General features: G+C 39.6%; 2 protein-coding genes across 4 annotated transcripts; one reads left to right on the top strand and one right to left on the bottom strand.

The window, feature by feature from the left end:
- The first annotated feature begins 26,352 nt into the window (after positions 1-26,352).
- On the top strand, positions 26,353-34,466 carry GNPDA2 (glucosamine-6-phosphate deaminase 2). 2 transcript variants are annotated; one of them, XM_064449370.1, is made up of 7 exons: positions 26,353-26,508; positions 27,953-28,116; positions 28,409-28,510; positions 29,038-29,220; positions 29,553-29,737; positions 29,831-30,005; positions 33,429-34,466. In XM_064449370.1, the coding sequence occupies exons 2-7, from the start codon at positions 27,993-27,995 to the stop codon at positions 33,485-33,487; spliced, it is 828 nt and encodes a 275-aa protein (XP_064305440.1). In that variant the 5' UTR covers positions 26,353-26,508; positions 27,953-27,992; the 3' UTR covers positions 33,488-34,466. The 2 variants fall into 2 exon arrangements, with proteins under 2 accessions (XP_064305440.1, XP_064305439.1); XM_064449369.1 differs by having other exon boundaries at positions 29,553-30,005.
- Positions 34,467-37,352: 2,886 nt separating this feature from the next.
- Positions 37,353-58,226, bottom strand: GUF1 (GTP binding elongation factor GUF1). Of its 2 annotated transcripts, XM_064449367.1 has the most exons (17): positions 57,792-58,226; positions 56,644-56,755; positions 54,952-55,100; positions 54,655-54,735; positions 52,628-52,705; positions 52,305-52,388; positions 51,755-51,819; positions 50,468-50,671; positions 48,748-48,887; positions 47,417-47,540; positions 46,910-47,042; positions 45,239-45,382; positions 44,123-44,256; positions 42,149-42,250; positions 40,034-40,153; positions 39,089-39,125; positions 37,353-37,881 (listed from the first exon to the last, which is right to left on the bottom strand). In XM_064449367.1, exons 1-17 carry the CDS (start codon positions 57,927-57,929, stop codon positions 37,744-37,746), a joined length of 1,983 nt encoding a protein of 660 aa, XP_064305437.1. In that variant the 5' UTR covers positions 57,930-58,226; the 3' UTR covers positions 37,353-37,743. The 2 variants fall into 2 exon arrangements, with proteins under 2 accessions (XP_064305437.1, XP_064305438.1); XM_064449368.1 differs by lacking the exons at positions 50,468-50,671; positions 51,755-51,819; positions 52,305-52,388; ... (3 more) ...; positions 56,644-56,755; positions 57,792-58,226 and adding an exon at positions 49,978-50,111.
- Between the last annotated feature and the right edge of the window lie 13,863 nt (positions 58,227-72,089).

The raw sequence follows: 72,089 nt of genomic DNA, 5'->3' as shown, positions 1-72,089 counted from the left end.
TTGTGTGGAAAGGCTAAATGATTTGTTGTAGCAAGCTTTTTTAAGTCTATAGTAATATGATAGCAAGGATAACCTGCAAGCCCTCTTGCTCTACAGAGACCAAGTCCTTACAATCCATTATCTGTCAAAAAAATTCTAAATGCTGCCAACTGACTACCGACTCCTTTTGTCTAGCCAACAGCCAGAAACAGGCACCATGTGCATTTATTCCAAGCACCGCATATAAGAACTATCAGCTTTGCTTAGTTGTCGCCATTACTAGGTGAATCATGCCATGCCACATCATTTATTCAGGCCATCAACATAAAAAAATGATATTTCATACTTCTGCCTTGATACATCACATCTGTTAAGTTGAAAATCCAGTAAGTGAATCAGTGGCATTGAAACCTAATGGCTCCCAAATGAAATGCTTAATTTTTCAAAGCCTTTAATGGTCCAAGTCATTTCTTATTTCACGGGCTTTAGCAGATTTATCAGCTAAATTAAAAGCACACATTGATGGACTTTGAATGACAATAAAAATATTGGCGCTGAAAGACTGAGGAAAGACATACTGCCGCCTTCTAGACAGAGTCTGAACTTCACCTCTAAACAAGTGAGCTGATATTCTGGATTGTTCACATGCAACTGATCTGTGCAGGGGTGTAGATCACGTATGAACTTAAGAAAAAAAGAAACCAGCTTGGCATTAAAAGCAAGAAGTCATTAGGGGGTATCCATTTGCTAAAGCATTTCTTTGTGGTGATCAATAATAAGCTGAACATTCACGTGCTTGCCCACACTAGAGAAAGCCCATGCAAATCATCAGAGCGAGCAGTTATGATGGCCAGGGCTACCTGCTACCATTAAGGACAATCTACAAATATACCCACAGATTGCTTAATCAACTACATTCCAAAGCTAATCTGAAAGACCATTATCTGATGCTCAAAATAAAGAGTATACTATGGAGCAATGCTCCACTGCCAGGGATTTTGAAAGTGACAATGCACGGTCCCACTCCCTCCTGCAGCTTTCTTGCCTTGGTGTTGCAGGTTGGATTTCTGTTTTTCAAATCGGTTCCAAGTTCTCAAAAGTGCCTGTTCATGCTCATTTGGAATGGCAGGAAGATATGCCAGGGGAGAGTTAGGTTGGATATTAGGAAAAGGTTCTTCCCCCAGAGGGTGGCGGAGCACTGGAACAGGCTCCCCAGGGAGGCAGTCATGGCACCAAGCCTGACGCTATTTAAGAAGCAGTTGGACAACACCCTCAGACACGTGGTGTGAATTTTGGGGTTATCCAGTGCAGGGACAGGAGCTGGACTTGATGATCCTTGAGGGTCCCTTCCAACTCAGGACATACTGTGATTCTATGATCTGTCAAGGTGTTAACCCATGATTTTTTTGATCTGTTAGATCCGTCTGCCTTCATAGATTTGGCATGATTTTTGTAAATTATTTGATCTCTTTCCCTGTCAGCCTATGGTGGGTCCAGACTCTCCTTAGCATGCCTGCTCAGTTTTAAATGATATAGTGTATCATTAAAAAAAGAAAGCTAAAAGCAAGATGAAAACCATCCACAGCGTCAGTAGTTTTATAAAAATAAAAAGGTTATACAATTAGAAACAAGTCATCATTTTGCATATATATCAGTATATATGAACATCCTGAAACTATTCCCTCCTAACTTTATCAACACATTGTTAAGCCTTGAAAGTTTATGTGGATAGTTTCTCAATACTAACCATGACTACATTGCTTGATAAATTAGACGTTGCACTCTCCCTTTGTACTTACATGCAGCATTTTTTCAGTCCTGAATTGCAAAGAACTAGAGGGATGTGAACTATTTCATCTTCCCAACTGGAGTTCAGATACATGTGTCTGGCTGTGTCTTGGAGGTGTCTACTTTAATGATCAGCAGAGTGCTGTTACAAGACTCGCTGAAGCCCATAATGGGTACAGCACAAATTGGAATCTCCTGCTTCAGTTGACATAAAAAGTATGTTTTCCTACTGTGCATTGGTCAGGAGTCAGCAGCTTTCTATTTTCTAAGAGTATTTAAAATGATCATAGAGTTTCGTTGCCATACCTCACATTTTTTAACATTGATGCTATCAGAAGAAATTATGGAAACAAATTTAAGCTTGCACGGGAAGAAATCAGTCCCCTCTCACTTCATCTAGTGAGGGAATTCTTAAGCTGTATCACTATTTCTACAAGTCCAGAGAGCTAAAAAAACCAAATCAAACCAAACCCAACCCAACCTTTAATACTGTGAATAAGAAAAGACTCAGGTGTCATATAATACTCATGTCAGAGAAACCAGGGCCATACATCTGTGATTGTCAAAATGCTAGTATGGGACAGTACCATTTTTAGGATTTCACACAAGTAGCATATGGGATTTTTTAACTTTCCATTTATATTTAATGTATACAGCAGCTGTAGCAGGGGAGGAATGTCCTAAGAAGTAATCCTGGGAGTGTGATTTGGTCCTCATTTATTACAGAGGTGGTGAATTGAGGTTTTCTGCTCCCAGAATAAGCAAGCAGGTACTGCAGAAGGCACATTAGCAGGCAGGAATAATGCCATCTCTACAACCACTGGCTCTGGCTGTTGTTAAAGCAGTGAGCACCAGTTTTATTAGTCATTTTCTGATCACAATCCCTAAATGAGACGTTTTTGGGCATTGGTACCCCACAGCCCTGTGTGTGAATCCCATGAGGGTTTCAGCAGAGGCTAGGAGCTTAGCAACTCAGCACAGCCACACTTTAATGCATTTTACGCCTAAAATGAAGAGGCCTAGCGAATTTAGAATTAGCCAGTTGCTGTGGATTGTTTCATTGACAGGAATTTGGAATGTTGAAAAAAAATCTCTTCTAGGTGCCAAAATGCTTTTGCAGTTCTGATTTTATAAAATAAGGTCACATTGGTGTGTAAAGTACCAGGCAATACGGACTTTGCTGGCCTTTCCTAAGGCAGTGATTTTTCTTTACACATTTATTAAACTGTGTGACATACTTGTGTGGCAGATTTATTAAACAGTGTGGCACATCTTCCTCCTTGAACAATTCTGAATTAAAAGATAAGTGCTTCAGATCTAATAGCTTTGCCTCTTTGTTTTACATAGTCATTACACCCTGATCACCTCTAATAAGACTAACACGCAGATTCTCCGAAAACAACTAAACTGATTTGCCCTGACGATGAATTTAATAAGAGCACTCTTCTACTCCGTACATTTGTTGTTTTCTCTGTTTTATCCCTCTCATTTATCTCCCTAATGCCTTCTTCACAGCCTCTTCTGGTTTTATAAGCTCTGTAATAGCAGCTTCTGTTCAGGTGACTGGGGTGTGTGTGCCTACACATTTTAAGATGATCTGAGCCTGGCAGCTGAGGAGACTGGACCTGAGCTCTGAATCACCCTTTGGGTTGTGAATCCACCCTCCGTGCAAGCAGCTGCTACCCCTCCGCTGCAACCGCTGCCAAGTCCCCTCTCCTGCTCCTGTCACAGGCAGGCAGGAGGTGGAAGGAAGATGGGCAAACAGCTGCTGCCCAAACCAAGCCCTGCCCCGAGAGACTAGGCAGGGAGGCTCCATGTCAGCCCTGCTTTTCTCTGCACTCAGCAGTAGAGAGGACAGTGTCGGGATCACCCCACTGCAACTGTTCCTAGCTCCCCATCAGGCCTGGACTCATGTCTATGTCCACATATCAGGCCCCACATCAGGATGCCGCCACACCTACTGTGCCAGCCACACACACACCAGGAGAAAAGGACCTATACACATTTCTCTGCTACTTCCCCAGCGGTGGCAGCAGCTTTTACAGAAAGCCGTTCCCTGCTCAGCAAACCACTGTGCGCTCTTCTTTGCTCAGGAGCATGTGAGAAACCTTATTCACCGTATCTGTGATTTTCTTCCAAATCCGTGGTTCTTTTCTAAGGCTTCCCCACAAAAAGTAAGAGACTGACAACATCAAATTACTTCCTAAAATTACTACTGCAAGGGCTTAGGGTGCCATACTCATGGGAGCAGTGGGAGAAGCAAGACTGAGTAACGTGTCATTCTGAAAGTGGTGAGAGAGAAACTGATCATTAGACTGAGCGAAGCAGGAGAACATGCTGCAGCTCCCACGGGAAATGGGAGACTGAAAAAGCAAAGAAAGAGAGGTATTTTTATTTTTAGGGAAGAAAGACACCTTCTTTCTTCCAGTTTGTTCTGACCAGTTTGTCTGCAAATTACGTTGCACCAAGACATGCATAGGAAGAGAAATCCATATTCAGTACATTATACAGTACATATCAGCATATAGTTCCATTAGGTTTGCACTAGTGGCAGGCATGCAGCTGCTTTTAAATCTTCCTCATGCACCAGGGTAAAAGCAGAACCTGTCTTCCCACTGTGGGAAAGCAGTCCTGTCTCCTGTGAGAGAAGGCCTGCAAGGGCGGGGGGCGGAATTAGAAAGCAAGCTGTATAACACTCTGCAGGTCAGAGTACTGCTTCTGGCTTTGGGTGTCTGTGTATCTCTCTGACACAATCTGTTGGGATACATTATTTCTCCAGACTCATTTCAAACTGTTCTAGACCCACCTGTTTTAACATAGCCTCAGCCAATGTTACTCAGAGCTCAAGTTCTAAAACAGCACAGAATATTACAAGCAAAGTCAGTTACTTCACACCTACATTTCCTTCGGGGTCCTTCCCACCAACCTAGCTAATCTGCAAAGATTTAAAACTTTCCATTAGTATTTCCTCTTCCCATCCGCAGTAGCTGTGGTGGTAGACTAACCTATTATTACAGTGCTTTTAGCCTCTTTATCTCCCTCTTCTATAGAATCAAAATACATTTTGTTTGTGTTCTGTGGTTTGTTTGTGGGTTGTTTTTTTTTTCCTAGAGTACTGAAGTCTTAGTCCCTTCCTATCAATCTGCAAACACCATTATTTGGGAGGAAAATCTGGCATACTTCTACACTGAGTCAAGAAACCCTTAAAAAGTATCTCTCCCATGACACGGTTACCTTCTGTTTAGTTACATCTTTAACTGCAGTAAGCAAAGAGTGCTTTTAAATCTCCTTTGCTGCATAAGTGAAGGGATGACTTTTTAATGGTGCAGGTTTTGATACTCTGCTTTAGTATATATTAAGCTACTGCACTTCTAAAACTGTGGTCTTGTGTCTTCAATGTTGTTAACTTTACAAATTACTTAAAAATCTAGCCTAGCCAGAAAAGTCAATATTCAATACTAAAAATTAAGACAAAATTATGACATTTATTTCAGGCAGTGCTGTCTCATACCCCTTAACTGTACTCAGAAACGAACACCCACAAGAACATTATTATTTAAAAATATACAGCTTTTTTTTCTTACTTCCAGCACATGCTGTGTATTTTCCTCCTTCAGTCTTTCTCAGTTGTCTGAAGAACTGAATGTCCACATACAAAGACTACTACCCACAACCAGCTACCACACACACAGCTGCTCCCCTGCCCACTTAGGAAATTTCAAGTGACAGGTGCTTTGAATTAATTTGGCTTGTAATGAAAGACAGCTATACTAACTCAAATCACGTGTTAAAGTGTAAGAGCAATGTCAAGTTTACCATAGATTAGTCTGCTTTTAAGTACCTGGTTAAAATACAGGATTTTCTTTAAACAATATATATTTTCTTTAAACAATAAACAGGATGACTGTTATCTTGAAAGCTGTAACTGTAGGTCAAACCGGAGCTTAGTAATTCAGGATCCTTGAAAAAGGAGGAGATAAGGCTGACCACAACCAAGTATTTCTATAGAGGGTAATGGCTACAGTAACACCTCAATGTTTTTTTCTTTTCTTTTAATAATTCAGACTCTAAGAAAGAACAGATTTCCCCTCCTTATATGCCAAAGCCCTTCTCTATTGTTTTTTAAATATACTTCTGGAAATATAATTTTCAGTTAACTTAATGACACTCAGATCTTTCTACAAACTGGTTTAAAATCAACTATCCATGCCTGTGTCTGTTTTACAGTCTTTGTGTCCCATCTTGGTGACCAAGTGATACCATGATCAACTGTCATCGGACCTTGGTTCCAGAGAGAGCTGGGATATGGATCACTGACACCTCCCTACAGCCAGTTTACAATAACAAGGGAGGGAAGAGCAATAGATGAAGGGACCCTGATACGCACCACTTTACAGACCTTCTTCCACTAGTGAGGCATCCAGGTGTACCCACAGCAGAGAAAATGCTGGGAAGTGGGGAAGGTGAGTGTAGATCTTCTCCTGAATAAACTTGGGAAGTGGGGGTGCAATTAAGCCAGGGAACATGGAGTAGAGAAGCGGTGACAGCAGGTGACAGAAAGGCAATGTGATGAAATCCTATCTGTCTTCAGAGTGTTGAGGGCTGCAACGAGCTCAGGCTCTTGCCAGTATGAAAATCCAAGGTGAATTTGCTGGATGTACAGTTTATTTAGGAAGTGGATGTTCCCACTATTTGTATGGCTGGATTAGTGTAAAAGAGCTGATAAGAAAAGGCACCTTTCTCATATCCAGAGATAATAGGAAAAGGAATAGTGTAACCCCACTGTGTTTTAGTGCAATAGTATCTACTTACTAAGTTTATTGGAATTATAAATTATGGTTTTTCTGAAAAAGATCTCCCGCTGCCTGCACACAAATCCATATTCATTTCACTTCTAAAGATTTCAAGTGTAGTGTGATCAACCTGTCTTTCCCTGACAAGAAGTTACATTTCCAGTGACCCTCTTGGGATTACCTTTTCTCAAGTATTGAAAGTCTGCTGTCTTGCTGATGTAAGACCACCCCTGCAATGCACCAGAACTGTTTTCTGAAGCAAAGGCCTAACAAATGTATGTCTGAAGTCTTGCCTTCTAAGGAGAATTTTCACCCCAAAAGTCAAGCTCAATGTTACTGTTTATTCAGCAGCAGACCCAGGGTCATCCCCATCACTCATTCCTGACTATGGCAGCAAATTTAGCATTTTTTATGAGAATGATTCTGTGGCAGTATTCTTAATGAAATCAGCTAGAAGACCCAAATAAAACAGGTTGGGGGACCTAGGAAGAAGGAGTTCTGGTTTTTTTTTTCTTTTTTTTCCTTCTTAAATTGATTACCAGTCTAACAGTTTAACAGTTGTGATCCAACACAAACTGTTGGATCAGCCCAACTGACTGGACTGATAATATTTCAGAAGTGATGATGGGGAAGGTTTTGGAACATCTTAATCTAGGTTGGTCACCAAAAGAGTCATAACATGGATCTACAGTCTCTTTCACACTTTTGTAATATAGAAAGAAACTGCCTTAAACAAAAATCATGGATAAAACTGTAATTTATATTCATAGGTTTTTATTATGTCTCTGTAGATATGTGTCAGTCATTCTACTGACCCCTGAAAATTACATTTCAATAAGCAGTTGGGCATGCAAATAGGGTCTCTAGGGGGAGCGAGTAGCAAGAAAGATATTACTAAAGAAACTATTACTTTTTAACTGTAATATTACCCACCTCTACATATGAAGATAATGTGAATGAATTGCTTTGGGATATCAGTAGATTGCTGCAGCTGAGAGCTGTATAAAATGAAAAAAAAAAAAAAAACCCACAACATTCAACAAGCAACAACTAAAACCATGAAACTAATCAAATACTGAATACTGTTTCGAGATTTAACTGTATATATTCATGTAGCAGAATGATGGGTTTTTTCCAGAAGTCTGTGAATATCTTCTATTTATTGCACTGTGTGTACCACAGGATTAACCTGAACAATCCTATAAAAAACAATAAAATGACCTTTTTTCTTGCTAAAGGTCAGTGTTGGCAATACATATTGGCGCAGAATTGCCCATCGCACATCCCAAGTGCTGATGATACAACCGTCTTAACGTAGGCAGCCAGAACTGGCTTGAAGGCTCATCCCCTCACATCACTGCTACGCTGTGAGCACGTGTACCTAGCAACATAGGCTCTTTGCAATCATAGATCACAATTCTCTCCTTCACCCAGAGAACATGCACGTTGTATCTAACAGTTGTGATTAACAGTTCCCAGCTGTCTTCATCCCTGACATTACTGTTTATGGGCCATTATTTTCAGGTGAGCCCAGATAACAATTCAGCTACAAAAAGAGCTCAGAAAGTCAAGTCCTGGATGTGGCACAGCACTGCTCACCCTGTACTGTAAAAGTACGAGCTTCACACAGCAATAACCCTAAAAGACCTCCTTACATAGCAAGCTGCTCTCAAAAGGTCTTTCATAATGCAAAATATTTGTATGCAATACATCAGAATATGATGAAACCATGTAGAAATGCCTACCTGTGAGCTGAATGTGGTATCTGGCTTAGAAATATACTTTGTACAAGTGCCAGAAAGTCCATAAAGTTTGCAGAGGAAGAACCCACTGTATGAATCATTTTGTACTCAAGCCTGAAACCAAGTAATATGCAATGGGATCAACAGTATGCTCTCTCCAGCAGGTGGGACTTAGTTATTAAGGCGTGAAGTCAAGATTTAAATTGAATGACTGTGGGGAGAGTGGCATGAGTGTGTACAGTGCTTCTCAATGCTAACTGGACTATAATTTAACCATAGGCATAGCTGAAGAGCAGGATGGGAAGGTATAACAGCAGCTATACAACAGTTTTCTTAGCATCTCACTTGTTTGCAGTCCCCATAAGTAAAAGAAAATAATCAGATTTATCTCCTGACTTGATCACTTCATTCTCTTTCTCTGAAATTTTCTGAGGTCTTATCTTGCTACCCTTTCAGTCCTCCCAAAATGCTGCTGTTATAGAGGTGCTGCACTGGGGCCAGACTTTCAAAGCTGTTTCCTACATCCCTAGTCCCACTTGCTTCTTTGTTCTCTTCCCTGCTTTTTTCAAACTACCTTCCACATTATGTATTATTCCATTCTTCAGTTTTGTTCTCTCCCTGATGGGATATCTCCATCCTGCATGTTTCTAAATAATTAATACTTTAGTACATGTAGCACTTTGTAATATATTTTTCCTTCTTGCACCATTCCAGGAACTTCATTAGCATAATGGTAGGATAGATGCATATTGAACTAGGAGCTGATTTAGTGCAGTGCTCTCAGTTCCTATTGTAAGGTCACAATTGGATTTCATTAGAGAGTAGGAGTAAAGCTGCTGGCATTCACTGTCATTGTTTGGTTCTTATTTGAGCTTTTGAAAACAAAAATTAGCATTTAAAATGTTGAGAATAGTAAATTACTAAACCCCTAGGCACCAGAGGTATTCACTGAGCAGGACTCAAGGTAGGTCAAGTCCCTCAGCTATACTGGTTTACCCTGGATTACCTTGGTACGTGCATTAGTGATACACCATGCAGTGGGATTCTTCCCACACACAACTTTGTCAGCACCAGCAGCCAACTGGTGTGTGCTTTTGTGCAGCAATGGTGCGCTCAGTGTGGACTCCCTCCAGCCAGAACCAAGGCTGGCACTGACTCACTACCACAGAGTGGCAGATCAATCCTAAAGCCCTTCCTGAAGAAATCTCTGTGCAATACCTCAGTGCAACCCCGTATCTAGAGGTGATGACACACCAGTGCTGAATCTTCCCCTGACTTCAGGAGCTTTGGATTTACTTTATATTTGTTTCTTTCAGGGCACAGGGTTCTTTTCCTGGTAGAAATGTAATAAAAATAGTGCCCAAATAAAGATCTCTGGCTGCTAATTCAGATCACAGGATTAGGCTTTGATGTTGTTCAGTTACTTATTCAGTGACTTTGACTTATGGCAAAGTGACTGATAAAATGTCTCAACAGAGTATAAGATGATGTTGATGCTCAATCATGATCAGGTGATAGCTCATTGACCTTTTAAACCAAAACAGGAGTGTGATTAATTTAAAGAAGTCCTCCAGATGTTAGTGAAACTGGTTTTAGCTTTGGAACAACCCTGTATCAGTGTAAAGGTGGGACGAGAGCGAAGTCTTTCTTTCCCCTCCTGAGAAATGTATGTGTCATGTCACATATTGCTAGACCCCAATGGGAACCATGACCAAGCTGTAGCAGTTGGCTGCGTGTACAGCACCTGCAGAAGATGGCATTGCCTCAGTCTAGTTAAAATCTTTCACTGGCTTCTTTGCATGGGACACAAGAGGCTCCAAAATGCACTTTCAGTGTCGGTATCTCAATGATCTTTAGGTAGCCTCACCTGGCTGATAGCTTGACAAGTGCATGCTCCACCTTGCAGCATCATGATGGAAAGACACTATCAAATTGTTGTCAACAGTCTGTCAATGTCCAGGTGTAGCTTCATTACCTACCATGGAAGTGGATATGCAGGTTCTGCCATGATGCAGACTGTGACATGTGACAACATGTATTGCCCTTTCATTCTGAATTCTGGAGCTGATGCTCCCCACGTCCTGCCCTAAGTACTGCACAGACTGACAGGTCTGGCCCAGATTATGCTGTTCACAGGAGATAAAGCAAGCCATATATTCAAACCATGTGGAACCCTTGCTCTGAGCCATAAGTTTGCATAAGGAATAACACCCACAACATTTGATTGAAAACTCCTGCCAGTCTTCTCAAAACAGAACACTGAGTCTCCAGGATCAGGATCAATCAGACCATTGATCTCTGTAACCACAGCACTGTCCTGAGCACATGGAAACAATTAATGGTCAACTTAGTAAGATCAAAGAGGGGAAGACAGCAAAGGTGAGTTTTCCTAATTCTCAAGTGACTGAACAGACTGCAGAACAGACCAAAAGAGAAGAAAGCCTTGGCTTCAGAGACATGAGTCAGAGGCTCCTGCCTCCGAGTGAGGCACACAGATGACTGCTTTGCATTGCCTGTTAGGTGGAAACGTATGGTGTGCACCCAGGGCCAGCTGCTGGCATGCACTTCACTGCTGGAAAATGCATAAGGAGGACTTAAAGTCCTAGGATCGAAACAGTTCTCTTGAAATTGAACATAGGTCACTCCCTTCATTGCCTAACGTATAGGCACCCTCTGATTTACTGTCAGCTGTTCAGTCAGTACACTATTCTTACTTTTAATGTTGGAATTTTTGATTAGTTTTAAAACAGAAAGGAGTCCACTAGATGTAACAGCTGAAGTACATAAAGCAGAAGGAAAACCAGTTGCATCCAATGCAGCTTGCATGCACCCATCACCTCTAGGGCACAGAAGAGTTTATCCTTCAACTTCTTTATTTAGATAGGCAAGCTGAGTGTAAAGGATTGGTAGATTTCTTGTGGGATACACTGGTATGTATTACATACTTCTGGCAATTATCAGTGGTCTACTGAGTTTGCATTCTAGAACAATTCCCTGGCCAGTTTTCTAGTACCTTTTCAGTTTTTGATGATGATTTATTTGTTTTGATATACCTGAAATAAACATAATTTGCTTATTTCTAAATAGATCTCAAACCCCTTTCAATGCAGTTCATGTTAGCAAAGGATATAACTAAATAGCAAAGGCTTCCATCAGAAACCTCAGCTGTCTCCCCTTCAGAGCAGCAGTTGATGAAAAGGCACTCTTTCATACATCCTTGTAGAAATAAAATATTCATCCCATCTTTTCAGTACTCAATCTTGATCATTTTCATCTTCACTGCTGGTGAAGTGGAAAGACGTGGAAATGGGTTCTGCTTCCTTTCTGATGGTGCAGATGAGTGATTTAATCTTATCTGAGCATCACCTATTACTTTCCTTAGCTTTGTAGCTATCCTGAATCATTTCCTTCTATCCTGTGCTTTCACCAAAATTAGAGAAATTGAAAAGCTTCGAAGGATCAAACTTAAAGACACTTGCACTAATGCTTAGAGTTACAAAGGTTAGAAAAACAAGTGTGCCATCTATTTGGCACTCATGAAAAATTCTTTCTGGCAGGAAGGGACACTAAGGTTTCTTTCCCTTCCTTCTCTCCTGCTCTGGCTTTGTTGTCTTTCTGACTTACCTTTGTTACCTCTTCAGATGTCTGAGAGGAAGAAAAACCATTGTGGTTTTTCATCACAAGGTCAAGAGCGGTATTTTAATCTTATTCTTTATAAAAAATTTGCAAGTAAGTTTTTGTGGCTGTAACTTTCTGTACTTTAACCATAACTCTCTCAAAGAAATGTTGCAAGAACCAGAATGGTTCTTAAAAAAATGCACAGAAGATAGGAGAGGCATGGGAGAGAGAACCGTTTCAGTGCTGAGGCAGAAGCTACCTCCCTCTGAGATATCCCATGCACTTCTTTTCACTTGATACACATCTCCTTCTTATTCATTAAACAAAACTCTACATTCAAAGCTTGTATGTCCTACTTTCTTTTACTATGATTTTGGAGCAGGTTCTGCTTCTCTCCTGTCGTTGTTAGATGGGTCTTAGGCCCACTCAGAAAGTTAGGCCGAATGGTTATTGAACAAAAAAGGTGAAACGTGCTTAATATTCTCAATGCGCAGCTAGCCAGAGAGTTGGGAAAAGAACGCTGTTTTTCTTCTCTTACACAGAAGCAAGGAGAAAAAAATCACCTAGACTGAAAGACTGAGGGCTGTTTTGTCTGGGGATGGGAGAACTGAGAGGAAACATCACAGTGGTCGTCAAACAGAAGAAAGGCTTCTGCAGCAACAAAAGGAATCCTTGAAGCCACAATCTTTGCATAAGGAGCAAACATAATTGCATTAAATTACTCAAAGTGGAAATTTAGGTTAGACAACAGAACAAATGTTACAATAGCAAGGATAACTGAGCACTGGAGGAGACTATGAAATATCCATCAGAGAAAGTTTTAAAAAACAGGCTAGACAAGAAACAGTCTGGGAAGATATGGCTACACCTGAAGTTGAGTAATAGATTAAATGGTCTCTTAAGGTCCCTCCCAGTCCAGTACTTTCAGTCCAGTGATTCCGCATAGACTTACGGCCTCTTCATGCCCTGGATTATTTCCTAGAAGTAAAACTACACACCCAGAATTATTTAATCTGTATTTTATTGAAAAAACAACACGTACTGCAATTTTTCCTCCTGCCTGATCAAAAACACAAGTTGGAAACCTTGACCTGTGTCTTGTACCTGGAGATACCAGCAAGTACCTTTCCTCTTGCTCGCCTGCAGCACCTGCAGTGTGCTACACTGTCCACTGCATTTTTTATGGCACAAAGACCTACTACTACATTTTCCAGAATATTTAATTTAGCCTGAAGTGGTCCAAATTTATTCCTGGTATGGAACATGAAGTAAGTGACAGAGACAACAGCAGAATGGTCAACAGCTTAGCCATTTTATTATTTATTATATGAGAATTTTATCTTCTATATTATGCAATTGTACTTACGACTGCATAGCTTTAATGGCACCAGAAGAGAAAGGACAGCATAATACAGTGGCAAAAGAAGAAAAACAAGCACTTCCTTGAAACATGATCAAAAGATCTTGATTTCATGGTTGGGTTGCTGTTGTCTGAAGGGATCCTTATCATACCGCAAGTTACGTAAGCCAGCACTGGCAGCAGGAAACAGTGGACTAAAAAAGCAATCTCAAAGAGAGGTGCATAGCTTTTGTACACTGAGTTTGCACAAAAAAATCACATACAAATTTGTGTGTAGAAAAAGCATTTAGGGAGAACACAGACACCTGCGTTCAAAAGAACAACCCAGAAATTCCCTGCCTTTCTTGCCTCGATTCCTGAGAACCATAGAGCACAGCTTTCTAATGTCTTGGTGTTTCATTTTCTGGCTGGAGCTGTTTGCAGGCCAAAAAGTCAGCCTTCAGAAGCTACATCTCCTAAGTGTCCAGTTTGCTGGGCACACATCTGTCTGTGCACTGGCACTGCTGATGGACTCTTGACTGGCATTAATGCATACAGAAAAAGCCCAACTGACCGCTTTTGAGACTCATCACAAAGAGATTACCTGTGATAAAGGTGGTATAATTTCCACCCCACTGTAGTGGGTATACCCCACTGCAGAAAGGCACCTAGGATATTAATGAGAGCTCATCCCAGAACATGTGTGTTACTGGGAGACGGAGGGATTTGAGCACAGCAGGTCAAATCTCGGTGAAAGCTCTGAGCTGCCTTACACAGGCCACTTATGTCCACATGAGTTTGAGAGCAACTGCCCAAAGCAACCTCTGTAATTTCTTTTGCAGTGATTTTGCCATTTTCCAGGGATGTTATTTTTATCAGTTAAAGGTCAGAGCTTCTCTTGGAGTTCTGCTGCATCTTCCAACACATGGCCAAGAAACACGAGTATAAACTGGCCTGTAGCTTCAAGGAGTCTGAATAAGTTCCCATAAGAAATAACCCTCCGGCAAAAGAGTATCTGGAATGCTTTTGTCCTTCTACCTGCAAAGCAGCAGGAATGGTGGTGCACAATTATGTGACTGTTTTCACTGGAGGAGTGCTTGCAAACACAGACAAAAGGCCAAAACTTGCGTCAATATGCTGATAGTCTCGGAGGACTGTCACATATCATGTGTATGACATGCAGCTGGGTTAAGAAGTGAGTTTTAGTTGCTCATTGTCCCATATGTAGTTTCCAGAGAAGTTCTCAGGTCTGGCCATTTTTCTTTCCCACAGCTGTGAACAAACAAAACAAAACAAAACAAAACAAACTTCTCTATTTTTTAAAATGCCACTTATTTTTTTTTTTTTACTTCAGAAATACCCTCCTAGGATGATGCGTGCATCCCACTTCCAGCCAACGTCTGTGCTATAATAACATCTCTGTGACACAGCATTTATTGAAAATGACAGCCTGACAGATGGCAGGGCAAACCCTTTAATCCTAGCTCTCAACAGAGTAGTACATTGCACATCTGATGCCAAAGAACATTTTCCTCATGTGCGCAAAGCCATGTGGTCTGTGAAGCCTTCAAACTCCTAAAGATATGATGGACGTGGCTCAATTGTTGTAAAAAATACCATGCACCCTCAGATGATTAATAAAACATCTTTGGTATGATATATATTGCACGATATAGCACCTTAGTAGCTGAAGAGCTAGACAGAAAGGAGGAGGGAAAGGCTCTAAGTGGAAGAGAAAGAAAATGATGGATTTTGAGGCGAAATTGTCAAAAAGTTTGTTCTACGCAACTGCCAGGAAACAGCATATGACCACTGTAAGAGGCCACAGGAGACAAAACAGCCTTCCCTGGAACATCTTTCAGGTCACTAACTGCCAGAATTAGGAAGTCAGAGAAATGAGATGCACGGGCAATTTCTATAAATTATTCACTACAAAGAAAAACACACATTTTCCTAGATAACAATAATAGGCCCATGGGGGGGGAGGGGGAGGAAACGAAGCAAAAAAAAAAATGGCAACAAAAATTTCTCAGTTTTTCTGCTTATCTCCATATGAATAACATGGAGAAATTCAAAATGTAGGCTAGGAAATGTCGACTACAATCTATTTGACAAGCCTTCCTCTGAATCAGAATTTTACTTTACAGTTACTATCCAAATTAAACTTTCAGACTTAAGAAGCATGGCATAACACTTCTTTGTGATCCTCTGCACTGGAGGATCATCAGAGGAATTTGCAAGCCAAAAGTTTGGGGTCTCCCAACTTGGGAGACATGGAGGAAAGATGCACACTTCAAGCAAGTGCTGTGCCTTTCAGAACAACTTCAGGGACTATGTGGTGAAATACATAACTGTTTAGTTGCTGCTTGCCCTAAATACACTGCTTTTACCAGGGTGTCAGCAGCTGGGACTCAAGTGGGGAGTACCAGAGTCAGAGGTAACAGGTCGGGCAAGAGTCTCAGGTTGTTGTGTACGCCCATTGCCCCACAAACCAATATGGTCACGCAGACCAGCTGCTCTATGAATCGGAGGAGACATAGAGCTAGGAGGCACTTGAACTGGGAATTAGGGAAGAAAAGGAAACCATGACATTTGGGCTTTGATGAGGAAACAGAAGGGTGAACTGGAAAAACAGGAGGTCAGGCAATCTCTCTTGGGGAAATTCACTAGATGAGGTGGCTTAGTAGAAGAAGCACAATGAGACTTGCACAGGCAAAAGGCTTTGCAAATTAAATGCATGTAAGAGGCCACCATGTAACTTAAACTCTGACACAAACTTCTTTTTGGACCACTGGGCACAGAGATGACACCCAACCCATACATGATGTGTTCTCCGTTCCGGAGGCAGTACAACCATTCTTCCTCTCTGTATCACCTCCACTCTCCAGTGGTTATCTCCTGCAAGCCCATCTTCCTTTTTCTCTTAGGGTCTCTCCTCTTTTCTTTGATTTCCAGCTTTGTGTTTGCACAGCATTGATCAACAGCATGTTCTTCTCAGCTGGCTTCTGCTGCATCAGGAATGCTCCCCATCTGTAGATAAGTATGGAAGCCAGCAAATTTTAACTTCTTTTTTATAAGAATACAAGAACAGCTGTACTGGGTCAAACCAAAGGCTCACCTAGCCCAGCAGAAGGTTTTATGATGGGAAAAGGAATTTAGCATTGTGGGTACCATTTGTTTTTTTATTGGAAGCAGCTGAAATGATGGAGGCAACTCTCCCTTATTCTTAGGCAAAGAGCATTTGACATATCCCCAGAATCAACAGAGAAGGCCTTTGTTAAGCAAGAGTGGTCATCTGTATGGAAATTAAGTCCATGTAATTTGTTCTCAGTAGAGTCTTACTATACATCAGTGCATCAGTTAAGAGCTGATTCCTTCCAACCGTTTGTGGATTCTTGTTTGTGGATACATGCCTTGCCTAAATTGAAATCAGCAGGAGCATCTACTCCTAGACATTATCTGGCTGTGTCAGTTGCCAACAGCAATTACAGAAACTCATGGGGAACATTGGCTGCAGGTTACTGAAACAGATGTCAGTTGTAGCGACACAGGCATGAGACTGAATTTCAGAGTGCGAGCAGCCCGACGTGCCACGCGTAAGTTCCAACAGCTCTGGCCACAAATCAGACCAACAGCTAAAAATCACACTTTGCAACCATCATTCACATTCAAAGCATTCCCTACTTTCATTTGCCTCGTGGAATCACATACATATCACAATATTAAAACTTTTTTTTTGTCTCCTGGTAAGCTTTTATAACCTTACCAGAGGCAAGTGAAGCAGAGAGGTGGGGATGTGACAACAAGCAGTTAGAAACATAGGCTCATTCCTATTAGAGGAGGACAGTCATTCTAGGAATAAGGCTAATAAAACTGAGAGATGAATCATCCTGGAAGGTCTTTTTTTTTTTTCATCTATTGAATATTAAAACAAATGGCAAGAAAGGTTTCTGCAAGTTTTGTGCTGTCATCACTCACAAATGTGCACCCTTTTTAATTCACATCTCTGGTTCTGCACAGATGAAAAGAGGAAAATATTTGAAAATGCTGAATATGCTAATCCAAATAATCCGTACAAGCAGGTCTACCTCATGTTAGGATCTGGCCTGAGCCTCCCTCACCTTGTTTTCTATTCACAGTCTTATTGCCACAAGCACAGTCTCCATTCCTTCCAAGGCAAAAACCCTAAAGTGAGAACAGGATCAACACAGCAGAGTGAGCTTTGCCACAGCTTTGTACACAGCACAAGCCAGGCCTGTGATCTGTGATCTACAAATTCTTCAAATACTTTACAAACCTGCAGGTCATCCCAACTCACAGAGTATGTCCTGTACTCTTTATCTTAAATTACCCCTTGTCTCTCAGAGAAAGCCACAGGAGGTAATATGCAACCTGTTTTCTGCATTATCTAAACATCCTGGGGCAGTGCTAGAGCAGCCTGAAGAAAACATCTCCCCACATACTAGCTGTTGTCCCACTAAACACTGGCAGCGGCCAACCCAAAACTTCTGAAGGGAGTTCAGCAGAAAGTACAAGATTTCTGCTAACAAGCAAAACATTCATATCACTGATAACATACAGATTAACTGAAATGGGACACTGCCATAAACATTGCCTAAGAGAATGAAAATAACCTGATGCCAACAAGCAGTGTGACAGCTCCAGAAGCCTGGGACTAGTTTTATATGGAGCTAGACAAATCACTGAAACTGTCTTTGGCAGTTGTCTACATAGTTCAAAGGAAGACTATGAGAAGCCCTATCCTTCCTGCCAGAGGAGGACATCAAGCATGGTAAAGCCCCAGCAGAGGAAGACTATGAGAGGAAGGTGGAATAAGAATGACTGTGTTCTTTAAGGATGGTACACTGATCATGGTACACTGATACATTCACATAAAGCCTTTTATGAAAACTCTCTTAACCAAAGACCAGTGACATACCGTAACTCCCTGCTTGGGTGAGTCATCTGGCCATGCCTACGCCACCCTTACGTCATTGCCCATAGAGAGAGATATTACCCTTTTTGTCAAATTGTCTGTGGGTGCGTCTCCAGGGGCCGAGAACTCAGCAAACAGAAGCCATGCTAAGCATTTGCCCATGCTTTCCTGTCTCTCCTACTTTGTGGCTATGTGATTTCCCTCTCTGTGCTCCTAGAAGATGCAGGAGATGCTGGAGTGGCAGATCCTTTCTTCTCGCTCTGCCTACCTAAGCCAGATCCTGGCATAGTTTAAAGCTTCCCTGAGTGCCTGTTAAAAACAACTTTGAAAGCCAAGGTAATGTCAACCACAAATTTATTTCCCCTCCCAAACTGCACTAACTTTGAGGTGAATTAAGACATACACATTTTTTCATATTCTGTCTTCTGTGCCAGTATTATCCCACCTGTAGAATATGAATAGATTTTACAGTCTTTGAGGTAAATGGGTTGAATTCTATATATTTTTAGATCTTAAAAAAAGAGCATGCTTTTGGAAAGCCTGAGTCTACAAGGACGTTCTTAAAGAAATAAAGGATGCAGTATTAGAGAGTCAGGGACAATTCTGGCCTCAGGTCTTCCAACTCCTCTGCCTGCTGATCACCCCTTAGTTTGAAAGGTGGCAACAGAAATCAGACAAGTCAAAAAAAAAAGGGTTATTTCTGTTTGGTACAATAAAAGATGCTTTCTAGAGGCTTTGTCATGTCTAAATATCCTCTCTCATCCCATGCTTCATCACATGATCACTCAAACCAAACAGACTAAGGTAGCTTTACGACATGTAAATAAATTTCTAAAGGGAACATTTAACTTTGTAACAATTTGTATATCTCAAAATTATACTAACAAGTTGATGAGAATAATCAGTACTTTCCAGTGCCACAGCCTGAGAGATGTTTTGACTGGTCCTAGGATGGGGGTAGGATGGGTGAGAATCACCCCAGTCACACACCCGCATTCCTGTAGGAGATCCCTGGTCCTCATATGAGAACAAAAATTCCCCCCCCCCCCCCAACTCCCCCCTAAAAAAACCAAGAGTCAGCTACGAATTAAGGGAGAAAAAGGGTTTATAATCAGGGCTCAGCTGGAGATCTGCTCTTTTGTCTCTGGAACTGCACAAAGAAGGTATGTACACAACCACAAATGGTACAGTCAGCAGAAACAGCCTATCCTCTGGGGACAGGCGGCAGCTTCTGTTTGTAAGGATTAAAAAAGAATTCTCCTGGGAGAATTTGCTTAAGCCTTCTCTCTTTTCTAAATTCATCTGTAACATCCACAGGTGGGGCAAGAACCATTATCTGCTCTTTCAGGAAATAATGACCTAGGTAGGACCTTCTGCAACTGAACTGCAGGATATCCATTTTCTAAGCTCTACTTGACAGTGTGTTGTTACAGCTAAGTGCTGCTAAGTGGATTCAGAAAGCCTCTGATTAAAATGGTAGCACAATAAATACCAAATCAATCCAGATAAACACCCATCAGTAGTGTGGTGCATCTCTGCAAACTAGGTGCAAATATACTTCTGATCTTCCTCTCAAGCCCTGCCTCCATCCAGCCTTACTGAATGGCCAAGATAGCAAAGGATACCATTACTTTCCAAAAAGAGATTCCATATATTGGAAGAAATAACCTGGAAATAAACCATATATTAACTGCATTTTGCTGGAGTCTGTATATTTTATAAATACGAATACAAGTTTTATTTTTTTTTAGGGGTACATAAAGTTGATTATTATCGTTTCATGCCAACTGTCGAAACAAAGAAACAAGGCGGTAAGCAAGGCGGAGGGCAGCGGCCCGCGGGGAGACCCACTGGTCCCCGACGGCGCCGCTTGCAGGCCCCGGCCCCGGCCCCGGCCCCGGCCCCGGCCCCGGCCCCGGCCCCGGCCCCGGCCCCGGCCCCGGCCCCGGCCCCGGCCCCGGCCCCGGCCCCGGCCCCGGCCTCTGCTGCCACCTGGCGGGCCCGGCCGCCCCCTCACACCACGTCAGGCTGCCCAAATACGTTATAAGGGGAAAAAATCCTCACATGCACACACACACACACACAAAAGGTTTAATCAATGCAGAGGGAGATAATAAGTCCAAACTGCGTTTCTTGAAGCTTTTTCACCACTCCAGTCTTTCCAAGCTTTTCTAAAAAAAAAAAAAAAAAAAGCAAAGTTGATTTAAAAATAAAAAGGAGCAATATTAAAAGGGATGCAACATTAGTCTCCTTAAAAGTACTAATAAAAACCACTGAGCATGGTTTTCCTGTTTATCTCCCATCATCTTCGAAAGCCTAGCACGAAACTTTAAATCCTGGTTTAGTTCTGCACACTGTCAAAGGAGAACATTTTCATGAGCACAGAGTTTCTCAGTACTTAGAAAATACATACACCCAGAAACATTCCCAAGCACTGAGCTGGCTCTGACGGGGTGGCCTGCGTATAAGCTAGTAAAAACTTTGCTGGCTGCAAAAACAGGGAACCTGTTTCCCTTATGCGTCACTGGAATGGGATGGTGTTAGACATATCCTGCATATTTTTACGTCCAATCTCATTAATATCTCTGCAGAAACACCTATGAGCTCTGCTGCTTTCTCACTGGCTTTGAGACGAGAGAAGCCCGTTGTTGTGCCTAGGTGTGCAGCAATACCTAAGGCACGTGTTAAGGAGTCTGCTCTATGCAGCAGTTCACCATGGAAATGTTACACACCGTCCGCCCAGGTCATCCTCTAAAAGGTTTCAGTTGCTATGCTATTTTGTATCCTTATTCTTGATTTGCACATCTGGTACGCAGCAGAGTTTAATTCAGCAGAGGGAAAAGAGTTTGGGGTTTTTTTTTTTTTGCTTTTTGGGTTTTTTTTTAAAGCCTTTTCATTGATTATCTGTTTCTTGACCTCTACATTTAATGCCTTACTTGGCAAATATCTCCATCACAACCTTTTGGTCGTCTCAGAGTCTTTCCTGCATGTCAACGTATGTCTGAGCTGCTTTCCTTCGTAGGTCCCAACTTTGAGCAGGATCCTTTTTGCTCTTCAAACTAAAAAGGAGGGAACCTGAAGGGATAACTACTTTGTTAAAAGAATGGGATTCAGCCTTCTAGGTTCAGGTGGCCCTCTTCAGATAAAACTCAATGCAACTTGGTTACTATAGAAGTACATCCAGTTTAAATTCCTAGTCACTTAAAAACAGAGATTAGATGCCAAAAGAATTGCAGGTTTAAAGAAAGCAACACAAAAATCACCTGATCATAGCAGATATATGAAAATCAGAGCGCCATGACTAGTAAATGATTTAATACTTAACAGAAGGGCCATTAAGAAAAAACTGAAAAAATGTATGACAGAAATACTGTTTCAAAAAGCAACAAAAAAACACTAGGATTTTAAATATTATGACTGAGATTTTAAGAAATCTCTAGTCATGCTAGTCAATGAAACCTAATAAGGACTACCTAATAAAGACTTTGCCTAATTGCTAGCAACAATGTTCAGTGCATATAGACTATTTTGCATCTACTACTGATTAGAAAGGAAAACTGGAGAATGAGTTGGGAAAAACCATACCCTACACATTAGCATACTAACAAGAAGAGGCAGAATTGAATATGCTCACAGAAGACAGGGAATTTGTCTGAGAGTATGTCCAACAGAAATAGTTTAGATAATGTTGCCAAGTTTGCTAAAAGGCAGCAGACACAGAAGGTTGCTCAGAATGCAGAGGCAGCAGGAAAAACTGCATGAAGTTCCACTGAGCATAGAACAGTACAGCACATATTCATAGAATCATAGAATGGTTTGGGTTGGAAGGGACCTTTAGAGGTCATCTAGTCCAACCCCCCTGCAGTAAGCAGGGACACCTTCAACTAGATCAGGTTGCTCAGAGCCCCGTCCAACCTGGCCTTGAATGTTTCTAGGGATGGGGCATCTACCACCTCTCTGGGCAACCTGTTCCAGTGTTTCACCACCCTCATTGTAAAAAATTTCTTCCTTATATCTAGTCTAAATCTACCCTCTTTTAGTTTGAAACCATTACCCCTTGTACTGTCACAACAGGCCTTGCTAAAGAGGTTGCCCCCATCTTTCCTGTACTCCCCCATTAAGTACTGGAATGCTGCAATAAGGTCTCCCCACAGCCTTCTCTTCTCCAGGCTGAACAACCCCAACTCTCTCATCCTGTCCTCACAGGAGAGGTGCTCCAGCCCTCAGATCATTTTTGTGGCACTGCTCTGGACCCATTCGAACGGTTCCATGTCCTTCTTGTGCCAAGAGCTCCAGAGCTGGATGCAGTGCTCCGGATGGGGTCTCAACAGAGCAGAGCAGAGGGGCAGAATCACCTCCCTCAACCTGCTGGCCACACTTCTTTTGATGCAGCCCAGGATATGGTTGGCTGCAAGTGCACATTGTTGGCTCATGTCCAGCTTTTCGTCCACCAGAACCCCCAAGTCCTTCTCTGCAGGGCTGCTCTCAATCTCTTCATCCCCCAGCCTGTATTGATATCTAGGGTTGCCCCAACCCAGGTGCAGGACCTTGCACTTGGCCTTCTTGAACCTCATAAAGTTCTCACAGGCCCACCTCTTCAGCTTGCCCAGGTCTCTCCGGATGACATCCCATCCTTCTGGTGTGTCAACTGCACCACTCAGCTTGGTGTCATCTGCAGACTTGCTGAAGGTGCTCTCGATCCCACTATGTCATTGATGAAGATATTAAACGGTACTGGTCCCAGTATGGATCCCTGAGGGAGACCACTTGTCACTGGTCTCCATCTGGGCATCGAGCCTTTGACCACTACCCTCTGGATGCGACCACCCAGCCAATTCCTTATTCACCGAAGAGTCCATGCGTCAAAACCATACCTCTCCAGTTTAGAGAAAAGGATGCTGTGGGGGACCATGTCAAAGGCCTTACAGAAGTCCACATAGATGACATCCATATCTCTTCCCTTGTCCACTGATGGAGTCACTCCATCATAGAAGACCACTAAGTTGGTCAGGCACGACTTGACCTTGGTGAAGCCATGCTGGCTGCCTCAGATCACCTCCCTGTCCTCCATGTGCCTTAGCATAGCTTCTAGGAAGGTCTGTTCCATGATCTTCCCAGCACAGAGTTGAGGCTGACAGGTTGTTAGTTCCCCAGGTCCTCCTTTCTAACCTTTTTAAAGATGGGCACAATGTTTGCCTTTTTCCAGTCACTAGGGACTTCACCTGACTGCCATGACTTCTCAAATATCATGGAGAGTGGCTTAGCAACTACATCAGCCAGTTCCCTCAGGACTCTGGAATGCATCTCATCAGGTCCCACAGACTTATGTATGTGCATGTTCCTCAGGCAGTCATGAACCTGATCTTCCCTTACAGCGGGAGGGGCTTCATCCCCCTGGTCTTCATCCTGTGGTCCATTGGCTTGGGAGGGGTGAGGAGAGAGGTTACCAATGAAGACCGAGGCAAAAAAGTTGTTGGGCACCTCAACCTTCTCCTCATCTGCTGATACTAGGCCACCATTCTTATTCACCATGGGGGATACGCTGTCTTTGACTTTCCTTTTCTAGTTCACGTACCTGTAGAAGTGTTTCTTGTTATTCTTTGCATCCCATGCCAAATTCAGCTCCAGCTTCACCTTGGTCCTCCTGACCCCATCCCTACACAACCAGGCAGCATCCCTATGTTCTTCCTAGGATACCTGTCCCTGCTTCCACTGCCTGTGTAGGTCCCTCTTGCTCTTTGACCAGCAGGTCTCAACTCAGCCATGCTGGTCTCTTCCCTTCCTTGCCTGAATTCTTACACCAGGGAACCGAGAGTTCTTGCGCTGTATGGAACATGTCCTCAAAGATCCACCAGCTCTCTTCTCTTCCCTTGTCCCTGAGGACCGTTTCCCAGGGGGTCCTGCTGGAATTTCGCTTCCTTAAAATTTAGGGTCCTGATTATGCTCCTCGTTTTTCCTGTACCCCTCAGGAGTGTGAACTCCACCAATGCGTGATATTCTCTGACCTCCTGGAGAATATGCAACAGGGGGGAGCCTATTACCTGAATTTTTGAGGGTTTTCATTAGTGATGAACATAGTAAATTTTCAAGTTGTGGAAACACACAGAACCTGTGTGAAAGATCTCAGTTTCCTATAACAACTTAATGTGCAGAGTGATGAACAAAGCCAATGGACTATGGTAGGATAAGGCGTATGTGGCAGGGTCATACCTACAGGGTAGAGCTAGGAATGGAATCACAGAGGTGGGAAGCCTGAGAGAGTGATGCTGTCCTGCCAAGGGAGACATGGATAATGCAAACGGCTGTTCTTGCTGTACCACCCATTCGGGCATGCTCTGCTCGTATCTTGTTAAAGCAGCAGGTAGCAAGTGTACCCTAGAGTAAAAATCCTCAGAAACCTTTTACCGTCTTGAGATTAGGCAGCTAGTAAAGGTTTTAGGGAAATAAAGAAGCCCATTGTTGCTGCCTTCAGCAGCACAAGCTGGCAACACCAAGGATGCAGAGAAAGGGATTAGAAAATCCTAGAAAGGCAGCAGAGAGCTGACAAAGAGGGAAGCACAGATGGATACTTGACCATGAGAACATAATTAATTATAATAATAATCTCGTACACTGACCTTACATTTCAGAGAACAGGGCGCACCAGGGGAAGAAAAAAACCTCCCCTACAGTTCTGGGGATGTAATTTCAGGCCTACGGGTACCTAGGTGTGTCATAATACCAAAGAAATGTGTTAACTAGTCTGCTGTATGCAGCAGTTGGCCACTGAAGTTTTACATGTGGTCCATGTAGGTAGGAAAATCCAGAAGGGAAATCTAGAGGCAAAATTTAGGTTGTTACACAGGATCTGAAAAACCACAGCCTCCACTGCCTGAAACAATGCAAACAGCAGAGGTTCAGAGCAAGACTCAAGAAATGGTGCAAGGGAAAAGAATATTCTTTAGGATGTGGTAAAATTTCCAAGACTTTATAGGAAGAACAAACATGAGCTAAATTAAGTTGCTGATACTTGAAAGTTAAATTCAAAAAAAGGCAGATTTTGAAGCAAAGGAAGTTTTTTACTGGTTGTCTGCTAAGCCCCAGAGACTCCAGTAAGATTTACTTTTCCTCAAGAGTGTGCAAACGCACCTTTCGTGCCCTGGCAAAGCATTACTCCATCTTTCTAAACTACCTTGCAGTAGTTCAAGTCAGGTTACCACAAGATGTATTGTGTTCATGTGAGTGTGACTCCTGATACTTTTTTTGTACTCCTCCTCTTCCCCCCCGCCCCTGCCTTTTATTAGCTTCTCTCCCTTTAGCCTTCAAATGTGTTTTTCCTCAGTCAGTCATACTCCTGGCCATTAAACAGATTCATCCTGGTTTTTTTAATATGGTAGGCTCTTGGTGAAGCCTACAGCATGCAGATAGGTAGATATTCAGAATTATGTAGCTTCCTCTTCCCCCACTAATTTCTGAAGCGCCCCTTAAGAGATTAACCTTTTCCAACCAGCAAGATGTATCACACCATAGCTGTTTAGATTATTACCCAACTACATCCACAAAATTACTTGACTGTTCTTAAAGGAAAAAGAGATAGTTGATACCCCACCTACAGTTTTTGCAGTAACTATTAACAGCCCTTTTTGTAGCTGCTTTAGGGGCTGCCCAGGGAGGTGGTGGAGTCACCATCCCTGGAGATATTGAAAAAAATGTGTAGACATGGCACTTCAGGACATGGTTTAGGAGACATGTTGGTGTTGGGCTGACGGTTGGGCTTGATGATCCTAGAGGTCTCTTCCAACCTTAGTGATTCTATGATTGTATGCTTCAAGTGAACACTTAAGTTACAGGGGAGCTTTTCTCAGCAAGATCTCAGTGTGCCACCTGCCCCCCCAAACCAGCAGATCTCAGAAAAGGCCTCACAAAGGCCCGACACCAGTTCAACCTTTGAGCGGGTCAGTGCTTCTGCAGCAGCCCCTCCCCACCCCGACCCGCAGGCAGCCCCCTATGCCCTCCCCTAAGGGCAGGCACCTCCCTCGCTCAGGCCCTACCCCGGCGAGGAGAGCGGGGTGAGAGAACCCCCACCGCCCCCCGACCCACAGCCCCGGTGGCTCCAAAACCCCGCCGGGACGAGGCCGCCGCCCCGGCGCACGCGCGGCTCCGCCCACCCGCTGCGCTGTTTCCGGCGCTGTCCAGGTGCTTCCGGGTGCCGCGGGAGGCGGAGGGGCCGGTGCCGGGGTGCTCCGGAGGTGGCGGTCGCCGTCCCCGTCACCCCTCCCGCTGCCGCGCCGCGCCGCCCGGGTGCTGTTCGAGACCGCTGTGGGCTCTGCGGGGGTGAGCGGGGCCGGGGAGGGCGTGCCGTGCCGTGCCGTGCGGTGCGGTGCTGGCGGGGTGGGGCCGGCCGGGCGGCGGGCAGGGGGAGGCCGCGGGGCGCTGTGCTGGGGCGAGGCGGGGGGGCGGTAGGTCTCTTCCTCAAGCAGCGCTGATTCACCAGCCTCCCCAGAAAGTGCCCCCGGCCGGAATCCCGCGGTCGCTGCGGTCGTTCTGGTGGCGCCGTCCCTTTCGGCGAGCACCACCGTGTTCTGTGGGGAGATCGGCTGCGCCGTGGTGAGGCCGCCCTGAGCCGCGGGAGCTCCTGCTAGCGGCCGTCTGTCTGTCCCCCCCCCGAACAGGCGGGAGTGTTAACCTCTTCGGCTCCTTCCCTCTGCAACGGGGAGTTCGGCTTGCCATGGTTTTACATGGTTTTACAGAGAAGGCAGCCGTGTCAGCAAAAAGTGGTGCTCGTTTCCTCCCTCGCTTAGTGCGAGTAACAGACGTTACCCTGTTGAGCGCTGCTGAGGTTTAATTCATGTTTATTTCATGTTTCAGGGCTGCTCGTAGCCCTGTTGTTTCCTGGCTAACGCTCAGGCCTGGGAAGAGAAAATACATTGCAAACTGGCTAAAGAGCTTCAGTCCTTCTGACAGATACATGATTTTGATAAGCAGAAACTCGTGGAAAAATGAGTTTTACTTAAATGCAAGAGATGCTCCTGTACTTTTAACAGCCAAGCCTGTTTTTTAGATACTTATCTTAATGACTAGTATAGCTGTACTCAAAATCAGAGCCTATAAAGAATGTCTGACTGACTTCCGTTTAAAGTTATGTTGAAAAGACAAAATGTCACCTCACAGGTATTTTTACTGTGAATTGTCAAGATTTCAGATATCTCTAACGCTATAACATATCTTTGCAGAATAATAAGATTACTGAAGCGTTGTAATGGAGATGGAATGAGAGCGAAAGGAGTTTTAATAGTTTATGTCCAATTATATGTTTTGAAGATAGAAGCATGGGGCTATTCTGGGCCTTGTTTTTGAAGTTTCAGACATTCTGCTGGTCATAAGAGACAGGAATTAATGTTTGTTTACTTATTTGTTTGTTTTTATTTCAAGCAGAGTATTTCCTCGTTTCTAACAGTAACGACTAAAAGACTGAAGTTTAAATGGCTTGTTCTTATTTTGTTTTAGCTTTTTCCTACAAGTTACTTTAAATTAGTCTGTGTATTTTAATAAATATTGTTTGTAATCTATCATGTGAATTCTATAGCTTTTCTTTTGATTGTCCAACAATCCAGCTTGAACTAGGACTGCAAGAGTGCAGTCTGCTTATGCAAGTAAAATGTACTTTATTTAGCGCTATACATCAGTATAAAGGGTCATTTTTTCCTCTCTTCTTTAATCTAAGGTTTTACAACTATTCATATGGTGCTTATTTTTAAAACTTTGACATTTTCTCCAGGTTTAAGTTTATCTTACCACAGAAGTTCCTCACGGCCATAATGAGGCTAGTAATTCTTGAAGATTATGATCAGGCTAGTGAATGGGCAGCAAAATACATCTGTAATCGTATTATCCAATTCAAGCCAAGTCAAGGAAGATATTTCACGCTTGGTCTACCAACAGGCAAGTTTTATTCAAAGCCTATGTAAGTGACTAAATCTAGAGCTATGTTTGTATCATTGCTAACAATTACAGTATTTAAAAGAATGCAAATACCTTTTTGGTAATACTCCAACATATTTCTATTTAAATATGGATTTGATTTGTCAAAAAAGTTGTGATAAAGTTTGAGAAACTGAGAAATAACAGATTTCTTTTATGTTGAAAAGCATTGTAGCAAAATCTGACTATGTAGAGATTTAAATTGAAAATGTTGTGCAGATAGCTACGACAGTAGAAACACTTTATTTAACAGGGAGTACACCTTTGGGATGCTACAAAAAGCTGATAGAATATCACAGGAATGGAGATCTCTCTTTCAAATATGTAAAGACTTTCAACATGGATGAATACGTAGGTAAGAGTGTTAATTGTTTGAGAACACGCTATACTGGTAATTTTTTTCCTTTACCAAAGCTGTTAAATACTTGACAAAGCACAAGATGAGTCTGGTATGTTTGTACTTCTAAATTAGACTTCGGGGGGGGGTGGTGTGGTGTGTGTGTGTCATCTTAAACATTCTTCTCTATTCCTTTATCTGCAAAAGTGCAAATAATAAGCTAGTCCACATGGATCCTGGGCTAAAGTCTGTGCCTGTAAAATACTTTACAATGCTTCTGCAGAAAGTATGTTGTCACGTACTATTGTGATTCCATTTCTTTTAAAGACTTTACACTTGAGTAGGATGTATGCGAACGAAATGTAAACCATTTACCTTGTGCATGCCAACAGGAAATCTTTTTCTCAGTGTAATTCCAAATATTGCTTTATCTGACTTCTTACTTAGGTTTGTGTTGCATGCCCTACATTGGTTACACATAGACTGGAATTAAGGCTATTTGGTTAAATCTTGTGATATGTTACTTTCACTCTAAATGATTTCAGGGCTTCCCAGAAATCATCCAGAGAGCTACCATTCCTATATGTGGAATAACTTCTTTAAGCATATTGACATAGATCCAAATAATGCTCATATCCTTGATGGGAATGCTCCAGACTTACAGGCGGAATGTGATGCATTTGAAAAGAAAATTGAAGAAGCAGGGGGGATTGACCTGTTTGTTGGAGGTAGGAGGAAATGCTCTATGGATAGCTATGTTTCTAAAAACTGCACTGACCCTTTAATCACAATTTTCATAACTTAGTTAAACACACTTTTTCAATTATGGTGTAAGAAAGTTGTGCGACTAACAAAGAACCGGTATGTATACAAAAACAGAGCGTTTGGTGTCCAAGTTTCTGATAACTTTATTTCAAGTACATCTTGGATGCTTTTTATTGGAAACAGGGAACTAAAAGGAAAGAATGAGTCCTAAAACTTTTTTTGTTTGTTTAGAATGTTTGAGGGTATTTGTTGACTCACAGGTCTGGAATGATTTACTTTTTTTAACTTTGAAAAGGCATTGGTCCAGATGGCCACATTGCATTCAATGAACCCGGATCAAGTTTGTCTTCAAGAACAAGATTAAAGACTTTAGCAATGGATACCATTTTGGCAAATGCTAAATACTTTGATGGAGACTTATCTAAAGTACCAACTATGGCCCTAACAGTTGGTGTGGGTACGGTGATGGATGCTAGAGAAGTAAGAACTCATTTAGTTCTAGTTGCATGTGTCTATTTTTCAAGTCTAGTTATTGATACTGGTATTAAAGGTAAAGAGACCTTTGTTTTGCAGGTGATGATTCTTATAACAGGTGCACATAAGGCTTTTGCACTGTACAAAGCAATTGAAGAAGGAGTCAATCATATGTGGACAGTTTCTGCTTTCCAGCAACACCCTCGTACTATCTTCGTGTGTGATGAAGATGCTACTTTAGAACTAAGAGTTAAAACTGTGAAGTACTTTAAAGGTGAGCACTGAATCAAAGGTTACATGTGTTTAAAAAACCCACATTTTAAATTATATTGACTTAGGTCTGAGCCTTCCAACACTTTACAGTAGCTAATGTATAATGTTATATATTAAAAATACTAAATGTGAACTTATTTCTTGTGAATGGAAAAGTGCTAGGAGGCATAGCTTGTGTTCCTTCCATTCCTCACAAATATACTTTGGGAAAAATATTTCCTTTGCTTCCAATTTGAAATGATAGTTTAGTAATCTTCAACTGTATGTAAAACAGCAGCAGTCTGGTGTTCCAAAATACTAGTCTTAAAATATACTGGAAAGTTTTACTTAAAGAAAACTTGATACATTTATTAATACTGATATATTTTCTTGCTGCTTTTGCTGTGTGCTGTAATGTGCTGTCTAGTAAACTTGAGATGTGTGATACAGACTTTGAAATTACCCGAGGGCATTTTTCATACAGTGCAATCCGCTTAACAATCTGTACTGACTTTTAAGTCATTGCAGCCTTTTACTGTGCTTTTCATATTTGTAGTAGGTATATCGAGGCAAGCTTAAAGCTGGGATTTTTGATAGTTATTGAAAGTTCTTAGATGTGAGTTCTGTTTAGGTGAGACTGTAGAAGCTGAGAAAAATAGTTTTCTCCTAACTATATTAGCACACAAATGCAATCCTGTAAATCGCCCATCGTTCTCACTAGCATGGGTACTTGTAGTAGTTCAGGCATCTGAGAGCAAGATTGTAGTTTATGAAATTTTTTTTAGAGCATTATATCACCAGTGTCCTTGTATGTATTAGATTGCAATTCTGGCATTAATGTGATTTTTATCCCGATATCATTTGTGGCAAACTTATTAATTTTGGATTTTTTCCCAGTATGCTGTTCTCTGCTGTGTTTATTGTGTGTGTTAGTCTCTACCTGTATCACACTGCTAGATAGTACTTAGTGTTATTTTCAAAGACAAACTTCTTTAACTGCTTGAATAAATTTTAAACATTATCCTGTATTTCATATAAACAAAAGCTTTGCTTGGGAAAGATATAAACCTAATGTGGAATTACTAGGTATGAATGACACTGAACGCTGCTTTAAAAAAAAATCAAGGGCTACAGTGTATGAATGTGCGCTGTTATGTCACACTGTATTTAATTATCCCGTAATACAGAGCAATAGAATTCTTAAAGATTGTTTACTTTAAACTAATTTTACCTATTCTCAAATAAGTGAGTTTTTCCCCTTTTAAGATGGAAAAGAAATCAGTGTGGGTCAAATCTGGAATTATTTCTAAATCTTGATATTCAAGTTAGGCTTCTTAGGAAGCTAGGTAGTTCTTAATGACTGCTAATTATAGCAGCTATTTACTATGATTTTTCACCATTTTAAAAAAAACTCAAGGTACTACAGGAAACTTCAGATCTTTTTGATAATCAAGTACCACACTGGCTGGTAACTTCGAAAACAGTGGAGTAAGAGTTATTCTACTTTCTGAAAACCTATTAGAGGCTAAAATTATCAAGTGTACTTAAATGTTCTCATTGGAAAAGGGAAAGCTAACTTGCAAAATGAAGCAGAAAATGAATTTTGAATTTACTGATTAGTCCACAGATAAGTTAATTCAGGATAGTTTCTCCTTACTTGTGCATGCTCTTCTTAAAACTGTGTGCAGAAATCTGTTTATTCAAAGCATACTTGAATATACAGTGAGACTTTCCTTCAAAATAATTGTTTTGGCATCTATCAAGTAAGGACTCTGCATGTCTTTTAAACCAGAAACAACAGCTTTTTTTTTTTTGTGAAACAATTTCACAGGATTTAAATACCCTTCATGAAATATGGCAGAGAGGTAATACTTTGTAAGCATTTTTCATGCCTCTAGGAAGCGGGTAATTATCTCCTTTTCATTTCCCTTTTTTTAGAAGAGAAAAACACTGGCAGGAAGTGGAATACTTTAAAGTTCAAAACATGGTTCTAGTTTGAGTGGTGTGTGCAGCTGTTACTCTTCAGTACAAATGGCTTTTGTATCAAATATACTTAATACTCTCTCACTTACTGTTAAACTCCTGAAAAAATTACTGACTTGATCTTTCCCATTAAATCAACCCAATAGTTATTCTTCATGAAATTCTTCAGTTATGTTGCCTTCTAAGGCGGTTTAGGGTTTTTTCCGCAAATATCTGAAGCTAAGTTGTTACCTCTAGAGACAAAATAAGCTGGATTCTTGTGTCAGTTATAGGTGTGTTGGCCGTTTAGTATGGCTGAATGTGTTACTAGTTGGAGAAGGAAATAGTAACACCTGCATTTTATATTAAATAATCACACACTGGTTAGAAATAGATGCTGTATAAAATGCCTTTTGTTGTGGTCACCTCCAGTAATGACCTCAGATTGTATAGTTACTCAAATTTCATGTTGCTGCAGTGACACTGAGTTTGCCACCAGATGCATCATGTAGCAAAGGTATTTGAATATTCTTTGCCATAGATGATCACTAAAATGTGCACTGCTGTGAGATGACTAATGTTTTTTAAGATAAAGGCTCTAGTTTTAATGTTGCATATTACTTAAATCAGTAATTTTAGAAGTTAATCTTTAGTTTGGTGCTAAAATGGACTTGACTTTGCAGATTGTAACCACTGATCCGTTACTTTAATTAGTCCCTATGGTGAGATGAGGCTAAAGGCATACCATAACTGAATGTCATACCTACCTAGATGTAGGTAATGTTTTTACTAAGTTGTAACAAAATAAAATAAGCAGCATCTTTTTTTTTATTGCTTTTTTCAATATTAAAGTATCTTCACTGGGGGGGGAGCCCTTCCCTAATCACAGCTATGGATGACTTGTGTATGACCAAAAAAAGCTCAGCTGGAAACCAGTTAAACTACCGAGGTTCTGAATCTGCATTAACAGTCTGGATACTTCTAGTGTGGTTTTGCCTGTCTAGGACCACAAGTATACACTACTAGTTATAAAGACAGTAATACCACAATGCCAGAACAACTGCAGTTCAAGCTGTAAGTAAAAGTAGCAGTATGTGGACATCTGATGTTTATGACAAACTGTGGTATGAAATAATTCTATTGCTGTTATGCAGTTTTTAATACAAAGGAAAGATTGGTGGATCTTGTGTATTCAATTCATTTGGAAGTGTTCCAGATCTACTTCTTGACTTGTCTATTGTCAGAGAGGTCTTGTCCATGCTCACTTTATACTGAAGATGTCAATAGAATTCAAGTGATACAGGAATATATATGCTGTCTTTAACTTCTGATTTTAAGCTACTTTAAAAACCCACTGTTACTCTTTTCAGTGAACTGTTTAAAATGTATACTTTGAAGCAAACTCCAAATAAAAATGTGGAGAGAAAGAGGTGTTGAAAAAGTATAACTAATGTAAAGCTGGCATTGTTGCTTTCCCCCCAAGGTTTAATGCATGTGCACAATAAGCTTGTGGACCCACTGTACAGTATGAAAGAAAACTGAAAGAAGAATTGAAGAGGAACTCCATGTGGGTCAACAGCAACAGTTTTAGGTAGCAGATGAGTTCACTGCTATGCAATATGCTGAAAACTGTTTCAAATGGGGAATCCTAGGTACTGTATTTTTTAAAAGGTCCAATATCTGTACATTCACATTCCATCTGTTTGCTGTGTTGTGCATTTTGCTTTAATGTTTGGAGCTCTGTTGTTGGCTGGTATGTAACTAAATGGAACAGAACAAACCTATGCGAGACTGCATGTTTTGTAGGGGGGGAAAGCAGAGCACTTAATTCTAGCGCAGCAATGTAATGCATCTGCCTTGTGTTAGAGAAAATGATATTTTATTTCTAGGAATTTGTAACTTTTGGCTTGATTAGTATAGCTACATTTTGCATTTGTGTCTCTAAGCAGAACGGTTTTGGCCTTTGTCAACACTATGGACTTGTAATAGTTGTACAATTTCTACTATGAAATGTTCTGTTTACATATATCTAATGTACACTGAGCTTTTGCACTTGGTTGCCTTAAATTTATCTTAAACAGTTTTGGGGCATCTCAAGTCCTGTTGTACAATTCAGGCAAATAAAAATACAGAAACAGTGCCTAAAACTGCACCCAATTCTTGAAAGTTGGACCTTACTCCAGAGATAAAAAATGTTAAACTTCTGCCATAGTGCTTTTTTTTCTCATGCATTTCAAATTACTTTAGGATTTTTATATTTTTGGGAATTGAGCTTTATACATAAGGAAAAATCTAAATGTTCGTTTCTACAGGTACCTGTTTAATTGTACCATTAATGCTACTACTAAATGCCTGAAAAGAGGTTAATTTACAGGAATATGTCTGCAAGTTTAATACATGATCATTTAAGTCAACTGTTAATTACTTTGCAATAGTTACCTCTCATTGTATCATTATAAACAGCAAGCTGTTACAAGGAATGTTATTTCCTATTTTCAATATAAGTAAAACTTATAAATCTCTAATTTCAGAATTGTTTTGTTTCTATATAAATTCTGACAATAAGTACTCAGGGTTTCATGGATAGGTTAGGAATTTTGTACCTTCTTCCACCTAAGGAGGATGGTAAGAGTTTATTGGTTCAGACTTTGGGGGTGGGGGTGTGTGTGTGTGGAGAGGAAGTGTTCCCTTGTGTAAAGTTCTCACTGGGGAAAAGTGCAACAAAGTATAACTTCAACAATTTAACTTCAGTCCTTAACAGTAGATTGAACAAGCACAGATTTAAAACAGGCTTTCACCTTTAAGACTCAACTTCTATACTTGCATTTTTGAAGTGTAATGCAACACTGGGGGCAGGGGAGGGGAGTTTAAAAGACTGTGCTTCAGGAGAATGCAGATATATGTAGTGTGACCCACAAAGTGCAGTGTTAGGCTTGCCCTTCCTAACCCTCACAGCTAAGGAGACTTCACTTTATAAAATAAACACTTGTCTTTCAAAAAGTGTCAGATTAAAAATAATCTGGAATTTAGGTCACTATTAGGAATTCAAGCATGTTTTTATCTTAACAATCATGATCCATCTTGAGACAAAATCGGGAATTCTGTTGAGCAACAACAGAATTTAGGTTCAAGCATGAGTAGAAAGCCATAGTTTTTGTATCACTCTACTTCCTTGCAACTCTGAATTTTTGTTCTTTATTCCAGAACATGTTTCAGTCTTCTGCCTCTCTTGCCAACCTCATCAACTGAAGCCCTTCCTGTTGTTCTCTCAGGACACATGAGACCATTTGTAACCATTGGAACTTCTGTGAAACAGGCCAGTTTAAATACTGGTACAGTACTACATGTACTTGTCTGAGTGGGGTTGAGACTGTTTCTGCCTCTTTACATGAATAGTCTTCAGTAGTTCTCTAATTCGCTTCTGTTGTTAAACTTTTCTATAAGTTATGACTTCTACTGGGTGTAGAATTCTACTCTAGGCCCTGTAAATTCTCGGCTTCATTTTTTGTTAGAAACAGTGTAGTAGTATATAATTTTAATCCTTCAGATAGCTCCAGTTACTCTGATGAAATACCAATTCTCCAATGACAGTACCTTCCAAACTTGTCAACTACCAAAAATAAGTCAACCCTGTAAGTTACTTTAAGCTTTACCTGTTAGCCTGCAGCCCATTGTTAAAATCAAAATGGCAAAGCAAGCTTTTTCAAGTCCAGCAAGTCTTAAGTTATGGGTTCTCTGGTAAACGAATACATTCTAACTTAGCCTGGCACATCAACTTTAGCATTTTATTCTCCTTTTTCTCAGTAGGATTTTAAAATGGGGTAAAGGGGGTGGGGAAGTATATGACTAGATAGAATTAGGTAATTTTGTGTCAAAAACTAACACTTCATGTACTGTTCTAACAGTGACAGTACTAAGAGTTCATTTAAAGTCCTTGCTGTCAAAACTGGTATCATGTATTAGTCCTCTCAGAATTGGACTATAAATTTATATTTTTATTACTTCAGATTACTGTAATAAGACTAAAAGTCTGAGTTCTTCTAGTCTCATTCCCAAGGCAGCTTTATTTATGCATGTAACTTTCATTTAATTAGGTAACATATTTAATAGGTCACACTCAACGACTTTATGAAAGATTTACTACTTGGATAATCCCAAGCTTACCTTTAGCTTCTGCCTTATTCCTCAGTGCAGAGCCAGTACTTTCTTTTACGTCTATTTAAAGGAATAAAAATATAACAGTTTTGCTTTAGTTCCTTTGCTCTTAGCACATACTACTATAAGAAAGTACAGATAAAGTTACCTCTATACTTTCTTAAATGCTGTCTTTTAAGATAGCATTCCTGTTAGCTTTTTTAGGAGAGGAATAATAATGATGTTAATGATAGAGACACTTTGTCCACAGCATACTTCCCAGCTTCAGTAGCTTATGTATCTATTAGAGATATGGGATATCTTGTTCATATCCAGATCTTTGGTTTTTTGATTTTAGAGCTGGAACAGCTCTAAAAAAAGAAAACAAATCACCAAACCCGAACAGAAACACAAACAAAACACAACTAAACAACAAAGCACTAAAGTATCAAAATTCTCTGTCCTTTTTCTGTAGACTCTGGGAGTAAAATAGGTTGAAAGGGACATTTGCAGGTGTCCAGTTCAATTCCACCCCTCCAAGGATTCTCCCAATTTATCCTTGTACTCGGGTTGAAATAAAAGAACTAGCTTATGATGAATCAATCTCAAGTTGTAGTTACAAGCCTAAATTTAAGAGCAACCTGTCCTGGTGATTGAGTACTTTGGTAGGTATTACTATAAATTTGTTCTCTAAAATACATTTAGTAACAAGAAGCGATGGTCTGTGAAGATGCAAATTAGTCCCTAAAGATCTAAAAAAATGAAAGCTGCTTAAAAGCTTTTGGAGGTGGCCATGGAGGTGTGAACACAGCATGGTCATTACCCCGTGTTAATGATTGCTTTGTTTACGATTCCAAAAGCAACAACTTGCATTAAGCACACTTAACTGCAAGTTTTCAAGTGAGAACTGACAACCTATAGTATGAGAACGATATATGTAAAACATCACACGTGCCCTAAGACATGTTCTAGCAAAGGAATTCTTTAGGGCCTGAATTGGTCTTATTGGTGGAGTAGTTACATACCTTGTGTTTTAATATACTAAGATTTACAATTTCTTTGGAGATTAGCATAGGTAGGCTGGATTCATGGTAAACTGACACTCTTTTAACAAGCTTAAAATAAATAGTGTGGTACATTAAAAAAAGTCACCATTAGGTTTTCCTGATGTGATTTCCCAACATCATCGTGATTTCCTGACAACAGCAACTTCAGAAAGTAAAACAGGAAGTAGATTGGCATTTTTGTGTCAACAGTTCAAACTTTTTAAAAAAAAACAAAACAAACTCCAGCAGTTTGTCTGTACGTACCTTTCAATTATTTTAATAAACTTTTTGCCACATTGTTCCTGTTCTCTCATAGATTTGCGATGCAAAAAAGTTGTTAAATTTTAAGTGTTAGAAGTATGAAAAAAATGAAATGCAATGAAAAACAATACAATTAAAACTTCTAGTTTCAGTTAAGTCAACTTTAATTTTTTAATAATCTACAAGTATCTGTACATTTTAAGTACACAGTCCTTTCAATTTCTGTTCCCACATATATTTAATTTACACCATTTAAAGTCAAGTATGTTCCCTCTCGCAGTGATAAATTATACATTAGCTCATCATGCCACTGTCTACAAAAAGTTGAGAGAATAATCAGTTGCATGTCACTGATCTCTATTTGTCAGTTTGTCTCTTTAAAACATGTATAAAGGCATCTCTTGGTACTTCCACGTTGCCAATTTTTCTCATCAACTTCTTCCCTTCTGCCTGCCTCTTTAGAAGCTTCATTCTTCTTGTAATGTCTCCACCATACTATAAAAAGGAAAGGTGTTTTAGTAGGTTTAAATGCAACTACAGTATATTCCAGCAACACTAAACTCACAGAATCACAGAATGGTAGGGGTTGGAAGGGACCTCTGGAGATCATCTTGTCCAACCCCCCCTGCTTGAGCAGGCACACCTAGAGCAGGGGGCACAGGAACGCGTCCAGGTGGGTTTTGAATGTCTCCAGGGAAGGAGACTCTGCAACCTCCCTGGGCAGCCTGTGCCACTGCTCTGGCACCCTCACAGGAAAGAAGTTTTGGGTTTTTTCCTCATCAAGGGCTTAAAAATAGAAAGGCTAGTTATATTATGACAAAAGATTATTTTATACTCCAAAAAGTTATCCCAAAAGGCCACTAGTTAAAGAAGAACAAGGGAGCACCTATGCATTTTCATTGAGGGTTGAATTCAGTTACCTAAACATACACATTCACATAAATATGGCTGACATTAGACACAACCTATGAAACATCTGCACCCCCTTGGAACAGCAGCAGGATGCCAGCTCAGATACACTGGGCAGCCTGACTAGCACTAGGTGCTTATGTCTAGATAAGTTAACTGAACCCTTATATACAATGTGGAACAAACACTATCCCATGAATGTACCTAGCTGGTAAGGGACACCTGTTGAATTTTTCCCCAACATGTTCGCTTCAGAGAGCTAAAGACAAGTAAGAGGCATCATGTTTTTCCTATAGCTTTGTCCAGTCTTGTTGATGGTCAACTACTGGATATTTAAGGACTTGTCATGATGTATTACTGAAAACCCAAATAAATCAGTCTCTAAAGAAGCACTTTTATAGTTTCTTAAATCACCTGGAAAAAACAATTTAAGAAATATGTGAAGTCACACGTATGTGTGTTTACACACACGTATATTTACTGAATATCTACAAGTTAGAAAACCGTGAGGAGACAGGAGTGAACAGACACACTCGAGTTCACTCTGAGCATGTGATTTTGAAAAAGCCATTACTCCTTCTGATCCACTCCTACTGCAAGCAGCGAACTAGAGGTTACATGAGTTGAATTTTAAAGTAAAAGCTCAGAGGTATCTGTTAATATTCCATTGACACTTAAGAGCACAAGCAGAACGTGTCTTTGCTGGGTTTCTAGGAAAAGATAGGCCTATCACATTAGCAAGACTCTTAAGTTTACACACATCAGAAACATCAAAAAATGGAAAAATACCTACACATTTTGCCACAACATTTTTTCTGTATGCTTTCAGCCTGTAAAATAAAATAACATATGTACTTTGACACATTAGAACATTTCCTATATGTGAAGCTAAATTCTGAGTTGTCAAAATGCTAAGCATTTTTCTACTGGTTTTATATGATACATTGGCATCATGACATTTCCATGGTTTGTATACAGAAGACAAAGTTCTACACAGAAAACTTAATTCACATTTCTCAATTCTAAAGCTATCCCTTAGGGTATATAATATGTACATAAAAATTACAATTTTGCCTTTTCATCTAGGATTCCTGTGATTCACAGTAAATATTACATATGTGTGTATATAGATACGTACACACAAATTCTTAGAGCACCTCTGCTTCGACCCCTACCTTTAATTCTTTTACCACAATTAAAGTCTTATTTAAATGGCAACAGCAAAAACACAACAAGAAACACAACATCAAGGAAACAGTTTGCTCTGAAAGAAGTTAGTGCTCCTAAGAAATAGTTGTGTGTTCAGCTTACAACGTATTTCCTTTGAATAGCACAGTTCAGGGTTTTTTTTTGCTGATTCCACCAGAGGTTAAACTATTCCACAACTAGCTAATTTTTTTCAGTAGTAAGAAACTTTCCACTGCCAAAGAGGAAGTGGGTACACAGGGGTTGCAAATTACACTCTACCCACTAAGTGCAATGCTGACCACAAGTAATTAAAAATAAAAAATACATTTTTTCAATTAAATTTATACGAAGTCCTTAGTCAGAGTCACAGCTCAAATGTTTTGGACCCCAAGAGGTCCAGTAGCATATACAAGAAAAATATGACTTTACAGTAAAATCCAAGTACCGTAACGTATAAAATTATTTCGGTAGGACATTAAAAGCCCATATTTTAAGTAGCTTAAAATACAGCGGGGGGAAGCAGGGAAGGAAACAGAAGGGCATCACTTACGTTTCTCTTGCAATTATTTTCTTGCCAATAGCAGCCTGGATGGCTATTTCAAACAACTGTCTAGGTATAACATCTTTTAAACGTTCACACAGGAATTTACCAGTAGCATATGCCTTATCACTGAAAAAGAAAGTCACCAGTGTTTTCAGAAAGAGTTCAGAAGAGTAACACAAATCCAAAAATATATCCGTAGACTGAACTGTTTGATTAAAGGATTTTAGTAAAGGCTTTCCTCTTTTTAACTCAAAAGATAAGCTGATCAGATCATAATTTTACATCTAATCAGTGGTCTGCATGTCACCTGTTACATACAGATAAGATTCTATTAACAGAAGTTATTCAAATAAATTCAAAATATTTATTATAAACACCCTGATTATCTATCACACTGAAGCCATTTTGAATACTGTCACAGCTTCAAAAAGAATTTTAAACTAAAAGGTCGACTATTTTCCTTGATTGTAGGCCCAAAAGATCAAAAGATCTACAGATCACATAAATATTACTAAAACATCAGGTTTTACCTAATAAGAAAAAAACAAAAAAACCCACATTTTAACGTACTTCTGTCATCTGCTAATAAAAATTACCCAACTATACTCAGCATCTGCATATGCTTCTTATTTTGGAAAGAGAAAATGACAAAAGGTCTAAAGAAGCTATTAAACGGACGCTTTCATAAGCCATTGAAAAGAAATGGATCTCTTCCTTCGAAAACATCCATATATAGTTAACATTTTTTAGCAGCGTACAGCTGAAAATGTTTTAAGTTTTCATGTAGCAATAAGTGACTCCCTGGTACCTGTATAAAGCAAAGAGTTTAAGCATGAAGTACTTAAGGAATGTTCATTAAGCAGTAACAGTTTTAGAACATACAGATATTTATTTGTAAAATTAGGACAAATAATAATGGCTAGCTTAATACTGAGCTTACAGTAAGCTCAGTAATTCTCTGTAAATGTAATTCAGCATAATTCTTTTTATATAGACAGATAGAGTCTAGTTACAGTGAGAGGACTCTGAGGATAACTGAAGCAGGAGCACAATGAATGCTGTCTACAAGTGAAAAAAATTATTTGTAATCCAAAGCTAAAAGAAAGGCTATCATTAGTTTTAGTTAGTGAAACAGTTCAGGGGTGCAAGCTAAAACTGATCAAGAAACACATGTTAAAGGAATAACTAACTTTTTACTTTGAAAAGGTGCAAAATGGAGTGGCCAACCTTGCAAGAGGTGCAGGTAGATCGCTAAACACTGCTTATTTGTGAAAAACACATTAAGTAGCAAGCGTATACGAGGGAGTTATTCTACTCCAGCCCTATAATCTTTCTGAATAAAGTAAGGGTTTCATTTTCCTACGTTGACCTTCTGAATTTAAGAAATTCCAAGGATTTCAGGATTGCCGTTATGTAAAATATGAAAATGTACAAGTTTTGAGCAACTACAAGTTAGCATTTTAAGAAGAAAGCAAACAAACAAAAAACCCAAAACCCTCACCCAATCAAAAAAAAAAACCCAACCCAAAATTTGATCTCAGAATTACTGGAAACAGATGCTGGTGTTAGAGCAGGGAGCCTTATAAAGACTTTTTGAGAAGAAAGCAAGGGGTGCGGCTGGAAACAGGAAGGCATTATTCTAATCAGCAAACCAGTAATTCCTGAGAAACTTACAGAAACTGAATCATTTCAGGAAAAAATTCTGAGGTAATTATACAGAGTAAACATTTGCATTCTCCTGGTACTCTGGCTGGAGACAAGATAACAACAAACTTCTATAGCACAGGAATTTCTGTGAGCATAACATCTTTTTTTTTTTCAGTAGTAAATAATAAGCGCCATAAACAAATCATCTGGCATCTCAGACTCATCTGTAGTTAATTTTTCCAGCCCCTTCAAAGATCAGCATTTTGTATTTCCTTCTCTTCCCTGCCCTACATTACCACAAAAATATCATATCTAGCACTTAAATGCCTCTTTGTCGGATCATCTCCAAAAGTCGTGATGTGGTGAAATCCTCAACGCTGTTTTCATACATATATATGTATTACTAATATATGACAACTATGTTTTCATTGTACATTAACAGGAAGTCATATTTCTTTGGAATAGAGAACCTACTTGTGTATGATCGTTGCCAGTTCTTCAACTGGATTTCCATTTAGAAGAATATCCATTTTGATAAGGTCTGCTGTCTGGTATCCTGCATCTTCATAATCAAAACTAAACGAAAGCCATTTAAAAGTTAGTGATGATTTTGTAAAAATTATATTCTGCACTCTTTGTTCCATAAATTTTAAGTTTTAGACACATTTCTCAATAAAACACTCAAACTTTCTATTAAAGTAGGAGCACAGTTTTAAGTATTTCTCCCTTATGCAAGGGTGGACTAGAAATTTACTGCAGATAAATCTCTATCTCCAAGGCAACAGAAGATATCATCCTGTCTTCCAGCTACTGAGCAAGGTAAATCAACCAAAAATCTACATTCTTACTGCACTCCCTGCAAGAGTTCATTCAAACACTTCTTTTCTATCAGCTATTAGTTCCTTAAAGCTCCAGGCAACAGAACCCTTCAACACACCTTCTGAACAGTAAATATCCTTGATGTCACACAAATCAAACAGTAACGCTGGATTGTTTTCTTTTCATCCTCTCATTTGACAGTTTTTACATGACCCCTATTATCATTCTCACTGACAACAGAGTTTTCCTCTTCATTTCCAACCATATTTCTCCTTTGGTAGGTATGGGCCTTTGCTGTCTTGTGTGCCAGTTTGCAAAAATTCTTAAAATGGAGGATATGCAGAGATATAGGTATGTTGTAACTGTATCTATATAGTGTGTGTGTATATATACCTGTCTTGTATGTAAATATAAATGTGGAGAATGCCAGTACCACTAATCTGGTCAGATCTGAAATATCAGAGCAGAGGGGAAAAAAAATCCTTAGAGAGTATTTGAAAGTACTTCTACCTTAATTGGCTTAGATAAACCATAGTTGTGTGAAGATTCATATAACAGAAGTATGATTACCGAGGGCATGAAATACACTAGCAACATTAGGTAGTCAATTAGGAAATAAAAATCACACCTGTATCAAAGGAAACCCAGCATAATTCTGCTAATGAGGTAGCTTCTTGATAAACCGATTGGTTTTTATCTAGTTGGACAGCTAGATCCTGAGAAAATTCAAAATCTCCATCCCCTTGTTTCTTCTACCTGTCCTTCTTGCCCCACCACTTTTGCTTATGCTTCAAATATATACAAACCAAGGCAAAACACACCTTACCTTTATAAGGCATATTTAAGAAAACACAAACTCAAACGGAATTCAGTCCTTCATTAAGTCATTTTTATGCTTATAAAATGAATAATGTAATTAGGTATACCAATTCCTGTCAAAATGTAATATATCTTACTGACAACATGTCTACATACCAAGTTTGTTAAGAACTGTTGAGTCTCCTGTGGCATAAGCCCATCTGCCATGAAACACTTTCCATTAAACTCACAGAGGCTCTTCACAAACAACCGAGGATTGTTCTAGCCTTTGAATTTATAGAATCTACCCACACCAGACATTTTGTTTCAAAATACAGACGACTGACTCTATTCGCATAATAAAGCATGTAAGTAAAGTAAGTGTTGTTTGTTTTAAATATGGTTTGTGGAGTGCTTTTACTAGCTTTAAAGAATCAATATTTGGTTATTGTCCCTTTTCCACCAATAGACAATACAGTAGGAAGTACATTTTCAGTGATTTTTTGGTAGAAAATGCCCACTGTCATGTCAGACAAGTAAGAACCATCTAGATCTTACTCATCTAGATGAGCGAGTGCCACTCTAAGTCACACTTGAAAAATACATGCATCACCAAAGGAAATGATTAGTAGGTACTGATGCACTTTTAGTGTTTTTCAGACGTATTTCCATCTGCTTTCACATTGAATCTAATTAATTAAAGGTCAAGTAAGACTCAGTTTGCAGCACCATCATAAAAGAATATTCTTCACTTGTGCCCTTCCATGTCATCTCGGATCTTTTGTCATTCAAGGTCAAGGGTGGGGAAGGGGGAACAGAGGAGGTAGTTACCTTGCATAACCAGAAGACAGAGACTTAAGAGCATCATAAAAATCCACCACAATTTCATTCAGTGGAAAGAGGTATTTTAGTATAACCCTGTGTTCATCAATGTACAACATATCCTTCTGGACTGCCCTATGATCCTAGACAAATAAAAATTGTTTCAGTTCCCCTTGACAAAAGTTTTCTACAAATAAATACAAAGCAAATTAAAATAAGCAGCTATCCAGTCTTCCACACTTCAAGCCCCAAAGCAGCTTTTTTATTGGTAGTCTGCTGAAGTCCCAGAACAAACTGCAGCACCATAATAAATGAAGTGGCTGTAACTTAACTGGTTGAATGATTCAAGTCTATCCTCTCTAAAAGCTGAATTTCCAAAATCCTTAATAGCTTCTGCTTACTGCTGCCTTTTAAATGTAGAATTATTTGGCCATAAAATCCCACGGAAATTAGCTTTTCACATACATTGGAGTATTACACAGTAGGACTCACAGGCTCATTGTCTTTTCTGCCAGAAGGGCGTTCTTAAAGTTATTTTAGGAATTCTTTTTAATAGATCTTACACTTCACTGTACTGACTTACAAGTACTGTACTCTTTTGTATTATGTATTTTGAAATGTTAAAAGCTGAAAAAATATTGTGAAGAAAAAAGACAATATACAAGGCAGTTAAAACATTTTTCGTTAAAAATATTTCAGATACACTTGGGGAAATGTGTTTGGCCATCACTATCATATATGTACTCCAGTGAAGTACTGAAAACACATGAAGCCTCATTACGGGTTAACAGAAGTTGTATTTCCATGAATATAAGTGTAAAAAACAACAGATCTTATTTTCCTGCTGCAGATTCCATCCTTTCAGGAAAACCAAGTAGCTACAAATTTGTCTAGTACAGGATGCTTGACCAGGTACTTACTGCCACTGAGCTTCTTTACTAACTTTCAGTATAAGGATTTTGTGGTTCAGAAGTAAATTTTACACGTAAAAAGTTCAAAATATTTTATTTGAAAAATATGTAATAATTACTGTCAAAGATACTCTTCAATAGTATCTAGTATCTTCACTTTAAGTATATGAAGGGTTTAAAAATGCAAATGGCAAAACTAAAACTATATACCAACCTGACACAAAGCAATTATTTTCCCAATATATTCCTGAGGTGTTACAATAGTACCAAGAACAGTTGGCTCCAAATATTCAGATACTGAAAGTTTATCAGGAAACTGAGCAGGGTTGATAATAGTGACCTCTGCTTTACCATACTCCTGAAAACAAACAAACAAACAAAACAGATACTGCAATTTTACGAATAATTAAGACCGAATAGAAAAGGAAACAAATATAGCATTGAAAAAATATGCTAAAAAATGTTTCAATTGCTTGGAAATGCTTGTGAATTACGCAACCCGAATTCATACCAAGTACAATTTTTGGAAGAGGTTTCTACATCACATATAGAAGTCCCTGATCAGCACACCTTTAAACATTATTATATAGAAAGCTAATAGGAATTACTTTTCACTAGGAAAATATTTTTTAAAAGAATTTTATCTAGTGAATTTTAAAGGGAATAAATGCTTAGAACTAGGACTACAACCCAGAGTTATCCATAGAAATCCAAAAGCCTTTCTGTCCATCTTTTCATTTCTCTCTCTTGCCTGTAGAGCATGGATATTCCTTCTTCCACCACCTTCCTCCACCCTGATCTTGTAAGGTATAAGGTGCATCTTCAACAAAAGACCTGCTGCAAGTATTCTGGAGTTTGGTGATGGGGCCATTCTTCTCTAAGTAGAATTTTGGGTTCTGGCTCCCTTACAGGCTGAAGTGGCCTTAGAAATTACATCCTTTATTCCTGTACAAATACTTTCATGACCTTTTTTTTTTTTAATCCAACATCCTGATAGGCGCTGGAGTTATCCTTCTGAAGTAAGAATAAAAGGAAGGTCATGTCTCTCATCGTGTACGTACAACCCCCCCCGCCCCCATGCACCAAAGCAAGCAATTATATCGCTTTCCACTGACGAGGCAGTGTTCCTGAACAATGACGCTGCTTCCAGCCCTGTTTGAAAAAATTTTCCCACATCAGCAATCCAGAATCACTTACGCACTAAAGGTGTCAACTATTTCATTCACAGCTGCTACACTGCCTAAGCAAGAAACCAAAATAACTGGAGGGAAAAAAGGGTCTATGCCTTATACTTTGCCAGTACAGCTGTTTGGAATTTTCTGCATCTTTAGAGGAACAGGTTGGATAACAAGGAGCCAAACTATTTAAAGCCTCCTCTGTCAGCAGGTGCTCTTAACTCCAACTCTCTCCCTAAACTCACAGTAATTTCCTTTGCACCCAGTTCAAAGAAGTTTGCACATGCCTGTTTTGCTGTGATCAAAAACTCACTTGCCTTCACTAGCCCCTGCCCATCTACAGTAGCGTTACAAGCTATTCCTAAAAATGTTAATGTTTTCTGAATGATAAAGCCCAGGAGACTATTTCACCTGCTTTAAACTCAGTCCAGTCAGTATGCACTGAAAAGAATATGAATGTGTCCCTTTATTCCCATTTTCATTTTCAAGGACAGGTGTAAGACATAAAAAGAGAGTGCTTCAAGTGGAAGGGGAAAGGAAAGCTAACATTCTTTAAAAAAATTCCATTAAAAAAAGTTTTACATGAAATATTGGTGTTTCTAAGGTTTACCATAAAATAAAGTACTAGTCTACGTTAAAAAAACAAGTGCAGATGTTTTATTATAGGAAGCTTTTAAGCTACTTACATAAAGCTGTAATAAATAACATACCTTTATCAACTTTGCTGAGGAAAGAATAGCTTTGTAAGGAACTGTAGGTGCAGTTAAAATAACAGACATGTTATACTCTTGCTCCAAACGTTGATTAAAAACTTCCATATGTAAAAGACCAAGGAAACCCAACCTGGAAAAAAAATACCCTGTTGCTAAAAGTATTTGTATATCCCCTGGAATTTCACAGTGGGCTTTTTTCCCCTCCAGCTTGTTCACACTCCTAGTCCGGCAATATCAGGCACAGCAAACAATCTCCAAAAGACCAAATGATCCTACAGTTGAATAGTGTGAGTCTTTGAGAACAAAAACTATCAATCATAACAAATTGCATACTCTGCACAAATATGGAATGTCAGAAAATCAAATGCTTTTGGTCTTTACCTACCATTAATTTGAATTAAACTGCCTAATCTTGAATTCATTTTCTTTCAACCTGCAGTTGACTTAAGCCTGCATTCTCAATTTACAAACAGTTCCAAAATGAAAGCAGTATAAAAGCCTCACCTCCATCCAGCTCCTAAGGCAAGGCTACTGTCACGATGAACAGTTACACTGGAGTCGTTCAATGTTAGCCTTTCCAAAGCACTTTTGAGATTATTATATTCTGTTTGATCTACAGGATACATTCCTGTCAAAACATATTAGATAGAAGTGACGTGATAGAGAGATTTATCTAGCTTAGCTTTCAAATATGCCTTTTACAGTGAACACAGTAATGAAATCAGAAATAGCTTACTTTCTGTTCCAACTTTTTTAAAATGTGAAAAACAATACAAGGAAGTTTTTTCCCCCCAAAATTAATTAAAATGTAATGGAGTTTTAGACTACCTCATAAAAACAGTACTTAACATTTAAACCATAATGGTAAGGATACTGTACTCATCCTTCAGAGTTGTGGAAGGTGCACAACCTAGTACAAGCATTGTTTTGCAGGACTGCAGCGTAAACATATAGCTTAAGCATAAATGAATAAGCAGACAAACTTCACTGAGGTGTTCCTTCAAAGGTAAGAGCAAACGGCAAAAAGAAAATTTGCCATGTCAAAGTTGTGAATGTTTCTATAATTTTTTGAAACTAATAAAAAGCAGCTGTCTGTGTAATTACTGCCTGAAATAGGTTCTACTGTACCACTTTTCACATCACAATGTGTTCAGAAAATGTAGATTGCTATACACCAAGAAGCAACACAAATGCACACAAAAAAATTTTACAGGATTACACTTTTCTACATTCATTGACAGACAGCATAATCTCCATGAGACAGTTCAAGTGACTTTCCAACACAAGTCTAGAAAGTGATCTATAGAATGTACTACTTCCTAAAGCCATCTTCCACAGCATTTGCGGTAGTTACTGAAGCTGGTGGCAACAGCTCAACAGAACTATTCAAGCTTAAAAAGTCAAATATTTTGCAGAATCATTCTGAATATTAGCTTTGGTTAATATCACCATATTTAACAAAAATTAAACAGCTGCTAAGCTTTAAAAGAAAAAAAGATTTCACAATAATTATGGAAACCTGGTTATCAAGATGAAGAATTCCAATAAATGGTCTTCATTTTTTGAAGTCTCAACCCTTCTTAGAAGCAGTAATTGTGGCTAAAAATATGTTAGTCTTATATTAATCTAAAACCAGTCTGTAACTATTATGAATCTTGCCTGTTGAAAATTACACAAAGGTGTAAAAATGATGTGCCCCTCTAGCTTAATTTTGTTAAAATTCTAATCCTCACAACTCTTAATATACACATGTTATTTTAGAAGCTCTAACAGCTCTCTTAATCCTGTTACTGGGGAAAAAAGTAATTCCACTTTATTATCAGTTTACCCCTCACCTGCAAAAACCATTGGCTTCACTGACTTAAAGCCAGGCAAAGGCTCCACTGGCTGCTTATACCAAAACAGCGTGTCTCCTATTTGGGCTTCTGTTACTTCTTTCATTCCAGCAATCAGGTAGCCCACCTGTCCAGCATATCTAAATAAAATTGGCATTATATGGACGTGCTTCTTGGCATTATGAGTATTTCTGCTATTTTCCCCACTTGCCTTAGCCCAGACAGAAATTCAAATAAATCACCCCTCTAAAAGTCCATACACAGTCCAAAAGGCAAATTTAAGTTGTTTCTCCTCTGAGCTGTAAACTTTATCTCATGGGACAAACTGTCTGTTGACTCAATTAGCTCTATTTCTGTTACAGTTAAACAGTACATTTATAGTTCTGGATTTTGAATTCTGTGCTACTCCCAGTTTGAAAGCTGGAGCTAGAAGGAAATTCTCAAGGATCTATGAAACAGAACCCAGCTGCCACCACAGCAGGTTTCACATGCTAAGTGGCACAAACAACAAAAGGCAAATGTCTTCATCAGCACTTAATGCTGTTCAAGAGAAGAACCCATAGTGATAAAAAGTATCAATGTACTAGTTTTGGCTGGGACAGTTAACTTTCTTCGTAACAGCCCCATATGGTGGTGTGATTTGGATTTGTGAATAAAATGGTGTTGACGACACACCAGTGTTTTAGCTATTGCTGGATAGTGCTTGCACAGTAGGAAGGCTTCCTCTGTTTTTCACTTTGTCACCCAGACAAACAGGCTAGGGCAAGAGGTTGGGAGGCGACACAGCCAGGGCAGCAGACCGGAAATGACCAAAGGGATATTCCAGGCCATAGAACATCATGCTCAGCAATAAAAAACAAGGAGCATAGTCTTTCCAAGGTGGCCGTTGCTTGTACGCTAGCTTGTCTGGTAGTGGTCGGTCTGCTAGCAGGAGGTGGTGAGTAACCGATTGTCTTTGCATCACTTGCCCCTGCCCCGCCACTTTTCTTCTTCACTTATTTAACTGTCTTTATGCCGACCCATGAGTCTCTTCTCACTTTTGCTCTTCTAATTCTCTCCCCCACCCCACTAGGGCTGCGGTAGCGAGCAAGTGGCTGGCTGGGTGCTTACTTGCTAGCTGGGTTCGACCCTCCACACACAGTAACATAGTCTCACTGAGAATCTCCCAAGAAAGTAATTAACACACACTTGGATGCAAGCTGATAAAGCTTCTCCACTAATTCTAAGTACCTGATTTTCTTCCCACTGCTGCCATGAGGAGCCAGTTTCTGGAAGCTGTTGCATTCATGGATTTTAAGTTTTCCACCCTCAAAATATGCTGCAGCAATAACTAAGATGAAGCCCCATTCCCTTCCACTCTCAAACAAGGTAGCTCCTAGAAATAAATTGGACAGCTGAATAAGAATATCAAATGCTAGTCTTAAAAAAAGCTAGCTGTCCGGATGTTCCATGTACTACAGATGACAGAATGGCTTCCTCCCCCTAGCAGTGCCCAAAAAGCAGTCACCAAAAGCTTCTGCCTTAGCATGCCCAAAATGAAATACCACCAACACTGAGCATTAAATTAATAATCATAAAAAAACCCACCACCAAAGACAAAAACAAACACCCCAGACATCTCTTGGCCTTTAACACTCAAAGCAAAAATGAAACAGAAATGCAGGATTTTGTATCTTATACCAATTTGTGATTTGTTCCATTGAAAGAAATTTTTACTTACAGTTTATGCGTTGGCTGCTCATTTGGAGTCAGGATTCCAACCTCATTCACTTCATATCTTTTCTTTGTGTGTGCAGACACAATTTTATGCCCTTTCTGAACCTCCCCACCAAAAAGTGCAATGTTAGCTATGACGCCTCGGTAGTGGTCAAAGGTGGAGTCAAATACTAAGGCTTTCAATGGATCAGAAGTGTTACAGTGGGGTCTGTCACACAAAATTTAGAAAAATGTATTAAGCAGTGTGTTTTTCATTCCATATCAAATCAGCAAGCACCCCCATACCAAAAACTTCCAGATTAAAATAGATAAAACTACTGAGTAATTTTCAATAAACACGCACCAGACACCATTTCAGTGTTTTACTATTATGCAGCAAATCTTTACATTTTCTTCCACCCATGTGCAATCGCAGTATAAATAGAACAAAACCAAATGTGTATTCATCGTACCCATTTCACAACAGGTGAAACTGAAGCTTAAAATATGATATTACAGGGAAACAAAAATTCAACAGCTGAATTCCAACAGCTAAGTCGTTGGTTTTCTTTAAAAAAAAAGTCCACTGATATTTTGGTTTTGCCATCTTTCAAAGAAACTTAATCTTGGATTTTCATTGTGGTTTCTTTTACCTGTAGTTATTAACTAATATGAGGGCTACAACATTAACTAATATGAGAAGTACAACGTTAACTAATATGAGAACTACCATTATTAGCTAACAGTAGGAAAAAACGACCGAAAAGCAATATGCTGATTGAAACTGAACTGTAATTCAACAGCTTTGTCATCAAGTTCCTAGATAAAGGTCTATTTTAAAGGTTGGGTTCAGGATATGAAACTCTAAACATAGCAGAGCTCTAAACTCTACACACAATGCAATGTTCAAAAGGAGAAACAACACACATAGCTCCTCAAACACTGAGTTTCATGGAAGCTGCATAAACATTCATAGAGGTATCACCTTTAGTAGCTCACCTCTCATCTTTCATATCACACTGAATTAATTTTCCTCTCCCACTTCTTCAAAATAAAGAATTCTTCTCTGATGACATTCACACATTCATTTTTTAAAAGGCATCTCAAATCTGAAGTGTCTTTTTTTTCTGATTTGCAGTTTGAAACTGACAACCAGCTCTGATATTAGATTTGTCTCACATCTCTTTATAAAGTATTAACTTTAAATCAGATTTATATTTCAGTGCAAAACTAGTGCCCTTATACTGTACAAATGCAACTCATGGTTTCCTAATTAACCTTACAAGGTTTCACAACTAAATACAGAACTTACGGTGGAATCTTCTCAATGACCTTTTGAAGAACTTTTTCAACATTTGTTCCTTGTTTAGCAGAGATCTAAAACAAGTACCACAACAGTTTTAAGACATGCCTTACATTCATTCAGTACCTATTAAGCAGCGTCACATCTGCTTAGACAGTTTTGGTGCCCACAGATAACCCTACCCATAAAAGCACTCTGAAGCACACTTTATAACTCTCTTACTACGAAATGCTTATTATAAATCATTCTGTAACATCTTTTTTTTTCTCTCCCGAATGGCAATTGTTGTCACAATGAAAGTGAAAACAATTTACGGACCCACAGTGAGAAATAATTTAAAATCTATCTGATGCCATTCATGAAGACATACTAAAATTTTTAACTGAGAAGTATGTTCTCCACTCTTGTTTTCCAAGAGACAATCTTTAAAGTAAGTCATTTATGTCAGACAAAGACAGATGACACCCTGGTGATTTACTACACATACATGTCTTTCATTAGGTACAAAGCAGATACAGATATACAACCAGCCATGTTCTAAAACTTCAAGAGGTCTTACCCTTACACATTCATCTATAGGGATATCAAACAGCTTCTCAATTTGTTTTTCAACTCTTTCAGGGTCTGCATTCTTCAAGTCAATCTGAAAAACAACAAACTGCTAAATATACAGGCAATCACATCTGCCATATGATCCAGCACTGTAGTTTCCAAAAACCAAGTGAAGGAACCTTTATATATTTATGAGTAAACCACAAAGTTCTTATTATATTCCAGCTATTTTTTCACTATATATTTCTATTTGAGGATACATCTTTTATGAATCTTCTATACATTTAAATAACCCGACTATTTAATATGAAACTGTAAAACCTTTATTACCTTATTTATGACAGGAATTATTGCAAGCTGTGCTTCAAAAGCAAGATAGAAGTTTGCCACTGTCTGAGCCTGAATACCCTAGAAAAAAGCATTTTAAAAAAAAGTTTAACATGGAATCTTCCTGGTTTTTTTTTTTTAAGTCATACTATGCAATATAATATTACTTTGCTATTCTATCCACTGCTTCATTTGGGGGATTGACAATAAGTTATTGATTATACACATTGCTGAGAAATAAAACAACTTTCCTAAGTATCATTTCTCCTAATCTGAATATAAGTAGACAAACTAATAATGCTGTATGTGTGACCACATACATGCAATTACTTTTAGATAACCCAGTATTATGCATTCATTATACAAAAACAGGTACTTTGTGCATATGTTATTTATTTCTGAATAACTAAGATCATAACAGGTAAGTCAAAAAGCAGATTCTTTGCCCACAACAAACTATTCACAAATGGACTATGACAAAGGTATGTCTATCATGGTAATAAGACTGTAGTTACTCCAGAGGGCAGGAACATACCTCCAACTTACCTTACAGTTCTTTTCAAAAAAGAAAACAAATTATAAGGTTTGTACCTCACTTTTCTTTGAAACAGATGGCAAAAAAACAGCTCTGATTAGGGTAAAAAGGAAGATTACCTTCCAGATCCAAGTACCAGACAAGAAAAAAACAAAAAGAGAGAGAGATACTACTGAATGAGATTATAAAGCTTATTGTCACAATCAGACAGAGAGTCCGAAGGGGGTGGGAAGAGAAGAGGCAAAAAGAGAAGCTTCTTGTCTTCCCCTTTGTTTACAACAGTTCAAGTGGAAAATTTCTTATATGGGGATGTTCACTATAGATATATGGGCCTAAATTTTTAGGCAACATAAAGAAGCAAAAAAATGATTAAAAATAAAAGAAGTATGCAAGACCTAAACCTTTAAAAAAGCCTCCAGAATTCAGGCCGGCAGGAGACACATTAGCAATTATAATGAAAAAGTTGAGGTTTTGAGTATTCTAGCTAAAAGGCAAATACAGAATACCAAATAATCACCTAATATTTAAATATGATATTTTAAATATATAAAAAGGTTAAATATAAAAACATCAGCACATTTAGAAAACATATTTATTACAGAAGCTTACTTAAGAAGGCCACTTCCCCACCAAGCTAGGAAGTAACAAGTGTTCGTAATCATTGAAAGGAAAAAAGTAGCATTCATTTGAGCCGTGTACAATCCCATCATAAATATGCCACAGAGAAAATGATTATAAAAATATTTCATGAGAACGTGCCCATGTTTAAAATCATGTTCCCAAAATCCTCATATTCTAGTCTGTTAACAGATTCTTCAAAATGTTCCTAGCACTGTACAAATAAAAGTACAACTAAGATCTCTTATTTCACTCCCATCCTATTATAGGCTTTGTAAAGTTCTGAGAGTATCACCTTACAAACATTTTACTCCCTCACTCTCCTGCTTCTCCTGAAAGATCAGTCAATAGCCTACTAATCTAGAGAATATAAAACTTCTCATGTTTCTAAAATAAGTTTATTCATATTCAGCTTACAGTGTCCTTTAGCTTTAATGTTGCCAGTATTGGTTTGTATTATTGACAATCAAAAACACAACAGCAATTAGTTGTAACTAACAGTGTGGTTGGTTGAACAAATCCCCAAGCTTTCCAACATGAAACTAAAGGTATTCAAATCGGTATTAGTACAACAGCTAAAAGTGGTACAGACTGCCATTTGCAAAGTTCATTCTCTGTACAAAATAAGATCTGATTCTTCGCTAATCCTGTGCTTTTATTTCTATGTCATGGAACTGCAGTATTCTAGCAACACACAAGTATTTGTCTTCAGATTTTTTTAAAACTCCCATTACTCTTCTTCTACAACATAATACTTTTATGGAGATAGACCAGGGACAAACACACCCATGGAAAAATTTAAACACTCCGGCCTAATCTTTCTAGCTTAAAGAAATTGCTGAAATTCTAAGCAGAAAACAAGAATTAAGAACTCCACCTCATTTGCATCCACTACAAGTATGACACCTTGACAGGCAGACAATGACCGTGACACTTCATAGCTGAAATCTACGTGGCCCTGTGGAAAAAAATAAGTATTTACAGTTTCAGGTATTTCTAGAGTCCTTTGCAAAGATTTCTATATTATGATGCTCTCATTTGTATATGTTCATCCAAAACATAATTCTTACAAAAAAAAGAAATTTAATAAACACAAACTGCCAGAAATCTCGTACTTTTCAATATAAAGACATTTAGTTTTGTTTGATTTGAACACTATTTATACTTAACTTACTGGCGTGTCAATAAGATTTAAGAGGTAGTTTACTCCTTCATGACTGTGAAAGAGAGATGCAGATTGTGCTTTAACTGTAATTCCTCTTTCGCGTTCCACTTGCAGTTTATCCAGCACTTGTTTATTATGGTGAGTTTTAGCAATTGTTCCTCAGATAAAAAAGAACAAAATAGTTTTATTACCTCATTTAGTACATTAGCTCTCAAAATAAATGATTCATGAAAATGCCATTAGCCAGGAGAACATGGAACTTGCAGCTGCAAATGAAGCTTTTCCATCTGATTAAGCTAAACTTAGATTTTCCTTTAGAAATAAAATTATGTTTCAACCCTTAACATTTGTTAAATAAATTTTTACATGTGTAGTTATATAAAATACTTTCCTAAATAAGCACAATACAAACCATCATGCAAGTCTACATTAGAGACTAAGGAGTAGCAAAAATTCCATTGCGTGCTAAATAATTTTGATGTTTAAAGAAATTTCACCTCCTATCACTGCAGAGCAGCTCCATGGCCCATGGCTCCAACAGTGCCAATCTCAATTGCATCATCATAGCACTTGATGGACCTGAATTCAAAACTCCATTCTACCACAGGCATCAGGTAAAATTGCCCGTAGAGACACACAGGAGGTAATCATGAAGAATAACTTTGATCAAAGCTTCTGTCCCAGGTTTTGTTTTGCTCATGCCTTAAATGAGAAAAGCAAGACCCATCCAAAGGGTATTTCTGAGTAGCTAATTTAAGCTCTGCTCTGAAATTAGACTCCTCTTGGAAGGTACAGCAATTGCTTTACAGCTTACCTTAGAGAACCCTCTAAGGCAACCTCTGTTTCTCTCTTCCAAGGAACACACAGTTTCAGAGTCACTTATAGCTATGGAGATCCCTTAGCACTTGCTTCTCACTTTCGCTTTAAAGGGGGATAGTTTTCCTTATCCTCAACAACACACAAATAAAAACACTGAAGTCCAAGAAGCACTCCGATGAGGACAAAATAAAAACATCTGAAGATGAAAGTAATACAACTTCACCAATACTTAAATGAAGGAAGAAGCATGTCTATATAGCAGCTGAGAATCTACAGAAGTTACACTTAATTACTAGCAGTTATTCTACACACTAAATCTAAACCCACATAGGGCTGTACATTTTTGAAACTTACTATCAGCATCATATCAGCTTCAGTACCAGTGAGCTTCACCATCATGAAAGGCAGTTGTTTATGGTTTGCTCACAACAGGACAAATCATTACTTTCATCTAAGTACAGGCAGCTGAAGTTCCTCTGTTTCAACACTTTTGAAAACCACTCTGTCCAGAATTCCCAGTCATGAGTCCCCAAACACTGCAGTAAACATCATAAACTTGCTGTGTACTGGTCTAATGGACGACTGGTCAGAAATGACAGGAGCATCTTGAACAAGGAAGCATATTCCTTTTCAGTCTCTTTCTAAAATACGTGCTTCCTTGAGTGAATTACACACTTCCTTACCCCTACTTGTAGAAAGACCTCAACCACTAAGTCCATCATATACACATCTGTAAAACTACACAACTGGCAGCCTAAAATCTCAAGCAACCTGGCACTAGAATAGCAAAGATATTAGAAATTGCAGTAACAATCAAAGCTACAGAAATTTACGCATCATGGTACACGTCAAGAAAAGGTAGTATAAAATGAGAACACTCACCTGTAATTTCCAACAGTCTGTCTGCTAATGTACTTTTGCCATGATCTACGTGAGCTATAATACTGAAGTTTCTAATGTTTTCAACAGGATATGCTGACATATCTAATTTTTCCTGAAAAAGAGAAATTTATTTTCACAAACCATGGCTACGGTCTCTACATACAATGACCTGCCATTTAAAAAGATTTAAAATTTTCTCTAGAAGAGGTATAGGTTGAACAGAGATACAAAAACTTAAATTGTCATCAGTGTTTAAAATGCTAGCACTTCATTTTAGTCATACATACATACTGATTATTCAGAATAATAAATAAGTATGCTGCAAAGTGTTGTGAAAGGTACTACGTTCTTATGCATATGCATAACATGCCTACAAAATGGAGTTGGAAAACTTAAAAAAACAGTTTCAAGTTTGTTAAACGACTAAACTTAATCCTTAAGAAAACTGGATTCAGGGGACCGTTAAGGACATGGTTATTCACAAGCACGATAAGAATACAGCAACATTACCTATGAGCTCAGGTAGCAGTGACATTATCATAAGGAGCAAGCAGACTTTGTGCAAAAAGAAGCTATAGGTAACGTTTATCTTGGCTAAATCAAAAAATTGCAGAAAACCAGTCTGACTTCCTTGTCTAACACACAGAAAGGTCTGACACTAAAAAACTCTTTGTGATATTCCTGTCTGTTTCAAGTAATACATTATGAAGAAAGGTGGCTTCTTTGCTTTTCAAAGCTTTCAGCATCAGGAACCAGGAGACCCCCAACAGCAGCCAGTAACACTTTACTGAAAACCTCTGCTCGCCGATTTTAGATGCACAAAGCTCATCTCTCTTGCACAGGCTACGCGTAGCAGCTCTGGGCCAGGCACAGAAAGCCAGCCCCGAGTTCTTTGCCAGCATCAATGCACAGCATTAAGCAGCATTATTTGCCGTGTCCCCTGAAGCATGCCTCGGCTTGGGACTGCAAGTCCTCCTACTGCCAAGGGGCCGCAGGCGCCCCTGCAGCGGGCGAGGGCTGCTCCGGGGTGGCATCGCCTGTCCGGAACGGCTGCCGGGAAGGCGCACAGGCCTTCGGGGACCCGCTGCAGGCCAGCACCGGGCCGCCCCCCCGCACCCCGCCGCTGCGGGGCATCCCCGCGGCCTCACCTCGCCGCGGGAGCTGTACGGCCGCGGGCAGGCCAGAGGCCCCGCGGGCAGCCGGGCCGGGAGGCGGCGCTGGGCGGCAGCGGGCCGGGGGCTCCGCAGCCGGGCCCACCACACCGCCGCCCGGCCGGCGAGAGCCATGGCGCTCGGGGTCGGCCTCGCACCCTCAGGCCGCGGCGGGGCGCCCGGCAGCCCCAGCCCGCATCGCAGCCCGCCTCCGCTCCGCTCCCCTCACTGCCGCGCCGGCCCGCACTAACGGCCGCCCAACGGCTGCCCAACGGCCACCCTTCCCGCGCGGGCTCGCTCCGACGTCGCCTAGCAACCCGCCCCACGCGCGGGAGGAGGCCGATTTCCACGGCACGAAGCGAACACGAGCGGCCGCCCCACGGAACGCGGCGCGCCGGAAGCGCTCCCCGGAGGCGCCGGAAGCGGCGAGAGCTCCGCCTCGTCCCTTCCTCGCTCCCTTTCCCCCGCCGTGTCGGCGCTGCGCGGGCGGCCGCGAGGTGGCCGTGGTGCTCCGGGCTGTCGCGACCCGCTCCGCCCCTCTCCCGCCTCCAGGCGGCGCGTCGGCAGCTGTCGGGGTGCCCCGGGAGCTGGCTTCAGCCTCGCCTCAACGAGGTGCTGAGGCGGCTGGGAGCCCGCCGCCTGCTGGGCCGCGCCCTGGCCTGCCGGTGTGCGGCGGCTGCGGCTCCCCGCCGGGGTGGGCCCGGCCGAGGACCCGCCGGGCGGGGTTCGGCCCCGGGCCCGAGCTGTGCCTGCGGGGTCTCCTGCAGCGGCCCCGTTGTAGTGCTTCAGAAGTGCAGAAGCTTCAGGAGAGCCCCCGCAGGGCGTTCCCCAAAACACCACGGCAGTTCGGTCCAGTTGCCATTATCTGGTGGCGTAGCAGCAACGGTTTCTGGGACGTCTTGCCCCTTCTAGGAGCCATTACTTACTTATAGAGAGTGTGAACTATATAAGTTTTACAAGTTTTTGGAACTTTCTTTTAATGAAAACTCTCACAAGGACAGCTTGGTTTGTGATATCAACGTCTCAGCGCTGCTGCAGGGCATAGAATGCTGTTTTCTTGAAATATTTACTGGCATTACAGAGGGATCTGTTGCCTTATATGTCTGTTGCTTTGTCAGCATATGGCTGGTTTGGCCTCCACAGTTGTGATTTGTAAAACTCTAGAAGCAGAAGAATGTTGTCATGTTGTCAGATACGTTTTCCATGTGATTCTCTTACCAAAGTCTTCATGGGTTGATATTGTCTGTTCCAGATATTTTCCAGCTTATATTTTTCCCACTTTAGCTTTTATTATTGCCTGCATGTTTCTCTGTTTTTTCTGACTTGAAAACTTTGCATTAAGGTTTCGCAGACCTGGGAAGACGTGCAGGCCCAGGGTCAATGCTCAGTTTACATGTATTGGCTTTATCTTTCTCATTTGCTGAGATCTACTCAGAATTTCATCTGTAGCTACATAAAATATCTCAGAAATGCCAGCCAACCCCTTAACAAAGCAAACTGGAAATGGTTTTCAGAGTCACAATCCAGAGTTGTGCCAAATAAAGCAAGACAGTATTTTTTGAGGGTAAAAGTGTTTAAAGAAGGTTTAATTTCAGGGTAATAAGATAAAATTCAGACTCCATTTAAAGTTAACATGATTTGGTCTCAAAAGGCTGCATAGAAGTGTCTGATACATAGCACAGAGGGTGCAAGAGTTCTGCTGTACCAGCCTGGGAGTGTGTGGCAGTGAATTTGCTAGCATAGTTCACCATGTTGTGCTGATCGCATTGAACTTGGAGGGTAATGGGCAAAGAGAGTCCTTTGGCAAATTCATTAAAATATAGAGGGAAAGAGAATCATGTCCGTCAGCAGAGAATGAGCGTGACAGGAGCTGTGAATCCAAAGACGTGATCCAGAGCGTAGCTATGAGTATAGCAGCCATATTTGGAGGAAAGCATTGTTCCTGTGGTACACAGATGATGTTTCATGCGCTATAGATATTGGCGTACCTGTGCGTTGTAACAGAGGACACGAGTAAATACATAGCAATCCTATAATTGCTAAAGTGGTATTGTCTTTGCTGTCCCAAGAGACAAGAATAGCAACAAAGCAAAGAAGGTGCTCTATTAGAGGAATTAAATTAATGCGCTTTACAGAATATCTTCATATGTCACCACCACAGAGCAAAATATATAGATAGCACGTTTAAGTAATTCCAAAAAAGCAACTGCAGAGGTAGCTAAATCACACATTTGCACCAGGAGAACACATTGTTCGTTATGTGACATGAGCAGAATCGCGTAGTCCCAAAAATACCTGCCAAAGCAAAAGTTATTACAAGCCAAAGAGTGTGACTGAAGGTTGCCCCCTTGTTGCTCTGTATCCACTCCTTAGAGAACCGAGACTGAGAAGATTCAAGGATTCAAGGAGGTGTGCTGGAGTAGTTGCTGAATGAGCTCATGCGCTGCATCTTCATGCTGGAACTTGTTCTCATCCTCTTGGCGTGGAGCAGACACCCGTGGAACAAGTGCTGGTCTGGGCAGGGGCAGGGAGGCAGCGGACCTTAAGGTTAAGCTATTGACAGGTCCGCGTATTGTAGAATTCTGAAATAGATGAAGAAAAGCAGCAATGGAACTGCTTGTCAGGTGAGACTCCTAGTCATGTGAACACAGTATTTTAACTGTAAGTTCAGATCAGGGGTCCATCAGTAAGTCCGGACAGAGCACAGTAAAAATGACAGACAAGTAGTGTGTCTTTACCGTCACTTTTCAGCTTGGATAACTATATGAAGCAAATATTCAGATTTTTGATCAATTTGCTTGCTTTGAGCCGCATATGCAATGGAACACGCTTACTAGAACAATCATGGGAAAATGTCCAGTTCAGCAAAATAATAAATGTTAAAGTATTTATGGGACAGGAAATCAAATCAGTAGCATAAACATGAATTTTCCAGTGTTCCATTTACATGTCAAAATGTGATGGATGGATGTACACAATTAACATTTCCTGTACTTCAAAAGCTGCTACTTATAGGGAGGACAAATGAAGTGTACCTATCAACAGCTATATTGAGTGCCACTGAAGCAAACCACATAAAATGGTACATTCAAATACTAACATTCATGACTGAAACGGGAAAACAAAATATAAGCATGAATTTCTTGTCTGATTCCCAAATATCTTCCTATAGCTACACACGAATGCAGAATTGAATGTCCTACCAATAATTATTTCAGTTGAAGACTTAATGTAATTCTGTCGTAATTTCAAATCAGTCAATGTTATGTGTTTTTCCTGGCAGTTGTATTCGATGGAAACAAATACGTTCCCTAACTGACATGGTGTCATAGCCTGAGTTTTAACTGGAGTTGTATGTTTTCCCATAAACCAACAAAATAGCAAAATTAAGCTTTTACGCAGTCAGTGATATGAGTCATCTGATACACTTTGGTAAGTGTGACAGTTGTACAGAATGGAATAGCATCCCACGATGAGGTGAATAATATAAAAGGTATAGAAGCATTCCCAGACAATAAAATATCAGCTGATAAAATGCAGATTTCTTAGCATATTATAGTTACATGCATGCACAAGTGGTACCTGATGCCGACTTCAAAAATGACATATGATCCCTTCTAATTGGAGCAACATAGCTAAGTTTGAAATACTGGGAATACTTTATGAATAGATAGTCTTAGAATTTGCTAAATGTGGTTAGATAGAAGGGAGTCTGGAGACACTGTATTCTTGAGTAGAATAAATAAGGAAGATGTGCTAGAATAAGCTAATTTAGTATCAGTAAGAATTGTGTAACCAAGCCAAAAATGAACTGAGCATGCCTGGAGACTGAGTTCAACCAGCGGACACGGTGAGGGAGACTATCGATGACCACCAGAGGACCCTGGAAGACCACCAGTGAACATGAATGTGCATGCATTAAGGACATTTGCATATATTAATGAGTTCCAAGAATAGGATGAATATGATAATAATTTCCTGGGAAATGTAATGAATATGTAAATTTTGATTGCATATAACCCCTGTAGTAGAGCAACTCGGTGCGCACACCAGGTGGAGCGATCCCCTGTGCACCCGGCACCGCCATAAATGCCTGCTTTCTAAATCTACAAATTGAGTTTGAGAGGGTTCATATTTTTGCCGTCTTAAGGTATCAAAAGGCCAAGCAGATCAGTGATCAGTGGTATCTATGAAACCCAGCAGAGAGTGTACCACCTGCTATTCAGTCAGCCACGCTCCTCGTTCGGAAACAGTGTTTGGTAGTGTGCGAGACTCTGGAAATGTAGAAATAAAAACAAGAAGATTCCATGGCAGTAGGCATTAAAAAAAAGGGGGTGTGTGTGTGTGGAATTTCTTTATTTCATGATATCACAGATTTCGGTTCTCCACAGGTAGTTGCTGTGCAAATGGAATAGAGTGACAAAAGCCTTTCCTGTCACTGGGAGGTGCTGCTGCCAGCAGATACTAAAAAGGAATGACTTCCTGAAAGATAACGTTAGCAGAATTTTCCCCTTTCTGTAAAATGTATTGTCCTAACCCAAATTGACAGGCTTTACATTGCACAATAACGAGCTGAATTAAAAGGGCAAGATTTACCCTGAAAAAACAGGCAAGCAAACAGCACCAAGGTTAATGAATTTCAGCCTTGGAACTCCTAAACTACAGATGTTATAGGACAGGTCAGTAACACCGGTCTTCTAAATGCAGTTCTGCATGGCAGAGTGAGGTGCCTGAACAGACACCTGAATTCACTAACCTGGTCTGCCGGCTTCTTAACCAGAAGAAGAGACACCCAGTATTCCTCAGGTTATCTATTTGAGTTTGACAGGCCCTTGTCATTCTTGGGAGGACAGAAGCTAGCAAATCCTTTTCCTTTTTTTCCCATTCTTCCTTTCTTCTTTTTTTCCCATTTTCCCTTTTTCCTTTTTGCAATCAAAAAGTACCAAGTGCAATGCCCACATTGTACTTGCCGTTGTATCTGCTATAGACTTTTCTTAGCCAAAATTATGATGAAGGGAAAATAGCGCAAAGGGACAGCAGTGGCTGGAGTTAGTATTTTTGTTCAGGCTGACAGTGAATTTCCGTTTTGGAGCCTTTCATTGACATTGACTTGTCACGTTACCACAACATGTCAAGTTCTTCTCCAACTGTGCTTGAAAATGCAGTTTAAACTATTTTTTTTCTTGGCACTTTGTGGTGTCAGTGGCCAAACACTTCTGTTGTAGCCAAGCTGGCTAAAGTAGAAGACACATATGTATTTCTTGCCTTAAAAATAAAGCAGAGCAGGTAGTTAGAATCTTCCTGTCTAATCTTCAAAAGTCACAGCAGAAACTGAGTGAAACAGCAGTGATTTAGTCTGTGAAAGAAAACACCTGAGATAATTATAGCCTGTCTAATAAAAAGAAGAAACAGAATGTTTCATTTTTGCTGTAAGTGATGCCAAACTACGTGCTTCTAGGCCATAGCCTACAGACGAGAACGAGTATATAGTGAAATACATAACTTAACGGAATAATTGCTATTTTTCTTTATATTTGTCATTTAAGACATTTATCTTTTATATTCTACTTGCTAGAAAGACAGTATTTTAGAATCATATTCTGTTTACTTTCTTGGGTTCATAATTCAAATGTATTTTAATGAGAAGTGATCAAGAATATTTCTTCCCCTTCCTCTCCCCCGTGTTAAGTTCCCAGTATATAGACTGTGATTAGCAACTTTGCGTGAGTTTCCCAGTCTAATGGAAACTTGCCTATTTTAGGATTTTCTTGAGAAGGCTTAATGAATATTAGATGGATTCGGGTTAGCTTGATTTGTGTTTACAAAATAGTTCAAACATGTTTAATAGGTTGCATCATTTTAACAAACTGCATATTGAGAAAAATGCTGGAACAGTGAAGATTACTGACGAGAGGAGTTTTGTTTCTAATTAAATATTTTCTGCATAGAAACATGGTATTTTAAAGTGTGTTGTCACCCTTGTATTATCCAGTTAGTTTTACAGGAATGTTCTAAATCTTAGAGGATACTTTGTAAGTGATATATTATAGCATGCTGAATAGGTGAACCATATATTTAATAAATATATTGTCTTACAGGAGACATGATCCTGAGCTAAAGTTCAGTCTAGACATTTCAAAACACTGAGAAAGTGTCATATGTATCTGGGTAAAAAGACCAAAAAAGGGAAGATGTCCTTTATGATTCACCTGTGCATAATAAAGTTTCTAGACTTCCTGGATTTAATTCTTCTTTGCACTAGAATATGATTATTAATAAAAAGCAAGGAGTCTTGATTTAGAAGGCTGTCAGTGATGCAGAATCTTTTTCCACATGGGACAATTACTCTTAACAGCTGCCTAGTTTTAAATCTTTAAAAAGGGGGATGTATTTCTATTCTGAATTACTCTATTATCAGTTGCCTGTTGCCAAGACTGAAAAGACCATCATGAAAGTTTCTCTCCCATACGAGGGCTTACCTGATCAGTAGGCCTCCCTTAATCTCTTCTTTGTAAGCCAGGCTAAGTTCCCTAAGTTTTTGATGGAAGGAATTACATTGCTTTTATTGTTTTTCTTTTCTTTGTTTCCCAATTAATTGATTTTTCCTATCATATTTTCATCATTCTTTACAAATGATTTTGTAATGAGAAAAGGCTAGTATTGTAGCCTTCCCTTTTTCATTATTGACCTATTTATGTGTTTAAGGGTAGTTATTTTTCCACAAAGTTTCTGAAGCTGATGCTGCCACCATGTAAGCAGAGACCGCTTTCTTTGTTCCTAAATGTGTGACTTTACCTTTGGCTACATCAGAAATACCTGGCTTTACTATGCCCACCTTACAGTTCAGTTTGCTTTGCTTTGCATCAGTCACTTGTCCTCATTATCTAAACAATCCGTAATTTTTGCCTTATTTTTAAGTTTTCTATTATAAATTACTGTTTCCCCGAGGTACTAGACAGAAATGTTAAAAAGTATACAGCCAAGGAAGAACTCTGCTAGACTTCTGCTAGAAACACAAGTACTTTACGATCGTTTCCCCTATCCACATGTTTGAGACCTAACAAGTAGAGCAATCCATTTCATGTGCAGTGTAAAAGTTGTCTTGTGGCAATTTCTTAATCAAATATTGCATGTTATCAAAGTCACATACTGTATAGAAATCTACTCATTTTATATTGAGAGCGTTGTCTACCATGTCTGTCAACCTAACTTGTAACCTCATTTTAAATAAGAAATCAAGTTACTTTGATGGGATATATTTTTCACAGATCCAGGTTGATTGGCATTAATTATGTTATCCTCCTTTAATTCTTAATGGTAGTCCTGTAGCATCCATTCCATTATTTTACATATGATTGGCATCCACTGACAGGTCTATAATTGCCCTCTTTAAAAGCTGAAACACGTTTGCTCTCTACCACTCTTCTGGAACTGACAGAGTGCTTCAAGAGTTACTGAAAAGCAATGTTAATGGCACGCAGAGCTTGTCAGGAAGCACTTTCAAAAGTTTTGTATGCAAATTATCTGGAGACAGTGATTTTAAAATGTAAGTCGGCAACATTTTCTGGTATTGCTATTAAAATGTAAAGAATTCAACCCTCGTTATCATGTGACAGATATAGTAATATTTCCGGTTTGTATTTTGACAGAAATTAACTGTTCTGTATGATATATATATATTATTTTTATGTAATCACCTAATGGATCAATATGATTGGAGGTTTTTTCTCCTGAAGAATGGATTTCATTCCCTGAAAACATTAAAGAGTCAGCACTGACCATCTTTAACTCTGCTAAACAACGCTCTTAACAAGTACCTATACTTCTTACCTCTTTATTTACTGTAATTATTACCAACTTGCATTTTTTTTCCATTTCTGGATTACTTTTTTCTTCCACCTTCTCTTCCCTTCTAAGACTAGTGGTTTGTTTCACCAGCATCGCCTCTGTCCTGGTTGACTGCCCTGTAGCTCTTTGGGCAGCTAGGAAGATGTTTGTCGGTGTTCTGGATTGCAGTCAGAGCTCTGATTCCTAGGCCCATATTTTTTTTCTGTTTCGTTAACGGGAATTAAAGTCATAGTTCCCTAAAAGTTACTTTGTTTGAAAATGTTCAGAGTAATCTCTCAAAACCAAATCAAGTCTATGAAATTGCCATATCAAAGCAGCCCAGCCTTAGTAATTCTCCAAAGAATCCTGGTTTTAGGATGACACCCTGCATTTTTTCTCTTCCCCATCCTTTCAAAAAAAGCTATAAAAATGCCAAAAAGGCATTTCTCTCTCCTCCAGGAAAAGTAAGTGGCACTAACAGAATTTGAGAGCCCAGATTCATCATGCGGGCCACTACTAATCAGGTAGTGCTGAAGAAGATAGAGTCTGATTAATTTTGTAGTTCTGGCTGCCGTTAGTGTAATGAGATGAAGGATGGCAAAGTACTTTTCAAGAACCTCTTAAAATGCCTCACAAAAGTAGTGTCTTCTCTCTACACCTTGTTATGTTTTTAAAAAGCCATTAATAGTTTTAAGGTCATGAGTTACATTGCCTGTAGATATGGTGAAAGAAAACTCATTAAAAAGCCTAGCAGGCTGATGAGTAATTGTAGAATTGTTATGTTTTAGGAGGCCTTTACTAGGTAAACGACAAATCAACAAATGGAATATTATTTACTTTGTATTTTCTTCCATTTATATTATGTGGACCAAAATATTGTAGCTTGTTCAGTACAGAAACCATTTTTGCTCTCTTTCCCTTTGTCAAAGCTGTTCTGTTTCAGCTGATGTTTTGCTCTTTCTGTAATTCAGTGATTATTTTTCTGAGTTAATATTTAATAGGAATACTGGAAGAGACATTCTGTAATTAGGTATGAGTAAACAGAGTTAGGAAAGGCAACAGATTGGCTTGTTACTATAGAATATTGATTTTCTGTGCTTGGGTTCTTAGCTTGTAGAACATAACGACCATTTATTTTAACCATTTAATAAATATGTTGCCTAAACATATTAAAAACAATAACAACTCCTTTTAAGGATGGGGCCTTATAAATGTAAAAAAACCAACGCTCTCTTTTTCATACTGCACATATTTTTCTTATCTCCCACCAAGGTGGAGAAAGTATATGGCTTTTGTAGACTACTTACAAGTTGACATGATTTTTTTCTAACTTAGTCGGCCTGATTCTGCTGTTTTGTAGGGGCATTCAACCAATGTAAGTCAGTGTGAACTGACTTTCAGGACGAAATTCAGTTCTTTATATGTAACCGCCGTGTTATTTCACATCTATATCATCACAACAGTTGCCTTGAGAACAGCTGATCCAGTCATTAATAGAAAGCAGCAAAAAAGAGAGTGCAAATTATTTTTTAAAAATCAATGCTGTATGTACAAAGAAATTAAATAATTTTATTTAAAAATATTACCTCAGTCAGGCAAAGAGTGGATAAGTCAGTGAAGCAGCAATACTTTACAGCTACCAGCAGTACATGAGAATGAGTGCCTACTAGTTATAGAAGTTTTGAACAGTACAGAACCTGCAACATCAAAGTGATAATAAATTCCACATTTTTTATCTTATTTTGTACTAAACCAGTTTTTTTTCTCCAAGTGTGCCTTTGATATAGAACAGTAAGTATCTCTGTACATGTGGTGGTTTTAATTATGTCTGCTTTAGTGAGAATAAACGTTGCTGCTAAGATATATTATGCTGTATGCTCTGCCTGTAATACGCAAGGCCTGGGGATGCATTTTCAGGATATCTGAGGTCTGCTCAGGGATTCATTGATCAGTCTATTTTATCTATTCTTAAAGCACCTTTTCCATGGCATTAAAAGAATTGGATGATGAAGGGTGAGAGTCTACAGAGAAGAGAGTTCATTTGCATTATTGTTTGTCTTTGAGATGTCATGGAAGACAGGTGTCATTAGAGAAGGACAGACCTAAGGAGGAGAAGAGGAAGACCTCACAATCACTCACCATGATATCCAGAAAAACATTAGTGCTATTTAATTTGTGATGTCTATAAAAAAACCTAAGAAAACAGATGGGATGGATTCATGGAGAAGGTTATATCAAGTCAGGTAGCTATCTTTTCACAAGCTGCTTGGCCTGATGAATATGGAGGGGAAATCAAAGGATGCAGCTCACTTTCAACTTTAGCAGGTTTTTTGACCATCCCAGCTTCTTATAGGAAGCTACAGCTACATTGTCAAAGTCAGCAATTCCCAAGTTCAGGTTTGAAGGCAGACGGGGAACTTGCTTCCCCAGTTTCTATGAGCCTGTATATAGTGAATATCGACAGCCGTCCTGTGAAGTGCTCCTGGTCCACCTCCACCTTCAAAAGACAATTTCTGAGCTACTCCAGCCTATCAAGCATTTGGTATCTTTTCTGTTCCTCTAAGGCATCTGCATCTCTCAGGCATATGAAGTCTGAGCAAATCCTGTGTTACTAAGCTCCCCAGGGAAATAGGTATTTCCCTTGGTGTTGCTGTAAATAAGTCAGTCACTGCTGCAGCTGCTAGATCATTAGGCTGCCTTCCAAGACACACGCCTGCTCTCTGTCCCCATTTCAGGGATTCCTTGACTGTGCGCTGAGGGAAAAAAATCTCTGTGTGCCACATGTAGTGTGGCATGCTGTGGCGTATGGTCACCTCCCCATTTCTCCCACCCCAAGGTCTTTTGTCTTCCATGGTTGGATCTGTTCCATTCTGCAGCCCAACTGCTACCTGAAATTAACCCTTCCTTTGTATTTGGTAGTTAGAAAAACAGCCAGAGTCGCAGTTGCGTTAACTGGGAATATTGCAGGAATGCAATACTGCAGTCGTTCTGCTTCCCTCAGTACGGATGTGTCAAGGACTCAGTACTTTCCCATGAGAAGCCTAGCAAAGAAATAACATTTTCTTAAAACTAATGTTTGGTTTGGAGCAACACAGCTTCAAAAGGTTTCTGACCAAATGTAGGCGCTCCAGAGGACAGGAACAATAATACTGAGAGGTTTAGGAAAAGGCGTTACCAAAATGTTAAACGAATGTGTTTAGATTCTTCTAGAAAAGGGAAAGCTAGCCAACCCATGGTTGCATGGCCTGTGCACTTGTCAGTATGGTTGCCCATACAGAACATATCTGATGGTCTTCTGTAGGGTAAATCTTAAGTTTCACCATTGCTTTCCTGCCATCTCAGCCACCCTCGAAACTATGAGATGCCTCTCAACACTTTAGTGAACTGGGAGCTGCCGGGGAGGTGCTAGGTTTTTCTCTGAAAAAAAGCATGTCAAATCTTGCAGCCTAATGCATACTTTGTAAATACAGCATACAGCAGTAGCAGGAAGCTGGAGATTGCTAGTTTAAGAAGCTAGGGTTTCTTAAAGTCGAGGAAATCAAAGAGGACATATGTATGGGTTAATATAGCTAATTTCATTATCCACAAAAAATGGCCTCACTTTAATTTCCACATACATCTAATAGAATAAAACCTCACATAACCTGATAGACCTAAGTCACCCCTACGTTTCCACTGATTAAATGTATACTTTAAGATCATTTACCACAGTAGCTGAAAGCAGTAAGAACATAAGAAACGCCTCATTGGGTGAGATGAATGGTTTGCCCAGCCCAGTATTTTTCCTTCAGCAGCAGTAGCAGGAGGTGCTATTTACTGGGAGCGTGCAGGCTTGGACGAAGCCTCCAGTGCATTCCCCTTGCCCTCGGTCATGTGCCTTGTTGCCTTCTCTCCAGCGTGCACAGTCCCAGCCTCCGTCCCTTTCATTGTTTTTCTTGCTATTTGTTACATCCCCTTTAACTCTAGTGCCTCACCATCTCTTCTTAGATTTTTATTTTCTGGAAGCAAAAACAATGATTTAACACTTTATAGTTGTTTAAACATGAGGTCCCAATATATAGGACAGTTCTGAGAATGACAACAGTAATTCAGCAGGGCACATGAACCATATCTGGAGGAACAAAATCCATGTTCTTTGCTATTTCTATTCAATTCCCTCCAGACATAGATCAGGCCAAGGTCATTAATCCCAACTTTAATTGCTTTTCTCTCTCATTAAGTTGTCCGTGTTAGAAAGCTAGATCCATCCAGCTGTGGAGAAGGGACAATTAAAAACTTTTTGACAGTTGTTGCCTAAGAAGAGTTGCAAGTAAAGAAAATGTTTCTGAGCAGAAGAGAAAACATTGCTTATATTAGACATAAGTATTAAAGGTATTCCGTAAAGACACGTTTGAGGATGTGTTTTTTAAAACACAGAATCTTGTGAACAACAGTTGTATCCTACTTTTTATTTTCAATGACAATAGAAGGGTACATGCCTTCTGTACCATTGTGCTTAAATTTTTGGTCTATATAAATTTCCCATGAGCTGGCAATATCTATGTTGTATGACTCGTCCAGCCAGAAAAATAATGTCTCTGAAAATTACATGATCTATTTCTGGGTACTTCTTCAATCTGTAGCAATAATTAAGAACTGCTTAATAATACGATTCATGACAGGCTTTTCTTTTTTGTCTCTCAGAAAGGAGTTTTAAAAGGAATAAACTGATATACAGCAAGCACGCTAGTAAACCTTGCCATAAAACTTTTACTTTTTTCCTTTCTTGGTTATCCTTGCAAAACTGTTTAAAATTCTTCTTCTCCTTAGCTTAGTGCTAAAATAAAGTTAATAGTGACCAGTGATCATTTTAGTAAACACTTCCAAAAGCAATTCACCCATTAGAATTTGCGCGCTGATATTTCTGCACCTATAGTTGCAGTACTTGTTATTTATTTATTCTGCTGTGGATCTTTTCTATGCTGAGAGGAAAAAATACCTTGGCCTCATGTTTGCTGAACTTCTGCTGTTGGCTTTTAGCCAATACATTTTATCTTGTTTCTATATCTCTCTCTTATAATGGCTACTGTGATGTAGAGTAGCAATACATAAAACCTGGGCTAAGCAGATGTTAACTGTGAAGTCTGAAAAGTTTGAAAGCATTGGGGGTGAGATTCTCTTTGCAAATATGATTTGAATTAATTCTGCTCATTTATTTTCATACTTGATCAATTACTTTCTTTCATGAACCATTTTTTTTTCATAAAATGCTTCTCAGAAAACAGCGAGCATTTTTTTTCACTGAATTTTCTTCACCTTGAAAATAAAAGGCACAGAGAGTCTAAGCCCAGATGCTTAAGATTTTACAAATATATAAGCAACAAGGTCTTTATATAAGGCCCTTAATTACAGCATGGGCTACAGCACTAATCCATTGCCTGGATTACAACTGAGTGTACACTCTGTGTCATGACAAGCTTGTACCCTGGATGACCTCAGCTGGGATGAATCCTGAATTCACAGATCTCTGTCACTCCGTTTTGGCATCCAACATTGTGTCAGTTGGTGGAATTTGCTTCTGGACAAACGTGGCTTGTATATCTTTTTCCTGTTCCAGTTGGGCTGGCCCCAGGAAGGGCTCATGTGCGATGGCGGATTTTGCTGCACAAGGGTATAGACCCTGGGCCGCTATCCCCTTTATTCCTACTAGTAACTCGCAGGATCCTTGTGGCATCTGCCTGACCTTTGCCAAGGTCAGGATACACTCAGCTAAATAGAAAATCATTAGGAGGCCCAGATTAATTATTAGTAAAGGCTTTCTTTGGTGATTTAGGTTTTTTCCAAGATTTTGATTTATTTCCTCTTCCCCTTCCTCCCCTCCTGTGGGAGCAAAATAACGACAACCAACAAAGGCTTTTACCATCTGCTTTTCTCTTAGCTTAATATTTCTGTCCTATGCAACCCCTATATATGTAAAATAATACAAGCAAAGCAGCATATATCTCCAGAGGTCTATCGCATGTTTTACAAATCACCAACACCTTTCTTTCTGCTTTTTATCTGGCTTTGAGCCTGGCCACACTCCCTCTTTATGTAATTACTCTGGGCACAGAAACGAAGCTGAAATTTTGCCTGAGAAGCCCTTTAAGGATGCCAAATTCATGTATGTGTTTTTCCAAAATGTAAAACTCACTTTCTGGAGTTAACATTGCCTTTAGGCAACTTGCGATCCATATATTATTGACACAAAATGCTGTAGCTGCTTTTTCAAAACCTTTACAGTTTACAGAGCCTGTGTGTACATGAGAAATAATTACAGCTTGTCCTTAGGAGCTTTGTGACCTCCACACAGGAGAAACGTTTTTGCCGAAACGTTGCCACCTCTCCTGTTCCCAGTCCAGTTTCAGAAGAATCATGACTGCGCGGGACGCAGTGTTGCAGATTTGTTATTCTGCTAAGAGCCCTCTTGAAAGTAGATATTACGCAACA

This window comes from Phalacrocorax carbo, chromosome 4 (genome assembly GCF_963921805.1).
Source record: "Phalacrocorax carbo chromosome 4, bPhaCar2.1, whole genome shotgun sequence".
NCBI lineage: Eukaryota > Metazoa > Chordata > Aves > Suliformes > Phalacrocoracidae > Phalacrocorax > Phalacrocorax carbo.
Note: the sequence above shows the minus strand (reverse complement) of the source record. Positions and strands in the feature narration are given on the sequence as shown.

What these genes read in the sequence shown, in the direction of transcription:
- GUF1 (XM_064449367.1), bottom strand. Translation starts at nt 57,929, where the DNA reads ATGGCTCTCGCCGGCCGGGCGGCGGTGTGGTGGGCCCGGCTGCGGAGC. An exon ending in GCCTTAGGAGCTGGATGGAG is followed by an intron (nt 47,043 to 47,416) that starts GTGAGGCTTTTA and finishes TTTTTTTTCCAG; the next exon opens with GTTGGGTTTCCTTGGTCTTT. An exon ending in CCTCAGCAAAGTTGATAAAG is followed by an intron (nt 45,383 to 46,909) that starts GTATGTTATTTA and finishes GTTTGTTTTCAG; the next exon opens with GAGTATGGTAAAGCAGAGGT.
- GNPDA2 (XM_064449369.1), top strand. Translation starts at nt 27,993, where the DNA reads ATGAGGCTAGTAATTCTTGAAGATTATGATCAGGCTAGTGAATGGGCA. An exon ending in CACGCTTGGTCTACCAACAG is followed by an intron (nt 28,117 to 28,408) that starts GCAAGTTTTATT and finishes TTTATTTAACAG; the next exon opens with GGAGTACACCTTTGGGATGC. An exon ending in AACTGTGAAGTACTTTAAAG is followed by an intron (nt 30,006 to 33,428) that starts GTGAGCACTGAA and finishes TTTCCCCCCAAG; the next exon opens with GTTTAATGCATGTGCACAAT.